General features: G+C 40.8%; 6 protein-coding genes across 8 annotated transcripts; 3 read left to right on the top strand and 3 right to left on the bottom strand.

The window, feature by feature from the left end:
• Positions 1-1638: 1638 nt before the first annotated feature.
• On the top strand, positions 1639-8032 carry mcrs1 (microspherule protein 1). The gene is made up of 14 exons (XM_080026920.1): positions 1639-1791; positions 2559-2713; positions 2839-2977; positions 3084-3248; positions 3376-3485; positions 3614-3722; positions 3893-4031; positions 4540-4615; positions 4711-4739; positions 5053-5145; positions 5259-5341; positions 5449-5536; positions 6083-6210; positions 7613-8032. Exons 2-14 carry the CDS (start codon positions 2559-2561, stop codon positions 7697-7699), a joined length of 1401 nt encoding a protein of 466 aa, XP_079883046.1. The 5' UTR covers positions 1639-1791; the 3' UTR covers positions 7700-8032.
• Positions 8033-10543: 2511 nt separating this feature from the next.
• On the top strand, positions 10544-19811 carry suox (sulfite oxidase). Of its 2 annotated transcripts, none has more exons than XM_080025377.1 (5): positions 10544-10693; positions 13346-13416; positions 13715-13883; positions 16532-16804; positions 17087-19811. In XM_080025377.1, exons 2-5 carry the CDS (start codon positions 13358-13360, stop codon positions 18299-18301), a joined length of 1716 nt encoding a protein of 571 aa, XP_079881503.1. In that variant the 5' UTR covers positions 10544-10693; positions 13346-13357; the 3' UTR covers positions 18302-19811. The 2 variants fall into 2 exon arrangements, with proteins under 2 accessions (XP_079881503.1, XP_079881504.1); XM_080025378.1 differs by lacking the exon at positions 10544-10693 and adding an exon at positions 12561-12622.
• A 5032-nt stretch (positions 19812-24843) lies between these two features.
• mmp19 (matrix metallopeptidase 19) lies at positions 24844-29811 on the top strand. Its single transcript, XM_080026902.1, has 9 exons — positions 24844-24987; positions 25122-25207; positions 25399-25529; positions 26177-26389; positions 26494-26739; positions 27574-27699; positions 28501-28665; positions 28763-28890; positions 29000-29811. The coding sequence occupies exons 1-9, from the start codon at positions 24895-24897 to the stop codon at positions 29228-29230; spliced, it is 1419 nt and encodes a 472-aa protein (XP_079883028.1). The 5' UTR covers positions 24844-24894; the 3' UTR covers positions 29231-29811.
• A 299-nt stretch (positions 29812-30110) lies between these two features.
• LOC307249987 (transmembrane protein 198-like) lies at positions 30111-45263 on the bottom strand. Of its 2 annotated transcripts, none has more exons than XM_080026906.1 (5): positions 44837-45263; positions 33043-33281; positions 32149-32724; positions 31373-31450; positions 30111-31174 (listed from the first exon to the last, which is right to left on the bottom strand). In XM_080026906.1, exons 2-5 carry the CDS (start codon positions 33194-33196, stop codon positions 31122-31124), a joined length of 861 nt encoding a protein of 286 aa, XP_079883032.1. In that variant the 5' UTR covers positions 33197-33281; positions 44837-45263; the 3' UTR covers positions 30111-31121. The 2 variants fall into 2 exon arrangements, with proteins under 2 accessions (XP_079883032.1, XP_079883031.1); XM_080026905.1 differs by having other exon boundaries at positions 30115-31174; positions 31302-31450.
• A 2576-nt stretch (positions 45264-47839) lies between these two features.
• timeless (timeless circadian clock) lies at positions 47840-59798 on the bottom strand. The gene is given in 31 exon segments (XM_080025507.1): positions 47840-48341; positions 48523-48599; positions 48760-48811; positions 49263-49548; positions 49783-49901; positions 50044-50112; positions 52235-52469; positions 52623-52780; positions 52917-52999; positions 53131-53254; positions 53373-53452; positions 53598-53737; positions 54303-54504; positions 54624-54738; positions 54818-54822; positions 54824-54919; positions 55008-55159; positions 55285-55407; positions 55507-55676; positions 55918-56021; positions 56104-56321; positions 56722-56898; positions 56993-57080; positions 57426-57559; positions 57638-57793; positions 57922-58023; positions 58103-58165; positions 58339-58453; positions 58757-58910; positions 59057-59187; positions 59662-59798. Coding segments are annotated over 30 exon segments (3810 nt in total). The 5' UTR covers positions 59139-59187; positions 59662-59798; the 3' UTR covers positions 47840-48210.
• A 5162-nt stretch (positions 59799-64960) lies between these two features.
• prph (peripherin) lies at positions 64961-69071 on the bottom strand (the record flags this gene model as incomplete). Its single annotated transcript, XM_080026807.1, has 6 exons — positions 64961-65185; positions 65266-65391; positions 65483-65647; positions 66154-66249; positions 66660-66720; positions 68521-69071. The coding sequence occupies 6 exons, from the start codon at positions 69069-69071 to the stop codon at positions 64961-64963; spliced, it is 1224 nt and encodes a 407-aa protein (XP_079882933.1).
• Positions 69072-70190: the final 1119 nt, after the last annotated feature.

Below are 70190 nucleotides of genomic sequence, written 5' to 3'. Positions count from 1 at the left end.
CTGCCAAGTTTCACCAAAAGTTTGGAGTGAGATTTTTTGGCCGAGGGACCCAAAACCGTGTCCTCTCTCCCACCCAATAATTTTTGCTAGTGTCCTGTAAGTTTATATATTGTTCATAATAAATCAGAAATAAAGACAATTGGAAAATGTGATAAAACATCAAAAATCTTATTAAAATAAACTAATTCATGAATTGCAAAGTCGTAAGACAGGTTTTATTTAAACATTGGGTGTGGACACATTATAAGTGGGGGTCTGGGGGTCCCCCCCATAAAAATTTGAGCATTAAACACTTAATTTCCTGCATTCTGGTGAATTTTTATGAAGCAATGTGTGCCTTTTCTGCATTCATTTTTATGTAAAGTAAAAGAGAACATTCACGCTGACACAAATGTTATTGAATAGCATTCAATTCATGTGTAGTGCTTTCAAATATCTCCTGTAGCCTATTGTTAAAACATTTGGTTAAACTGTAATAAAAGTAATTATTCTATATCATGTCTACTATTGAGTATGGTATTTTACTAGCAGCATTAGGCTGTATTCAAAGAAAAAAAAATAGGGAATAGTTCAACACCAATGCAAACTACTATAGGCTAAAATAAAGCATCTGGGTTACTTTGGTCCCTCCTCTTATGCTACCTTGATTTGTGTTATGAAAAGTGCTATAAATGTGCAATACATAGGCTACAGTTCATTACACAGAAGAATAAAAGCATTTTTATTGGCGGATGAGCCATTTGTTACTTTGCAAACCTAATTTTCAAACTAAATGACCAAAAAACAATATACAAAACGATCCAAAGATCTTCTGAATTTACTTGAGTGAAATTGAAGGGTTAATATGTTTGATGCACGCGCGCTCACCGGCCAGCGGGGACACAATTCTTATCAGCTGTAACTTGGCAGGCTATCAACACACAGCTCAGAAGAGAAGGTATAGGTAGGGGCCTCTCCTCCCGCTTCGAATGCACAGTGCACGTTCAGAAAGAGGAAGTCACGGCACTCATGTCTCTTAGCTTTTCAAAATAAGAATTTGAAAATAAAAGTCCCGCAAAACAAATTTTATTTTGGGGATTAATTTCTCCGCGTGAGAAATTTGAGGTGTGGCGTGTGAGAGTGTGAACGGGTTGATTTGCGTGTGTCTCACGGCCAAAGAGTGAGACTTGGCAGCTATGATAGGTTATCTAATAATGTTTCAAAGAATAAGAAAGCTCATTCAAAATGTGACATCATCTTCCTTTTTGGAAACCATAGGCAACTGTGGGATTTGTAAATAGTATATTGTAACAGTAAAATAAAACTAGCCTATTTAAATTGTAGTGGTTAGGTAGGCCTATAGGTTATAACATGTATAAAAAGACAGTTTTATAAAACTAGCCTATTTAAATTGTAGTGGTTAGGTAGGCCTATAGGTTATAACATGTATAAAAAGACAGTTTTATTTTTGTTTAAAAAAATAAAGGAACAATAGGACAACAAATAAATCGGTTGTAGGCATGGCTGTGCTGTAGACTTCATGGACCTATTATAAGAGGCAGTGTAGGCCTACAGTAGATTTAAAACATGCAGCTTATTCTCCAGCCCAGCAGGCGGCGGTAACGCGCCGCAAGCTGCCCACCGCGCAGGAAGAAAACATTGTAGCAGTGCAGCTAATGCTAACAGGGGCACGTCAATGTAGCCAGTTAGCCATGTAGCTGGCTAATAAGGTGTTTAAAAGAAGCACAAATATACTATACGGACTCCGGTGAACGTACCAGATATCACAACGAAGGAAATCAGCGAGAAAAGGTGAGTCACAAGACATGGTGTAGCCAGTTGGCTTAGCTGGCCGCTTAACGCTGGACGTTGTGTTAGCTAAGCTAATGCTAGCTAACCAACATAAAGCAACGATATTTTTACCAAATGATGTTGATTAAGCAAACAGACTGTGTTGTATGCTAATGCTAAATATAACCTATTGAATGGAACAGTTGAGGTCTTATGGCTAACATTTCTTGTAAACAAAGGCATCTCTGAGATTAGCCAGTCCATCCCCCCTACTCTCAAAAACATAAACATACATAGCTACTTTATAATGTGTCTACGTAAAATTGTGAATAAATTACTTTCATCAGTGTGGTTATAACTCTCACGTTATATTTCTAATTTGGCTCTTTTAAAGCTGTGTTCAATCATGTTGTCAAAAGAGTTTTGAAGATGTTTACTATCATGGATTAACATGACTTGCTTAAAACGGGTGACCAGGCCGGTATAGTCCTAACTCATTTACCATGTACCTGCCAAAGAACCCATTGAAAGGTGTGTGTATGCTCCTTAAATCCATAGACATACTGCTCACCGCAAAATGACAGCATATTATTGATTTCTTAGACCGTAATACTGTAATAACTATGCACAAGCTGCAATAAGATCAAGTGAATGCTCTATGAACACTGCAACTCTGGGAAGTGAAAGCTTTGTAATACGAGCCACTGAAAGTCTAATCTCACCATGTGTTGAGGCCTTTCTAATCTGAGCTGAGAATTGTCTGGTTTATTCCTGATGTGAATGAACAGATGCAAGCGGGTGACCCTGTAGTTGGTGCACCGATGGCAGTAGCTGGTGCTCAGAGTCGCTCGGAGGACGAAGAGTCACTCGGAGTCAAAGACGTGAAAAGGACGGCAACTCAAGCATTTGGCAGTGGGGTTCCCAAACGCAGAAGTTCTTCCAGGTTTGACTTGTGCTCTTGTACAATATTCCAGGCTGTGTAAACTTAACTACAATAATCAATGTCTTTTCTTGGCATTAAAAGCAAACATGTGTATTGTTTATGTAATGCTCTTATCCATCCCTTAGGTCAATAAAGAGAAAGAAGTTTGACGATGAGCTGGTGGAAAGCAGTCTCGTCAAGTCGTCCAGTAGAGTTAAAGGCCCTCCGGTCATGGAGCCTGTCCGCTGTTCAGGGAGTGAACCTTCATCCAGCGAGAAAAAAAAGGTACACAAGACCTTTACAAATTCTTGGATGATCTCGTGGCAAAGATGATAAGCTTACATTGGTTTGATGGATATTTTTTTTGTGCCTTTTTATGCAACTCTGTCAGGTGACAAAATCTGGAACTGCTCTCACACCGCCTCCTAGCATGGTAGTTAACCCTGCACCCATCACTAAAAGAGTAAAGAAAAGCAAGCAGCCTCTACACATCACAAAAGACTTGGGGCGATGGAAGCCCACTGATGACCTCCTACTTATAAACGCGGTGTTACAGGTCAGTAGAAAGAAAGTAATATTCATTATCTGAAAGTATGGATGGTGTTTGGAAACTAATATGATGAGCTTGTTTGTAAGACTTTCTTAGTTCAATTGATGATCTAAGAGTTTGTATTTGTCCCTAGACCACAGATCTGACCTCCGTTCATCTGGGGGTCAAGTTCAGCTGTCGTTTCACATTGCGGGAAATTAAAGAGAGGTGGTACTCTCTCCTCTACGATCCTGTCATCTCAAAGTAAGAGACTTAACCAGCGCCAGCAGCTTGACCTCCCTCTCCAAGTCTCTACAGCATACAGTGTATTCATATCTATATAATTCACCCATTTAAAATGTAATTCCATTATCTCTGTTTTCTCTGTTCAGGCTAGCATGGCAGGCAATGCGTCAGCTTCACCCAGAGGCCATTGCAGCAATCCAAAGCAAAGCTCTCTTTAGTCAGTCTGAGGAGGCCCTGCTGGCCAAGATTGGTTCAGTAAGTCAAACTGTTACTTAAGGAACGTCTCACTGTTGTAATTAAAGTATAAAAATATATAATGTCAAACAAAGAAATCATTTAGAATTATACAATTTGAATATAGGCTGTTTTTTTTTATCCAGCTCAGCTGTTCAGAAGCAGTTTTGTTTATGTTTTTCATTGCACAGACTAGTCAGCCCAAACTGGACGTGTTTCAGGAGCTTCTGAGCAAACACCCCAGTGTCTTTCACCCATCTCGCACCCCAAAGAGCCTGCTGGTGCACTGGCAGCTCCTTAAGCAGTACTATCTACTGGATGACCAGAGCGGTAAGATGAGTCTCCCCTATCACTTCAAAACATGGAAAAGAAATGCCTTTTGTAGACCGATGATGCACATCAAGTTATGGATAACATTTTTCTCTTGGCCATCCTCCAACTCCAAGCAAACTGCAATGCTCTAGCAGTAACTTGTTCTTAAAACAAACTATTATTTATGTGTACTAGGTCAAAAAACACACCAGTATGTTTAAAATAAAGTGTGAAATATTTTGAAGAGTTAAAGTATAAAGGGTATAACTCTTTATTAAGTTAACTAGTATGTGACTCGGTATCACATACCTAATATTATAACTGTGGTGTGGTTAATTACTAAATTACATATTTTTAAGTATTTACATTACAGTTTATTGAATTGTCATATAAAGTGAGATATTCAATTTGAAAAAGTGAATGTGTGCTATTGGAGAAAGCCCTGTGTTTTCATCTCTTTAAGGAAGTGATGAGTGCCACAGTTCCTTTATGTTCTTGTCTTGATGCCTTTGATTGTGTGCTGCAGTCCAGCCTCTCCCTAAAGGCGACCAGGTCCTCAACTTCTCTGACGCTGAGCAAATGGTCGATGATGTAAAGTTAAAGTAAGACTATTTCTTTCATCTAGCACTGGTATTTTTCATCTTCTTCAAGTATTGCATGTCCATGAGATTTTACCGCTGTTTCTTTTTTTACACAGGGAGAGTAGAGACGAGGTGTTGGAACATGGTAAGGAACTGTATTATGAAGAAACTAGTTATACAATAATAATACACTTCATCTTCTCACCTTGTGAATGGACAGTGAAGCTCAGATGCTTCATTACGTGAAGATACCTAATGACAAAGCTGTCTGGTTTAGTTATGAGTTGTTATAAGGAAGACCATTGGTTTGTTATTATACAGCTATAGCATTACTATTGCTCTGACAGTTAACTATCCTAATGGATTTGTGTTTTTTTGTATAACATTGATGTAAATATTTGATCAATGTGGTGTTATAAACCTCCTTACTCCTGGTTTACCTTGGCCTTCCCTTTCAGAGCTGATGATTTCTGATCGACACCAGAAAAGGGAGATCAGGCAGTTGGAGCAGGAGCTGCCTCGTTGGCAGGTGCTCGTGGACAGTATCACAGGTATATAAACTATGATTCATCGAGCACCAGCCGTTGCCTTTTTAAGGTATACTTTGTTTTGTGGAATCCTGATTTGCGGAACCCATTTGTTTTCATGTTTGTTGCGCCAACAGGGATGAGCATGCCCGACTTTGACAACCAGACACTGGCAGCGTTACGAGGAAGAATGGTACGCTACCTCATGAGATCGCGAGAGGTAAAACGTCTTTCCCAAACACATTTTTGGTTTAAAAAAATAAAATAAAATGTAGAAAACAGTCAGAGAGGTATTTTCACTGTGATGCTAATTATCTTTTCATACAGATTACGTTGGGCAGGGCGACCAAGGACAAACCCATAGATGTAGACCTATCGCTAGAGGGACCTGCCTGGAAAATATCAAGAAAACAAGGTGAGTAAACTCATACATTGTCTTCCTATGAGCTACTGGACAGAGCTCTTTCTTTACTAAAATGTGTTTGATGTTATGTTGACCACATGTTATATTTTTGGAAGGGAATTTGGCGAACAACGCTCTTTGTCATCGCTTTTGTATTTTGACCAAGATAAAGCTTGTCTCCTCAGCAGGAACCTTTTTTAAGAGTACAACAAGGCCGGCCTCTCATAGGACTTAGTTGGTCCTTCGCCATATTCTGGTCAGGGGCAATATACATTTATTGTTCTATGTTTCATTTTATACTAATGGTTAAGCTATGACACATAATGTGTGGAAGTTGAATAGAGAATAGCAGTCACACTCGTGCAGAATTTGCAAAGAAAGTAGATATTCTCTTAAAAGGCCCTCAGTCATTTTTAATCAACAATTGATTTTTAAACAAGTCTTTTTATTGTATTGATTTATATACAGATATTGCTGACTTTACCTAAACTACCAATTACCAGTCAATCGTCTTGGTGTATTTATCAGTTAATGAATCACTTGTATTGACATGTACAGGAATTATTAAACTGAAGAACAATGGAGACTTCTTCATCGCCAATGAGGGCAGACGGCCCATCTACATCGATGGCAGACCGGTCCTGTCAGGGAACAAGTGGAAACTCAACAACAACTCAGTGGTGGAGGTGTGTAGAGGGTGTTTACCAAGTTGTACAGTGCTTTGCAAAAGTATTCATACCCCTTGAAATTTTCGACATTTATAACCACACACGTACATTTATTTTATGGGATTCTATGTGATAGACCAACACAAAGTGGCGCATAATTGTGAAGTGGAATGAAGATGAAACGTGGTTTTAATTTTTTTTTATAAATAAAAAACTAAAAAGTGTGGCGTGCAGTGCATAAGTATTCAGCCCCCCCGAGTCAGTATGTTGTAGAACCTATCGCTGCAATTACAACTGCAAATCTATTTGGGGTATGTCTCCACCAGCTTTGCCCATCTACAGACTGACATTTTTGCCCATTCTTCTTTAAAAAATAGCTTGAGCTTCAGATTTAGCATCAGATTGGATGGAGAGCGTCTGTCAACAGCAATTTTCAAGTCTTTCCAGAGATTCTCAATTGTATTGAGGTCTGGACTTTGACTGGACCATTCTAACACATGACTATGCTTTGATATAAACCATTCCATAGTAGATCTGGCTGTATTTTTAGGCTAGTTGTCCCTCTGGAAGGTGAACCTCTGCCCCAGTCTCAAGTCTTTTGCAGATAACAGGTTTTCTGTCCTGTATTTGGCTCCATCCATCTTCCCATCACCTCTGACCAGCTTCCCTGTACCTGCTGAAGAAAAGCATCCCCATGATGCTGCCACCACCATGTTTCACGGTGAGGATGGTGTGTATAGGGTTTTAGTTTCCGCCACACATTGCATTTTGCATTCAGGCCAAAAACTTCAAGTTTGGTCTCATCTGAATATGCTGTGTCCCCCGCATAGCTTGTGGCAAGGGTTGGAGGAAGGTGCTCTGGTCAGATGAGACCAAAAAGGAAGTTTTTTTACCTTAACGCGAAGAGCAATGTGTGGCGGAAAACTAACTCTGCACATCACCCTATACACACCATCTCTACCGTGAAACAAGGTGGTGGGAGCATCATGCTGTTGGGGTCCTGTTCTTCAGCAGGGACAGGGAAGCTGCTCAGAGTTGATGGGCAAAGCTGGTAGAGACATACCCCAATAGACTTGCAGCTGTTATTAGAGCGATAGGTGGTTCTACAACGTATTGACTCAGGGGGGCTGAATACTTATGCACGCCATGCTTTTCAGTTTTTTATTTAAAAAAAAATTAAAACCATATTTCATTTTCATTCCACTTCACAATGATGCACCACCTTGTGTTGGTCTATCACATATAATCCCAATAAAATAAATGTACGTGTGTGGTTGTGACGTGACAAAATGTGGAAAATTCCAAGGGGTGTGAATACTTTTGCAAGGCACTGTATATGATCCAAACTGAACAGCCATGATGTATTTTGAGTGGTATAGAGTGAGAGACATACTAAACCCGCTGTGTCTTCCTTCTTCAGATTGCAGGTCTTCGCTTTGTGTTTCTAATCAATCTGGAACTCATCTCACTAATAAAAGCTGAAGCAGCCAAGATGACACAGCAGTGAATGTCAGCGAACACACTGGACGCACCAGTTGGATCCAGTCAGTCCTTCTGTGTTGGAAGAGTGGTTAACAGTTGTTCTCATCAAGCAAAGTACTGCTACAACGAATCAGACCGACAAAGACCAAGTTAAGCTGAAATGTGAATTTTAAAAAGACTACGGCTAAATCCTGGAGCGACATAGTAACAGGGTTTACTTGTTTGGACATTTTCCATGTTGTAATGTAGACTCTCTCATTTGTAGAGCCTTGTTTTTTCTTTTTTTCAATTTTTCAGAATATTGTATTTAAAATCTGAAGTAATGCTTTTTCAAAATATTAAACTTGTATACACGTTGTTCTGAAGTTCTGTTCAAAGTCCAGTGTCAGAGAATCTTTGGTGCCATTGAATGCTTTTCCATATTTTCTTTTAGTAGAATCAGTCAGAGGTTAGATACAGAAAGGTAAATTGGAGCACTATGCACCCAAAAGACCACTTTATTATGTGGGGACTGCATAGATTCCAGGGTGCTACTTAATACAGTTCATACAAAAAGGTAATGGATGACTCACACAAGTCCTCCATGTTTTGTACTACACCACCAGTGGATTAAAATGGTGAAACTAAATGTATTAAGTCCCTGTGATTTGTGGAATAGTTCAAAGAATAACTATTAGATTTTGATCATTTATTACTGCAGTGTTGACTGTGTACTCTTTGCCAGCAGGTTATGCTATAGAGCCCAGTAGTGATGGATGACATGGGTGATAGGCTAGCATTTACAGTAAGTGCATATGGTTTACAGAAGCAATAGAAGCACATGTTCACCATGTTGTGCATATGAATGTCTCCTGGTTCAATGAACTACTATAAGAAGTTTTTTTAGTTCTTCTGGTCAGACTGAATTACTTATCACATGTCTGAGGGGCAGTAGGTAACACAGATCATAGAGCTACACAAAACTACAAAAATCCATTAGAGATTAAAACCTTTTTTTTTAAGGAATAGCATTGAACTGTGCAACAAAAGCACATCTATCTTTGACATTTACAGCTTTAATACATACAATAGATTGCACCCACCTGCATACAAGTACTCTAAACACATATTTAAGGCGTGTGTGTACAGTTTGACAAAGGCCTGATTGCTGGCTCTCTTTATATGTTGAAATGTCAGACTGATGTGTCTCTTCTCTGTGAGCTGAAGGCTTTGTTTTGCCTGTAAATTGTTTCAATGATCAACAAGATGTTCTGCTCCATTCACAAAGTGGACTTCACTGACATAACGCAGTCAGAGGGCAGTGAAGGACACACATAGAAATGACCTGGATAAACTCTTATTTATCACATGTATCATTACCACAATGTATTTAAAAAAAAACTTTATTTTTTACTGTAGAGATTTAGAAGTGAAATGTGTAAAGAATTCCAGTGATGATGGAAATATTGTCCATCAAAACACAGACAGAATGGTCCAGTGGGTCTTACAGAAACCTCACTCTGTACGTGCCCCAGCTAGGTTATATTTTTACTGGATTCCCCAAACATGGCATGGCTGGCCTCGCTCCGGCAACGTTTAAACCAGGGAAACTACAACAACCCTCAGCCGCATTTCACACAATAGTGGTTGAGTCCAGACATTACACCCTTCTGTAGCAAGTGTCTTTACAGCTGGAAATGCCTTAAAGAGTTGAATGGAACCAGAAGAAATTGAAGTGAGGAACTGTGGTCTATTGCCCTTGGGGTTTGATCTGAATATATTGGTCCCTGATTTACTTTAGTTGCTGACAAGAGTGTGAAATATCTTCAAGATGTGAAATTCTGACTTTATTTCTTTCTCTTCAACAGTCATCACTTTGTAGATTTAAATGTGCATTGTCTAACATTTGAACATTAATAAGTGACTAACTACTGCACCTTTTTTTTAGAGAAAAAAAGCTTCTATTCAACATTCTAACACAAAAAGTATTTAAACACTTGTTCTCTTCAGAAAAACTAAACTAAATAATAAGTACACATGTGGTGACACAAAAGAAGAAGGGGGACAATTTATTAACATTTATTTTTACTTTTCCTCAACTCAATAACATGTAAAATGATATAGTCTATTGTGGTAACATGTTCAAGTTATTATTATAATACTTAATTGAAAATGTTATTGCTGGTTGCACTTTTGCATCAATTGGCAGGCCAGCAGCGAGGCATACAGTATATCTGGTGAAATTGACTGTGCTATGTCCACACACCTATCTACTTTGTGTCTGAAGTTGATTGCAGCAATTAAAAGATTCCTGCTAAAGAATTCCTCCAAGATGACTGCTGAGGTCAGCAAGAGCACTGGTACTACTTGTACTTCAACCAATAAATCTAATGACCCATTATGTTCTTTTTCATACCTGAGGGCAGACAGGAAGAAGACGTTCACATCCCCAACTGTGCATGACTGCTGATCCGGCATTTTTTATCTAGTGATCAATCAGGCTGTATCTGATAAGATTTCTCGTACAGCCCTATCTCAGGGTGTGTGAAGGATTAGCCCCTTAGAACTTTCTTGATGATGTCATATTACACACTGCACCTTTAAGTAAAGGGTGCATTAGCTGGAGGCCTGGAGCTAATGTTTTTATTGATAAGATAGAGTTACAGCAACTAGTGTAAATACTATAAATTAATATAGCCTATGGCTATTTTTTACTTGTTTATAGGCGTCAAGCCATTTGACCTAATAAGGCTAGGTTTGGGCGGGTGTGTGATACACCCATAGATAGTAAATAATAGGATACACCTTCCTATTCCAAACTGTACAGTGTACAGAGGCTTTGAGTTGACATGAGGTAGGCTTATGCCTTATCTTTTAAAGTATCTATGCACTGGAGATAAGTAAACACTATTGATCTTGAACGCCACCCGGTTGCTGTTTGTGTAACGTTCGAGAGCCGCTCAGCGTTAGTTTCGGTTGAGCATAGTTGAGGGTGACGTGGGTCCAAGCAGACCGAAGCAGACTGACACAACAGACCCGAGTGAGTAACTAACATTTATGTTTCCTGTGCGGGAAATAAGCTATGTGAATGAGTGAGTTAAGACGGGGACATTGTGGCGAGTTAGCTTTAGTTAGCCTAGCCATGAGGAGGAGGAGGGTGATGTTGAGGGTGATGAAGCTCCGAACTGTCAGATTAACGTCGCGTTTCTTCTTCTAACGTCTGAAGCTATTTTCGACTGACCATTTGAGCTGGCTGCCTTATGCTTGTTTACCTTGGATGTGAGTTTAACTGACATAAAGAGAAGAACATTATGGTAACTTCTTAAGGGTTGATTTCAATGGGGTTTATTGTTAAGGGTCCACACCACAGATCCTACTGCTTCAACCAGAGCACAGTACTGTACTGACCACAGCATGGCCACCACATTTGTTGAAGGTGTTTTGTTGTTGAAGACAAACAAATCAGGTTTTGTCAAAGCCATGTTAGGTCTTTAATGGTCTCCCTTGCTGCTTACTACAGCAGTGTGAGTGTGCACTGTCAGCCAAATGTGTTACATTATGTTGTATCGGTGTAGTAGGCGATCAGAGTTTTGTGTCTGCTTCATACCTTTCTTGACACACTTCTCCTAAATGGTCTGGTCAGATATACAACCAGCACCATGAATGTCAGAGGGTAAATGGCACTTGCAGTTGAGTGTGCCTGTATTTTTTTTTTTTTTTATTAATTTCTTTAATACCTGGGTTTATTATTGTGTAGAATTCAGTAGCGTACTTCTCTGTTAAATCCTTGTTGTGCACCACAGACCAGGAATTGGAAAAAGTGCTTAAAAGCCCTGATTTATTGTAAATTAACGAAGGTGAGGTCATTTCAAAAGCATAATTCAGGCGAGGGGATTTCAATCTCCAAAAGTTAATATAGCCCATTGAAAAATGTTTCACGGTTTTAAGTGTTCTGCAAAGTAGGCCTATCCTAAGGGGAAAAAAAACCTCAAACTAGTCATAATCAAATGTTTATAACTTAACTTAGATGGTTTTTTTTTTCAACTTGCTTGTAAAGCAGATCGTGTGAGATCTTTTATTTTTTGATTGAGCTGTTGGAAGCTCATGGCTCAACATTATTATTTCTTCAGTGAAAGAGACATATTAAAGAAAACAGTAGCCTATCACCATTGGACCCCTCTAACCTCTTGGAGATTAGCGCTTGCTTGTTGAAGACCAGACTTATCTTAATGACCACTGGCACTGATAAGCCAGGGGTAATTGATTGATAAAGCAGCCCTCATTTACATGTTATCTGTCAATGTATGGATAACCTGTAATTAAGCGCTGTTCAAAAAAAAAAACATTTATACAACGCAGTAATTTAAAGTTCGGCCTACATTTTAAAGGAAAGATTGTGCCTGTAATTTTGGTCAGATGCTCTGGTGGACAGTAAGATCTGTGCCCTTCCTCCCAGTTAGTCACTTTCAGCCCTTTCCTCACAAAGCAGCCCTACCCAAAGATTAAAGGTTAGTGAGGCCTTTCTCTTGATTCAGGCCAGAGTCATTACTGAGTCATAACGGCCAATTATTGTCAAAATGTCATGGGTGTTGTAAAGGGAAGAAGACAAAGCCCTGTTTAAATTACATTTGTCTCAATTAAATGCTCATAAGTATGGGCAGGTTTCTTATTTGCACACCGGACCAATTCTGTTTGCTATAAAGGAGCGACACATCTAGTAGCATTTCTGTGGCTGGAGAAGAGTGAACCATACAGCAGTTGTAGCTCAGCCCTTCTCCTCTGTTCACTCCCCCTGAGCTGGTTGGCTCCTTTTGAAGGTTGAAGCAGATGCTGGTTGGCTGGTTCAGTAGGAGTTGAAGAGGAGTTTAAAGGTTCAGCTGGTCATCTTGGAACAGCAACACATGTCGGCTGAAAACAAGAAAGACGATTTGGTGATCTTCGCCCAAAAGAAATATAAAATAGCCTTCAGGTAAAAAAACAAAACAGAAAAAAAAATCCTGTAGCCAACAGCATGTGTTTTTTAGCAGCTGTCCCAGGTTATGTATTACTCTATGTACTAGCGTTTCGCTGACAAAAACCTGTATTGAGCTGGACTGTTGCAGGTCCTTTTGCAAGCTAATCTTAACCTCAATATCCACATTTCTCTTGTCGGACCTAAATAGTATTCTGATTCAGTGCTGATTTGAGAGTCCCTAGTAAGCCCTGTTGTCATGAGAATTTAAAGCTGCAGAAGACTTTGACGGTTGCTTCCAGTTATCTGGATGGGAAAAACAAACAGCAGCCACCAAGCCAGATGCTGGCTAATGTTTGCTCTCTAGCAGTGTTTCTCAACCTGGGGGTGTGGATCCTCAAAAGGGTCTGACATATAAATCTGAGGGGTCACAAGATGATTGACTGGACAAAAAGTGATACATTTTTTTCTTTATACACAAAATGATGTTACTATTCTAAGACTTCTGTAATCTTTGTTGTTTTCGTATCTCAATGCTGTTGTTACATAGTTATTCCTCTTTAGGCCTTCAGAAATGACTCATTTCTGAAACAATTCAATTTGAGGAGCAATAATCAGTCTTTGGTTGAGCTGTTCCCGGCTCAGATAAATTGTCCCTTTGTTACTTTGTTGCTGTGATGTTATGTTTCACATGTGGAGTTTCCTTTCTCCTATGAAACTCTTTTTCTTTCTTTTCTTCAGATCATCAGTGCAATGCTGCTTCTCAGACGCTGCCACGGCCTGACTCGATGTGGCCCGCTCAACATACAAAGGTCCAGAACTGTAACACAGGTGTTATACCTGCTTTTTATTTGAGGGATTAGTTAATTGGTGTCCTTTCTGAGCTCCACCCAGTCAAAGGTCTTGATTTAATGAAGGATACTATAACGGACAGTACATGAATTGCATAACATCACAAGTGGCGTTCTAGCCCCTTTTTATCGTTTTATATTACACTCTGCGATTGCACCTGTACTTTATACTTATCCTTGAAACCTATTTAGCTCAGCTTGATCTGCCTTAAGTTACATTACTATTCATTATAATTAATTATTTTTGTTCACCTCTTAGGCATCAGGTGACACCTGCTGTGGCATCGTGTGCAGTCCGTCTCTTGAGCAGCAGGGAGGACCAGAGATGGTACCAGCGTGCCCATGGTCCCAGCTGGAGACATGCCCTGGCAGGACTGCTGGCTGGTACGGGGGCCGTACTGGCTTGTGGCCTCCACCACCATCACAAGGTAAGATCTGCAAAGTAAAATATTCAATTTGCTTTCGTTGCACCACAGTTAAAGTATGTTAATCAAACGTTGTTGTTGTTTTTTCAACTGTAAACACTGTGTAATAGGAAAATTAAGCAAACAGTGATACGTTAATAGTAGCATCAGGTTTTATTTCAATCATACAGCAAGGATCTCCGCGGAGAGGTCACTAATACAGACACAGAGATTGTATGTGCAAGAGTGACAAATTCTTCCTTAAAACGTCATGTATTTAAGGGACATTTGCTCCCCAGGAGGGGAGGCGTCTAACAGTAGTCGGAGGACAGACAGGCTGAGAGGCAGACAGTTCTAATGTACATAACTTAACCATAGGAGGAGTTTGGGCATAGGACAATAGGAGAGCAGACAGAGTAATTGTGCATAAGTTAAACATAGGCGTGGCTGTCCGAGTGGTCTGTTGCATCACTCACATTTTGAGGAATCTACATTTCAGTTTACACTAAAACACATTCAATATATACATATGTCATTGCACTATGGTCTATACAAGATAATAGCAAATGTTTACTATTGCATTATTAAGTATTCCAACATTTGAGTCCAGAGATATATCATATGCAAAATCTGCTACCACAACTGTAACAACATTCAATTGAGGAAGAAAGAAATTGCAGTGTTGCGTCCAAGTCGCACCCTTTTTTGGTCTTTTGCTATTTACAGCGCGGGGCAATAACCTGTCTCATCGGTTCGCTGCAAAGTCAGCTCATTTATCGGTTTTCACTCCCACGTCTGGTCTGACTCAACATGCTTACACATCTTGAGCCATAAAGGATGCTTCATCTTCTTCAGAGAAAAGAAAAAAACTAGGAAGTTTAGAAGTTAAAACCACAAATATTTATTTCCCCAACTGCTGACCACAATTGCAGAAGTGTGCTGCATCTGTTGCATCTCAACAAAATGTCTTGAAGATCAGTTTATGCAAAAACAAATGGATGTCTGCTTACTACTCAGACATCCAACTCAAACATTAACCACCGCAAGCAACAGTGCAGCTCGCCTATACTTTTGTGTGAATAATTAACAGTGATGCTTCAAAAAGTCTGTTTCAAGACTTAGCAGCTGCTTTTATTAGCAGAACACTGGTAGGACAATAGGGTATATCATGTATTTTCTTCAGTCAGAAAGCTCTTACTTTCTGTATGCATTCATTATGCTGTGTTTTGCTCTTAGTCCTTGACAAATAATAGAAAATAATACATTTAAATATTTATATGTACAGCTCAGGAAATTGTTGCTGCTATTCAACAAGCAAAATATATTTGATTGACCCGCATGTGATTTTTAGATCAACTTTTAGCTTGATCTAAAAATTCCTGCCTGAAAGCAGCAGCGCATGAGTTATATTTAAGCGCAGCATTGCAGTTTTTTTCGATCGCTAAACCACAGTGGGCACAACTGGAACAACAAGTGCAAAACTCTAACAACAGTATGCACAGCATCGGTTCATGTGGACCAAACTGTAGCTCGTTTTTCATTGCTTAAACACAATTTTCAAAACTCTACACACTTATCTCATGGCTTAACCTCAGCCTACACAACACTGTGGATTTCTAGCACTTTGTTCAAATGCTAACACACTGCTGTCACAACTGTAGACCACACATTCAAAACAGAATGGATATCAGCATAGTGCATTTCAAACACTGCTGATTTCAATTTAAACTGAAACACTAAGAAAGTGTCTTGTTCTAGACTTGTTAGTGAACATACTATACTGTACAGTATAGGGAAAGCTCAAACATAGGAAGACAGGTTGTTGGAGGGAGAAGAGAAGCAGTGAGACTGGATATGTGGAGGAAGACCTAGAAGACATTGAGCTGTAATTTCTGTTGAAATACAGTAAGGGCAACTCTGATAGACCCTGTCTCTCATTGAGAGAGGCAGGGTTGAGGGTGCAACGCAATCTGCAAAGATATAAAGTTGCATCTGTAATACGAATTTTCAAGCAAACAAAAATGTAAGAGTTGCACCCTTACAGTAAATGACAACATTACAGGAATTGATTTCTGTATTACAATTATAGAATATGTACACAGATATATACTACATTTGGAAATGTTATGAATAAAATATAAAATAAAAAGATGTATCTATTGAAGCAAACTTCTGATCGTCATTTATTTTTGTTTACCTGAACATAACTGGTATGTTTTAAAATGAACAATTTCATGTGAACTCATTTCACTCTTTCCTCAAAGAAAATATTACTTTATTTGTGTGAAGTAACTCAAATTATTCAAAACTGTAAAAATTAAAAGTTTCTAATTTGTGTATTGGGGTTTGATGCTAGTGTTTATACTCTGAGCATGTTCTGAGTGACAGTGTGTGTTATCTCAAAGAAGCTGGTTCATAGTGTTTGCTGCACTGAGCCTATTTTGCAGGTGAAGTGAAATGTTCAGCTCCAGTGACTTTTGGTAGTGCAGACTGTAGTTAGAGTTTTGCACATTGAGCTACAGTTGTGCCCACTGTGGGTTAGCAATCGAAAAAAAAACTGTAAATGTGGGCGCAGTGTGCATGCCTATCAAGTAATAAACACCTAAATCTGTGTTGCAACAGTTGTCAGTGAGAGTTTCTTATATTTGTCTCTTGGCCTCTCTGCATTGCAGGCCGAGCAGGCAGACACCACCAGGGTGCAGGCCATAGAGAAGACGTCATCTCTTCCCATCTTCACCCAGAAAGAGGTCTACAGTCACCGCTCGCTGGAGAATGGTGTGTGGGTCACTTACAAAGGTGGTGTCTATGACATCACTGAGTTTGTGTCCATGCACCCTGGAGGGGATAAAATCATGTTGGCGGCAGGCGGACCTCTTGAACCCTTTTGGGCGCTGTATGCTGTACACAACTCGGAACACGTGCTGGAAATGCTCTCAGAGTATAAGGTGGGACAGCTCATGGATTCTGTTAATAATTGCATTGGACATTCTGTTACTATTGTCCTGTAAGGAAAAACAAGCTGGAGACTGTACACTGGCACTCCCTCAAGTAGCCAGTGTACAGCTGATGTTTCTCTTGAAGAGTGAACGCGTAATCAAACAGAGTTCATTGTCGCTTGTTGCCTTTGACTTGCACTTGAGGTCATCTGAGCCAAGCTTAAAATAAGTGATAGCCTGCCTGAAATTGAGTTAGTTCCATATGGTTTAATCAAACGTTTGTGTCTGAAGGTTGGCGAGCTGAGTGCAGCGGACGTAAAGAAGCAGCAGTCCGTTAAGTCATCTGACCCTTACTCCTCTGACCCTGAGCGACACCCCGCCCTGCGCATCAACAGCCTCAAGCCCTTCAATGCCGAGCCGCCTTCTGAAATCCTGTCGGACAGCTACATCACCCCCTCTGCTATCTTCTTCAAAAGGAACCACCTGCCAGTTCCTGCGGTGGACCCGGCTTCCTATCAGCTGCGTGTGGAGGGGCTACCTGGAGAGCTGACGCTGTCTTTAGAGGAGCTGAAGACTCGCTTCCCCAAGCACACGCTCACCGCCACGCTGCAGTGTGCCGGTAACCGGCGCTCTGAGATGAACAAGGTCAAGCAGGTGAAGGGTCTGAACTGGGGCATCGCTGCCATCAGTAACGCTACGTGGGGCGGTGCCAGGCTCAGGGACGTGCTGCTGGCGGCCGGCTACGGGCCAGACGTGGCCAGGCAGGCCTGCCACGTTCAGTTTGAAGGACTGGACAAAGACGTGACGGGGACGACCTACGGCGCCTCCATCCCTCTCAACAAGGCCGTCAGCGAGGAGGGCGATGTGCTGCTGGCTTATGAAATGAACGGTGAGGATCTCCCCGCCGACCACGGATACCCTGTGCGCGTGGTGGTACCGGGCACGGTGGGCGCACGCAATGTGAAGTGGCTGGGGAAGATCATAGTGAGTTCAGAAGAGAGCAGCAGCCACTGGCAGCAGAATGACTACAAGGGCTTCTCCCCCGGGACCGACTGGGACACGGTGGACTTCAAGGCCGCTCCAGCCATCCAAGAGCTGCCCATTCAGTCGGCCATCACCACACCGGCTGACGGCGCCGCGGTGGATCGCAGTGCGGAAGAAGTGACAGTGAAGGGCTACGCGTGGAGCGGCGGGGGCAGGGAGGTGGTGCGTGTTGACGTGTCCGTAGACGGAGGCAAGACGTGGCAGGTGGCCCAGCTGAGGAGCGGGGAGAAGGGGCCAGAACCCTCACCTCCACCGGGACGCGCCTGGGCCTGGAAGCTGTGGGAGGTGACGGCTCCCCTGCCTCCTGATGCTCAGGAGCTGGAGATAGTTTGTAAAGCCGTGGACAACAGTTACAACATGCAGCCAGACACAGTTCCTCCCATATGGAACCTGAGGGGCGTGCTGAGTAACGCCTGGCACAGGGTCAAGGTGACCATCAGAGAGGATGATAGCGAGGAGTAGACTGGGTGCTTTGATTCCACATTCAGAACCCAAAAGGTTTATGCTTGAAACAGAGTAATCGGAGAGTGTACATTGTTGTATTGACATAGTCAATGAGACATAGAGAATAGCACAACATCTTAAAGGTATAACAACAGATAAAGTAGGATTTAATTTTATTTAATTTATGCAATCACGTTGCCTGTGAGATTGGAAAGATTTTCAGTTTTTCATGCCTTGAACAAAGCTAAAAAAAAGCTATGAATGACCAAATCTAAACATGTCCATTTCATCCAGTGAGGATTCATCTGCACTTGTCTTAAAGGAATACTTCACTCATACGGAACCAGCGTTCTATCATTATAAAATAACTATTATAATATAATGAATGAGGTTTTTCTTCCCTCAGTCTTCCCTTAGTCTTCCCTTGGCCCAGCTGTCCTCTTAATCCTTACCCTTGCTGTGATGTCACAAGAAGGAAACTGTAGGGTTAGACATTGAGACCATAAAACACTATTTCTGCCTTTTCTCAGGCTAAGATGATCCGATTTCAATTTTTTTTGCACATTTATACTAAATAGGATCTCCGAGTTCAATATACCTTCATATTCCAACCGGTGAAGTTGGCCTTTAAATGAAGATGCAATCTTTGTGATTTGTAGAAAAAAGAAAAGAAAAAAACGTTTATTTTTGTAACCATTATTGACATTGTCAATGCTAAAGCTGTTTGCACAGTATTTGAAAAGGATTAAAGTACTTGAGTAATGAACATGCATCTTAATATAAATACCACATTTTATGGAATCTAATAGAAAAGAAGAGGAGTTTATTATAATCCTGTCATATGGTAGTTGATGTGTTCACTTCACATTGGACACATTTGTTAATCTACTGCTGTGGTGTTGCCATTTTAATAATCTTAGGAACCTAGAAGATTTTTGAAATAACTTGAAAAAAGTTTGAGCAGCTTGAAGAAAAACTGTCCAGGAGCAGCTGTCTGCGGCTTAGATCATCAGAGCTTGTTTTTAGTCTGCGAAATCCGAGGTGAACTGTGACCCTCGGTCTGCCGTTTCAGTTTGTGGACCTGTCCGCAACTCTTTCAAAGTGGTATGAAGGTACCACACTACCCCTAAAGTTAGCTGTGTTTATACACACTGCTGAGGCCTGGGTGCTCCTTGACCACAGTTTTGACGCACTTGGTGCTACGTGCTCCAGTTTGGAGGTGGGTGTAGGAAGATGCCATGAAGAAAGATGGCGAGAGGTGATTGTCGACTCCTTACAAGGAGAGAGACGACTGGTGGTAAATAACTTTTTTTTCTTTTTTTTTCTTTTTTTAGACCTCACAGCTTGTGCTTTTTAATGGAAATGTTCAGTCATATTAATGTCTAATCATTGAACTGATGTCACTGTTATATTCCCGTCATGTTTCTGTTCCTGTCAAGCAGCCCTGAGATCAGCCCTGGGATTACACTATGTGTTGTGTAAAATGTGCATTATCGTTGAAGATGATGAATAAAGCGCTCTTATTTTACACTGACATATTCCTGTACCTATTTTCAGTCTTATTTTGTTTTGTGTTGCAACAAATATGCATGCACTCAGTGACCTAATTATTAAAACAAAAAAAACAGAAATAGAATATATGTGTAGAAGCTTTTACAGTATGAACCATTTCATGTATAACCCTGTTATATCTTTGATATTCCATAAGATGTTGTTGTCATTAACAAATGCTTACATGACTAATGTACCGTTAGTGAATCAGTACCTACTCATAAACTTACTATTACCTAATGGTTCATTAATACAGTATCTCCCAGTTTGTTTACCAGTTATTAATCAATAGTGCTTGAATCACAGTCTCTCAGTACCTACTCATTAACTAACCATTCCTTCCTCGGTAACTACTCACTTTTTGTGTACCTCATTGTAAAGTGTTACCCCTACATTTGGTAACAAAGGGAAATAGGATGTGAAGGGACAAAAACATGGTGCAGCTGGCAGGAAGGTGAAGATGAGGAAATAAAGGAGTTAAAGTTAATATCAAAGGATGAAGTGTTATGTTAGGACGCTGGGCACTAGGAGATGTAATAGAATGCAATAGAAGACTTTGTGTGCGATTGTTTCATGAATATGAAATATGGGAGTGATGATGCTGTGATGGAGATGGGCCTGGCCTTTTGCCCTGAATATAATTAAGTAAAAGATGTTCTCCTGCATTGGTTTAGTTCTGTTTGCAAGAGAGTGAAGTAGAAGTGTTTTATATCATGAAAATAAATATAATCCAGGAGGTTCTGTACATGCTAAATGTAGGCTAACTCGAATTATTTATTGGCCACTTGAGGCTACTGACAGTGTTGGTTACAAACAGTTTGATCCGCTCTTGAGTCATGGATGACTAAAACTGCAGCAAGCAGAATTGCATTGAGCAGATAAAGAAAACACATTTGTATCGTTCAGCAGTCGACCCAGGCTGTGGGAAAGGATGTTTTCTGTTGGTTTCAGACCCTTGATGCTGCCATGAGTAGGCTTCTTACGCAATGGTGTGCAACCAGGCACTACTCACAAAGTCACAAAGGCCGTACGTTCTGCAGGCTCTGTTTACTGCTGCTTGGATCAAACACATACAATAACAAGTGGTTGAGGCATTAAAAATCAGCCTCATCCCGAAACAGCCTGTACTGTACTCCCACTCCTTTCTCCTACCCTCTTTCTCTTCCTTTCTTTTTGTTGTCCGTAATAGTGATACTGGTTCTGTCACAACAGAGTGGCATTATGAAGTAGATAGGAAGCAGATGCAGCTGACACCTAATGTCACTTCTCTCTCGCTCAGCAAACACAGATGCTTGTGTCACATTGGTGGTAAATGCAAACCAGCGCATTAAAGCCTTGGTTTCATTTCTTAGTGTGGTAAGTTGTGATACAGTGAGGAATGTGCAGCATGTGGGCTCATGCACTGGCTGAATGCATCTATTATAGCACTTACTTTCCGTGAACATTTTCAAAGGAATCTACAGGGGGAAAAAGCCCCATTGGCTTTATGTTAATTTGCTAATCACATCTAGGACCTAATAACAGCAACTGTAATAGGGCATTTATTTAAACCCTATGGGTCCTCATATTATAGTCACTTTTTGTATATTTATACTTTATAAAAAGTGTTAGTTCTACTCCCTGCTGGAAAAAATATGGATTTCAGTGTCCACCATGCACTAACATCTTGACACCAGCTGTAACATTTGCACCAGTTCCATACAAAACAGTCTGCTGTCATCCTATCCCATATTAAGTGGAAATATACCATTTAAATAACAGATACAGATTTTTTTCCCCTCTTTGACTTAATTATTTAGAAACAAAGTGGCAGAAAAAACATGGGTCCATAGCATTATTGTTCATTCATTATTTCTCTGTATAAACTTTTAACTTGTATACAACAATTTTGATTATTATATGCCAGAAATAAATACTTATCAGTTCCCTTCTGTGACATTAGCCTATGAATTAAAATCTAATTGATAAGTGACTTAAAGCTATATAAATTGGGTTTTAACCACTAGAGGTCAGTAACAAGCTCACAAACACATTGTAAACAAGTTAGCAACTAATGCTCTAAATGTTGATGACATACAGTATAATCCAACACACACTGTGTTACGGTGTGGCAGACAGGCAGGCAGGAAAGCAGGACCCAAATGCAAGACGTATCAAATAAGGGTTGCGTTCCGAATCGCATACTCTTTCTTTTTTCTATTCTACATACTACATCCGACGATAAAAAGAATCTAGTTAGGATGCAGTAGACATACTATTGGGACATACTTTTCTCTCTTATTTCATCATAACATTGCGCCTTGATCTTGCCTCTTGCTTTTATATCCGTCGCATCCCCGTTTGTTTTCATAACATGGACCTATAGGCTTCGTCGATGTTACGTCACTTCACGTGCGCACTGGATTGTGGGTCAGAATCGCCCAAATAGGATGCACTTTTCAACACTAACAATCTTGGCCGCATGAAGTAGACCATCCGGGTATTCTAACCATCCTAAATCTGGCCACAAGAATCGGGACATCCTAAATCTTTTTTCTACATACTATATAGTAGAAAGTATGCGATTCGGAACGCAACCCTGGTGATTTATTAGCTCAAAAAGGCAACCAAAAAACGCCAACAGGCAAAAAAGTAAAACAAAGTCCAGGAGTACGTGAAACAGGGAACAGAGGGAACACAGAAGACAAAGACTCACCGACACTGACAGGACAAACCATAATGCACAGACAAGGAACAAAGGAACACAAGGATTATATATACAAGACATAACAAGAGGGAAGCTATACAGGACATGGCAAAACAGAAGTCATCATCTTTAGCCCCTCCAAATTCAAAAAACCCATCGTCACTGACCTAGGTAGTCTAACCCCATTCATCAAACCATCCGCTAGAAATCTGGGCGTCATTTTTGATTCTGAGTTATGCTTTAAAAAGCAAATCTCATCCGTAGTGAAGAACAGCTTCTACCAGCTCAGAACCATCTTTAAAATAAAGCACTCCCTATCATATCACTACCTTGAAATAATTATCCATGCTTTCATTACATCATGGCTGGATTACTGTAACTCCCTCTACCTTGGTCTCCCTCAGTCCCTCATATCACGCCTCCAAATAGTCCAGAATGCAGCAGCAAGACTGTTGACTGGGTCAAAAAAGTGGGAACACATCACACCCGTTCTTGCTTCCCTTCACTGACTGCCTGTACAACATAGGATAACTTTTAAGACAGTTCTCATGGTATTCAAAGCCCTCAATGGTCATGCCCCATCTTATATAGCAGACCTTTTACACCCCCACTCAGCCCCTAGGACCCTAAGATCCTCCAATAAGGGTCTTCTCCACATCCCCCGATCCAGACTCAAACAAAAAGGTGACCGGGCCTTCGCAGTAGCTGCCCCACGCTTGTGGAACTAACTGCCACCTGACATACGTGATGCCCCCTCCATTACTGCCTTTAAATCAAGGCTCAAAACCCATCTGTACACCCTGGCTTTCCCTCCCCATTAGCTATCTGACTTCTACACTACTGTATATGTTTGTGTGTGGAAGTCCGGGTTATATGTATTTTGTACTTTTATCTTTATTTTTTCTATTGTTGTTGTTATTTTGCCTTCATGTTGGCCTACTGAATGCACTATGTACAGCACTTTGGTCAGTGAAAACTGTTATAAATGTGCTTTTATAAATAAATGTTACTTACTTACTTACTATGGGGAGGAAACAAGACAGACATACCAAAATAAAACAGGAAACCACAACAACCAAGACAGGACAAGACGGACCATGACACACTGATTAACATTATCTTCACAATGTTGCCTTGTTTCTCGTCTCCATCGCTTTCTAATGAAAATATATATAGAGAGGTAGGCTAGATGTTACGCTTTCATCAGTTAGTTGATTGTCTGTCTTTGCTGCTGGGAAACTAGTGTGCAGTGCTGCTAGCTGGTGTTTTTTTTTTTTTTTTTTTTTTTTTTGTGCTGCAGTGAATTTGTGGGCTGTGAAAGCAAAACAATGAGCTAAAGTAGGGTTTAGAAGCTGTGTAGACCTGCAAAGTTGGGTCTCTGTTCTCTCTTGTTTCCACTAATGTTAAGTATTGGCTTAACATTAGTGATTATTAATCTATGAAATATTGCCAACTGTTATAGTTATTAATTGGTAATAAGAAAAACAACAACTGTGTGTTCATTAACTAATTATATTGACCATTACTGACATGTTTTTATGATAATAAACAGCAGTGATGATGGGTTCAGCAAAATGGTCATAAGACCAAAATAGCTCGGATGTTGTGTTCAGGTGTGAGTCTATTAAACACACATCAAGCAAGTGATGAGTGATATCACAAACCGGTGTTTTTTATTTTGGTGGTAAGATAACCATTTTGTTTTTTTACAATTACCACTTAAAATGTTGAAGGCACTTGCAAATGACAAGGTGGTAAGCCGTACTTTGTCGTTTACCTAGCATACCAAAGTTATGTCTCATCTATTCTGAACTGTCAGCAATAATGGATCCATTTGTGTTTGAGTGGTAACCGTAAATATTTGTTTCGGGTAGGATAGGTGTGGGGATGGCATTGTCAGGGAAGAGGAGAGGGCAAGGCGCTTTCTGGGGTTCAGGCCCATAATTAAACTGTGATACACACAGTAAGACATATAGAATTAGGCCTAAAGGGAATTAAAGAAGAAAAAATAAAGAAAAAACAGGTCTTTGACCCTGATGGAAAAATGCCGAAATGTTATAGGAATCACTGATAGGTTTGTTCAGGGTGAATGACCTCTTCTCAAAAAAGTTAAACAGTGTTTGAGTGACCCTAGAAATCAGTGGATTGTGGAGACCACTTCTGGAGTGGAGTGGAGTTTCACAGCAGACTTGTTGGCTGGGAGCCAACTGGCCGCTGTCTTGTAATCCTCATTCTTCAGAGGTGGATCATCGGCTGACTCATGCTCCAGGCTGACTTAAAGACTGCTGGAGCGCTCTGAGAACAAACAGAGGCTGCTGTGGGACTCCGCTGAGCACTTCTCAGCCCTGGATATTTGGGGACAGAACACTTGAATATGGACTTCACAGGCCTGCTAGTGCTGCTTCTACTCAACCTCAGCGGAGCCATCTGTGCAGCAGTGCCATGGACAGAATTAGATGAAGCAAAGGTAAGATGAGAGTTTGCATTGTAAACGTGTTCAAACGTAACACTCACAAGATGCTTTTGACTTATCTCAACAGAAAGTGTACTGCATGTGTTCCGTTAAGTGCACTATAGAGCTTGCTTCCTCTGCATTCACAGGCCTACTTGAGGCAGTATGGCTACCTGAATGACCCAGCTGATCCACAGGACCCTTATTACCTGGAGGAGATCATTGAAGCTCTCAGGTAACATACACTTGTGTGTTTTTAAAGAGTAAAAACAAGCAGTAGCTGACAGAGTCTACGTGTCATAGCACATGTCAGATCTATCCAAGGAGGGTCTGTTGTAATGATACAACCAGAAACATAGGAGGAGGATGTGAGCAGCCCTCCTTGTCATTTTCAAATCAGTTTGCAGATGTTCACTCTGTCTCCAGGGTTTTCCAGAGGGTCAATGATCTGCAGCCTAGTGGAGAATTAGATGAAGCAACTTTGGATGTGATGCGACAGCCGCGTTGTGGCATGGAGGACCCCTTCAACAAGAAACTTCACAAATACAGAGTGATGGGTGAGTCAAGAAAACATCTTGATTCGACAAAACTGTCAGCAAGTAGTTTGCTTGCCTTTTTGCTTTGCAGGTTAGTTATAAATTTGTGTTAACTACATTCTCCGCGTGTACTTCAGTGTGAATAATGTAAAAAGTGTTTGTAAAGTGCTTTTAAAACCGCAATGCATGGTGTCACTAACTGTCAAAACATAGATCAGAAACCAGGAGGTTTCTAAATCAGCTTTCAGACTTTTGGAAACATTCAAAGCTTTGGATACTGCCTTTGCTTCTCCAAAAGCATTAACTTAAATCACTTAGATTTTAACCCTTATTGGAAGGACGGCTGAAAGTAAACAGAATAGGGGCCTTATCTGAAGTGTGTTCAAAGTATGAAGTATGAAAGAGAATGCCATAACACAACTAGGAATAACAAAATAGACTGATGAAGTTCTTTCTTTTCTTGGCAGAATATTAGTATTTATTGTTCATTTTCCTATTTCCCAAAGAAATGTATACTGGATGCATGCACATGGAAAGTTGACATGTCATGTGGGCATTTAGTTTGAAAAAGACTATCACCTTGGACGATATCTGCTTGATATGAATTTCTTAGATAAAAGGAAATTTTACCGAGGTAGACACTTTTGTTGTGGTGACCTCTCTTACAGGTCGCTGGAGAAAGAGGAGTCTGACCTACCGCATCTACAACCACACACCTGACATGAAGAAGGCAGATGTGGACAAGGCCATCCGCTCTGCCTTCAAGTACTGGAGTGATGTGACTCCTTTGACGTTCAGAGAGGTCCACTACATCAGAGCAGACATACGGATCTCCTTCCATAAGAGTGATGGCTTCTGCCCGGTCCCATTTGATGGCCGTGGTAAGTTTTTTTTTTTCTCATCGTGAAACACAAACTATGATTTTACTCCACAGTCCCTCATAGCATTATAGCCTGAGCTGTTTATGTGCACCATCTGCCTATAGGTCATGTACTGGCCCATGCTGAGTCACCAGAATCTGGTATTGTCCACTTTGACGAGGACGAGTTCTGGACTGAGGGATCATATTATGGGACTAATCTGCGTATTGTGGCTGCCCATGAAATCGGCCACGCCCTCGGCCTGGGCCACTCACAGTTCAGGAGCGCTCTCATGGCTCCTGTCTACACTGGGTACCGTGGCAACTTCAGGCTGCACTTCGATGACGTCGCGGGCATCCAGGGGTTATACGGTGAGCACATTCCTGTCAGAGGGCCGACCATTTAAACTGTGCAAAATGGCATGAAACCATAATCAAAGGAGTTTTCCTATGTCAATAATGAGGATCCCCCTGTAATGGAAATGTACTTTTAATGCCTATTTAGAACAGTTCACTAGATGTTCACTGTGAGTTTAGGCACCTGTTGCTGATTCATGTACAACACTATCTACCCGGGAACTCCCTATTCGGCCCTTGACTTTTTCATCCATCTTGTTCACTTTGCTGTTAGTTAAAACGGACTTCTATTCTGCAAGTGAACTGACGTAGTGATGATGCTATGGACTGCTCTATAATAAGACAGCTTTTAGCTTCAGTGCCCCCGACTCCTGGAACAACTTACAGCAACAAATTAAACTAAATACCTTCATATCCTTTAACCAATTTAAACAAACTATCTTAAATCTGCCAAACTCTACCTGTAACTGTTTTAATTAGGCTATATTGTACTTTCACCCATTTAATTTTAATTGCTGCCACTCTTCACCACTATGTGAATGTTTCAATTGTTTTTTTTCTCTTCACCTGTTGTTGTGTATTTGATGTTTTTGCATTGAATATTGTTTATGTATTGTTGTTTTTCCTTTGAATTTGTTTTGAACTCGACGTCATTGGTCTCTCTCGAGGATAAATAAAAGTTAAATGAAATGAAAATGAAAATAATAACGCCTGTATTCCTCTAAACTGCAGAGATGCTCTACTGCGGTTTGCAAGTGAATATTTTGATCATTCTCTATGTATATTGCCACTCTCCTTGCAAGATAAAATATAAAATACATAAAGACAATTATGTCTTTTTTTTGATAGGCAAACGCATGACCGGCACTTTTTCCAGCACAATGACCCCGGACAACCTATTGCCCACAGAAAGCAGCCATGAAACCGAGAGCATCCCCGACCCCTGCACTGCCACGCTGGATGCCATCATGTTAGGTGAGTTATAGAATAGCTTTTGTTAGAGGTTTCGCAGGAGAAGCCCCACAATTTGAGTTGCCATAAAGGTCTGATATCGTCACCCTCTTAAAATAATGGCCTAAGTCACTTTTTGGCCAAAATTATTTTTTTGCTTAAATCAACTCCTTATGATGCTGGCCACCTCTGGTAAAATGGCCTAATTCCTCAGTTGAACAGATCATGTGATTTTACTTGACATAGGCCATTATACGATATTACCAGAATGTCAAGAGTGTGTTTTAGGCCATTTTATTTTGCCTAAGTCCAAATTTACTGTTAATTTTTTTTTTCAAGGACATTTCACAAGTGTGTAAAATGGCTTAGTCACAAGTTAAACATTAATATAAAGGGTTTATTCCTATTATGTTACATAATTGACAGAAATTGTTATTACAATGTCAAGAGTCATCTTTTGACATAACCTGTTTGAGTGAAATTATTAATGAATATCATATATTCAATCTTTGGTTAAGTTTTTTGTGTTTCCTGAAAACACTGAAAAAATGACTTAGACCATTATTTTAAGAGGGTGACGATATGGAAATATTTAAGAAGAAAATACAAACATAATAAAGTAAATGTGTTAAAATTGCCCGGGGGAACAAATTACTCCATACCTGTCCATTCTAAAGCGCTTCTGATTCTGTAAATGTTTCTAAATTGGCATCAACATATCAGTGTTTGCCATACCATCATTCAAATACTGTTTTTTTTTAGCCAAACAGCAGGATCACAAAATGTGTCACAAACAGTTAAGCAGCTCTCTGTACACTTAACCAGGTCCGTGGAGGAAAACCTTTGCTTTCAGCGGCGACTACGTGTGGACCATCACTGATCTGGGGCACAACACACCAATGAAGATTGACAGGCTGTGGAGGGAACTCCCGGGAAACCTCAACGCTGCTGTGCACTCTCCAAGAACCAACAAGACCTACTTTTTTAAAGGTGCAGATGTCGCTCAGTACTTCTGCCATGTGTCTGTACCTTCTGATCTCTAGCTGTGGGTCCAGCACTAAAGTTTTAGTTCTTTTTGTGCTCACAGGCAATAGAGTATGGAAGTATAGCAGGTTCGTGCTGGACTACGGCTACCCCAAAGACGTCAAGCGGATCCCTCCTAATATCGACGCGGCCTTGTACCTGGAGAAGAACCAAAAGTTGGTCTTTATCAAGGTGTGTATGATCTAAGCATGAGGAGCATTTTTTAAACTGTTCCTTCTTGTGGAAATCAATCTCAGTTTTTGACCCCCCCCCCCCCTTTCTTTGCGGTCTGCCTGTTTAGGGTTCCAAGCACTGGCAGTGGGATGAGCTGAAGTACAACGCTTTAACTCATTACCCCAAAGCGCTCTCTATGCTCTTCACCAGAGCGCCGTCCAGTCTGGATGCCGCCTTCACCTGGACCAATGGCAAGCTCTTCTTCTTCAAGGGAGACGAGTACTGGCGTGTGAATGAGCTGCTGACAGTGGACAGAGGATACCCACAGAGCAAGAGGGAGCGCTGGATGCGATGCTAGGGGTCCACCATCAGGGGGCAGCAAGGGCAAAGAGCTCTACAGCAAGGGGGGTGCTGGTAAATCTCCAAGGGGCATTGACAACCGTGCAACCTCCACACAAGCAGTGATTGATTGTGACTTGCCATCTACCACGTTTAGAAACGGGCGTGGGACTTTTTATTTTAACTGGATGTGATTTACAACCAAGCTGCGCCTGCCCTTCCCGCAGCAGGCTGATGTCAGTGAGGCTCAGCTGCTCCTGAGCACAGACGTGGCTTTTTGTGACTGGGTAGAATTATGTAAGCTTTTGTATGATCTCAGGGAGGAATCAAGGGAGGTCTTCTGTTTTTCTCTGGAACATATGTGTCGAATTATGTGTCTTAATACTTTCAGTCACATGTAATATGATGATGGGAGTGTGCACTTCTTGTTCAACAATCATACAAACCCTTTAAATTATGTCCAGTGCTCTACTTTGAAGTGTTTCTGAACGTATACATTATCTCATGAATCACACTGGTCTGTGATAAATCAGGTATAGCATAGAGTTATTCCAAATGTAACATTTTCTACAATAAAATAAGACATCATGTCAGCAGTAAAATTGCCTCTCTAATTGTAATTCTCTCTGTCACCAAAAGCATTTTGAATGTTCACTACGATGAAAGGCCGCTCTGCCCCGCATTGTATTGTCTGCGGGGGAAAAAAAACAACACTTTGGAATCACCATGGAAACCCTAACCAGTTGCAGAATAGGAAATCCTCCCCATGACCTCTTTCTTTCTTATTCACAATCTGATGAGTAATGCTGACAGTGTTGCTAAGAGTCCAAAGAGAAAAACAGTTTAATTGATCTGACTCAACTTTTGTATGAAACACTTTTATTTTATCTTTGAAATTTCTATGAACAGGTATGTACAGATTCAGGTAACGGGTGCATTGTCCCTGCAAAATCCAAAACAACAAAATGGATAAGTATTTAGAAATCTACAAATGAACAACAAACATTTTTTTTTTTTTTACTTTTCCAACACTATCATGTACTTGAACATATAAATTAAATTATAACAAGTTTACTCACAACAAGCAGACACAACGGTCTAAATTCTTCGCCTACTGTGCTCCGACACAAAATACAACATAAGAGAAAGGTCACAGGATTAGAGTGCTGCTGGGAAATATCCGGCTAAAAAGGTCTTTCCAAGAGCTTTTATATTACACATGTAGTTTATTTGCACCGTTTAGTTTTTTTGCTTCACTTTTTGACATACTTCCATGTATCCATCATGTCAGAATTTACATTTTCCACACCACACTCCATCTCAAACAAACACACAATTCAAGGATTAACTTTCACAAAATCCTGCAGTCACACAGTAAGACAGGTAATGACACAAAACTTCATGGCAATGACTAACTTTTTAAGTACAGTACAATGTAATGTCAAACAAATTGCGGTGTCATGTTCACTACCAAAAACAGAAATACATGGATTTTTCTGAGGCTCGTACTTGCTGCTTATGTATTTAATACACGATGAGAGGAAATGGAGGACCTTACTTTGTTAGGATCTGTTTTTAAGCGTCTCTCTGTGGTTATAGTGGTTGGAGTGGTTATAGGAGATTCACACAGAGAAAGCAGCCTTCTCTTTTCACTGAACACGCAGGACTGATAGGGACCCTCGCACAGGATCAATAGGAGGGCAGAACTAAATCCTCAGCAGCGGGGAGCAGCTGGCTGGTTCTACTCTACTTTAGAAAGACACAGTTGGAGAACCAGAGCGCACTGAGTCATCCCTTCTTATCGCTGTGTGTGTCAGACCCTGACGACTGGGGTTGTAGCTGTGAGGGGCGCGGTGGAGCCCGTATCGTAGTCCAGGTCGATCATGGTGTGGTTGACGGTGCCCATGCTGCTAAGGGAAGTGCCTGTGCCCATCTGTCTGTCCCGCAGACTTTGCAGGTAGCTCTGAAAAGAACAACACAGGGAGAGATGATGAGTGAGGTGCACAAAACAACTGCAGAACGGCTTCAACTTAACAAGGATTTTCAAGGCATTAGTATCCACAGCACACGCCATGTTGGGTGACACTGACCGGTGCCAGTAGATCCCCAGCGTAACGTTTGACTGGGGTGGGTTTACGGCGGTAAGTGCCTTCCTGCCCACCTGCCTGATGTCGCTTCTTGGCGTCCTTTTCTCGAATGCGCATCAGCTGGACTCTCTTCTGTCTGCGACTGATAACCACTACGAGAAGCAGGGGGAAATCAAAAGGCAGCTTTATTAACATCACTTTATACTGGACAGACTTTGAAATACAGTAGAAGTAGACATTAATTACAATCATAATCAATTAACATCAATCAACATCTTTGCCCATATTTATCAAACAGCTAAAAGTAGCACAGTGTTTGCAATCGCCTTCAATGCGTCTTCATGTTTGCACTTCTCAATGTGGTGCTTAGCTCTCCTTATTTCAGTTTGGTTTGTGGTGTTTCTGTATTTATATATTTACAGGTATGTGTGTATACATTCAATTTTGAATTACAAGAGGGGACATTCAAATTTCACAAAAATATATAAAAAATATCACAATCATATCACTGGAAATGTGAGAGAAAAAGATTCAGTAGAAAGGACCAAAGGGGCAGATGTATGGTGAATCATTTTGTCAGGTTAGCTGTTCCTGCCAATCGCTTGAGAGTTGTTCTTAAATGTTACTCCTACACTTGATCAGAAGTAGTAATTCAGTTAAGGAGAATTGATTACTTGATTACTGGGCTGGGTGAATGTGGGAGGCTAAAGTGTGTGACAGGGGTGGATCTTTTGGTACAAGTCTGTCGGCTCTTTAGAGCATTCTTAAGTGAAATACTAATAAACTAGAAACAGGCCCTAACCAAACCCTAAAACCGAAGAGTCAAAGCATCATTATATTTCCTCCTTACCCTCAGTGTGTGAGAAGCTGTCATCCGTTAATTTCCACTGGACCAGTACTCCTATGAGGCTGAGGGCGGGCCAGATGCCCAGAATGACCCAGCTGTACCAGCAGAGAGGTGGCCCGGGTATGAGGCGCAAGCAATCATACACGTGCGTGGCCAAAGCCAGCATCTCCACAAAGTAATCAGCACACACTGTCATGATAGCTGCCCCGAACACAGCTGTGGAGACCATGGTGAAGAGCTTTTGCCACTGCAGCGTCAGCACGGCAAATAGCATGCCTGTGCCTAAAAGTGAACCCAGTGGGACCCAGACTGTGGTTGGAGTGTAGAACTGGTGAGTGACCAGCAGGGCGGCCAGGGCCAGCAGTAGGCCCAGCAGCAGGCCTGTCATAAAGAGGCCCACACTCCGCACTAGCATGGTGACCAGGCCACACAGCAGGCCTATGCCCAGGCCGATACCCGCACTGACCTCCACACTCAGCTGTGTGTCCAGAACATGCTCCTTGTGGCACAGCAAGAAGATGACCACGGAGCCAAACATCAGACCAGACAGGAACATGACAGCCTTGAAACAGCGATAACCTATAGGAGGAGAGACAGGACAGATCTTTAATGTTCAATCTTTAAAAGGTGGAGTCAGCGATTCTGGAGAATGCTTGTCAAAATCACTTTTGGTCAAAATCAGTATAATATCTGATTTTGACTAAAAGTGTTCTGGATTCCAATCGCTTAGTATGCCTTTAAGTGAAAGCACATGTTTATCCAACTTTGTTTGATAGATTCAAACAGCTCACTTTGGAGATAAGTTTACAGCTCCAAGCAACATTTTTAATGATGTGTTATCTCATCCTACAGAAATCAAGTTTCAGCTTGCATTTGTAAGCCGGCGGGGAACCTCACCAAAGAAGCAGTAGATGATGCCAAACAGGCAACACATGGAGCAGATGACGGCAGGGATGACATCATAGTTCCTCTCTATCTCTAAACTACAGGCGTCGACCTCGGCCGTGCCTGACCCGGCCCCCTCGGAGCTAAGCCCATCGGGATCTGCCATTGTGGGGGAAGGTGCGGTGTGAAGGTCGGGTCAAGGGTGGAACTTCTAGTGGCGTTATCTCAAGTCCATCGGAGCAGGTTTGGGACTGTAAGAAAATTGTGAAAAATACACAGTCAAGTAAAGAAAAAAAAGTTATCAACACATCGCAACACAGAAAACTCAAGTACTCCAAGGGTAAATGCAATGTGTGAAATATTCAGGTCAACTGTGACTTCTTCCTAGCTAGCTTTGTGTGTGCAGCTGTCACAAACTCAGCACACACAACTATGCCACTCATTGCAGACCCTATATGACCAGTAGGGTTGCAAAATTTTGGGAATTTTCAAAGTTGGAAACTTTCCATGGGAATTAACAGAAATGTATGGGAATTAACGGGAATAAAAGGGAATTTACTCAATTTAAAGCAAACCAAATGCACTAAATCCTTCTAACTACGTTATGTCACTCCTGGCAAACGTTCGAGACTGTAAAAAGCAGTTTTTTCAACTACGTTTTATAATATTTATAAATGTTTAACTTCAAATCAGATTTTTTTTAAAGCTTATTGAGACACCCAACTTGATATCATACACTCAACAAAAATATAAACGCAACACTTTTGTTTTTGCTCCCATTTTTCATGAGATGGACTTAAAGATCTAAAATTCATTCCAGATACACAATTGTACCATTTCTCTCAAACATTGTTCACAAATCTGTCTAAATGTGTGATAGTGAGCACTTCTGCTTTGCTGAGATAATCCTTCCCACCTCACAGGTGTGCCACATCAAGATGCTGATCTGACATCATGATTAGTGCACAGGTGTGCCTTAGACTGTCCACAATAAAAGGCCACCCTGAAATGTGCAGTTTTGTCTCACAGCAAAATGCCACAGATGCCACAAGCATTGAGGGAGCGTGCAATTGGCATGCTGACAGCAGGAATGTCAACCAGATCTGTTGCTCGTGCATTGAATGTTCATTTCTCCACCATAAGCCGTCTCCAGCAACTTCGCACAGCCATTGAAGAGGAGTGGACCAACATTCCACAGGCCACAATTGACAATCTGATAAACTCTATGCGAAGAAGATGTGTTGCACTGCATGAGGCAAATGGTGGTCACACCAGATACTGACTGGTTCTGAGTCCCCAGACCCCCAATAAAGCAAAAAAATGCACATTTCAGAGTGGCCTTTTATTGTGGACAGTCTAAGGCACACCTGTGCACTAATCATGATGTCAGATCAGCATCTTGATGTGGCACACCTGTGAGGTGGGATGGATTATCTCAGCAAAGCAGAAGTGCTCACTATCACACATTTAGACAGATTTGTGAACAATGTTTGAGAGAAATGGTACAATTGTGTATCTGGAATGAATTTTAGATCTTTAAGTCCATCTCATGAAAAATGGGAGCAAAAACAAAAGTGTTGCGTTTATATTTTTGTTGAGTGTATATTGCTTTTTACTAGACCAGGTTTACAGAGGCTTAAACAGTTATTTTAAATATAGTTTGGGAAAATTTATTTTAGCATAATCTTGACTAAAACAACCAGATTTCATGCAAGTACACTTGGCAAGTTGCACATAACACACATCCTACTGCAGGGGTACTGAGGCCACGCCCCCTACATGCACTGTGCATTCCTCCATCACATGGGGGGCAATTTACTTCATTTATTGAATGGGTGGGGTCAGACAGATGAGTTATATTTTACATTCATCTTTTTGTTGTTCAGTGAAATTAGAATAGTAATGTTTTTTTTATTGTATTAGTTTGCATGGATATCTGCCTATGACAAAACATAATGTTTATATGTTAAGATTAATGTTTGGATATGAAAAAAAATCATTTAAATGACCGCCATTTAGTTAATTTCTATAATTCCCAATTTTGAATATTCCCAAAATTCCCGAGCTAAAGTTCCCATGGAAAGTTTGCGGAAATTTTCCGAAAACTTTCCACCCCTTTGCAACCCTAATGACCAGGCATACAGACAGGCAGCTCATTCACTCACTATAATCCCGGAGCCAGGACCCCTGATGAGCCCTGTCCCCCCTGAATCATTAGGGTCATGAACTCTGACGGTCGACTGAGAAGGGTAATTGGCTTTACTTAATTGTTTTTTAACACAATTGGAATAATCTAGTCGTTTGTCCTTTTAGAATTACACTGGAAAGTTAGCAATCATTTGTTATTAGTTATTTTACATTTTATATTTCTCACTTTTATTGAAGTGAATCTCCATATTGGTATTTTAGCCCTATTTCACACTGTATAACGTTATTATGATAAAGAGTGAACACAGTAGCTATGTTCAAAATGACCACAGAGCAGCAGAAACTGCAGTGAAAACGAAGCTACAACACAGCTACGTACGTATGTTGACTTTTCATTAACTAAGATAATGCATGTGGTCAACTCTTCGACAAGACCTTAAATGCAATTTTAAATGGTTTAAATGTAGAAACAGTTGGGGGTTTCGTGGTTTAGTGGTTAGAGAGCCCGCCCATAGAGGCTCAGTCCTCAGAAGCAGCAGAACATAAGTTCGAATCCGGCCCGTGGTCATTCTTGGCATGTCATTCCCCTCTCTGCCCCATTTCACCTCTCTCTCTCTCCAAACTGCCCAATAAAGCATAACAATGCCAAAAAAGAAAATGTAGATAAAGTAGTACGTTTTTGATATTCTCAATTCCTAAAAGGAACTTTTTCCCAAAACTAAACCTAACAGCACATGGTTTTCATGAAGCACACTATTCATATATTTATATGGCTAATACTTATTTTCCTTTTAGTTATCACTTGACATCCACCTACTTATTTTGTTTTGTGGGGCACGCATTGACTAGCCCTCTAAAAAGATTATATGATATTTAATCTGGCAGGCCTGTTGAGAGCCGCAGTGGGTATACAGGCCTATGGGTGGACTTCTCTTTCCTGAGGCTACTGGCGGGCCTCCTGCATGATCTCACCACCGCTCAGATCCCATTACAGTTAACTCACGTTTTCTACTTCAGACAAACCAAATGTCAGGAATCGTCGGTCCTGCTTTTGGTCTTGGCTCCTTTGTCATCACCTGGGACTCTCCCCACCTTAAATCTATTGTCTCTTTAACACTGAAATGTGCCTCATTTGATTCGTCTACACAGGACTCTGTCATTTGTATGTCCTGCCTTTAAACAGAAGAAATTAGACCCTGTTGGAAAGTTGAATTTTCTTCTTTGGTCACTTCAGTTCCTCAGTACCCTCCTCTCTCTCCCTTTTTCTACATTCCATCAGGGACAACTGTAATGTCCTCTTTATTCGCTCAAAGACAAAGATACAGGACACAGGAAAAGTAAGTCCAAAACGTACAGTATGTGTGTGTGGCCAGTTCAACTCTGCCCATCTAGTAGTGAAGGTGACTGTCAATGTGTTTGTCTTTGTGTTTTGTGATATACTGGCTGCCATGCCTGATGAGCCACATGTGACCCGGCCTGAACAGGATAGAATAGCCAGGTTAGAAAATGTATAGAGAGTCTAAGGACACTCATTGTTAAGGAGCTTTTATCTCTCTCTTTGGTTATGCTACTGTGATCCCGTGTGTGAGCCCGTCAACGTTGGAGTTGATTCAGATCATGATAAGAGGAGGATTTTTACATTACAGTGTTTTCATTTTATGTTTTTAAAATAAACCAACAAACTCCAATTGATATAGTTTACTTCTACCTTAAAGTCATATGACATAGGTTAAACGTGTTATTGTTGCCTGTTGTTGGTTTGCTCCAGCGCATTTGACCCCATTTGGCCTTTATCCAATATGACTTCAGCATGAGGCTCCCAGGTTGGTTTGGATATAAAACACCTACCACACAGTCCCCTGCAGGGAACTTCCTTTGTATGGCGTTTTGGGACTGACTGTGCTCTAAAGCTTTTCCCAAATGTACCTGCACAATGACCTTAAGCTGTTTGCAATTGTTGGCCTGTTATTCTCGTGAGAAATGTGAAACATTTATAATTATAATTGAGTTAATCCTCTGCTCCACAGTTGAATCAGCTATCAAACTACATCATGTGCTTTAGAAGGAGACAACAGACACTGCTTATGTTACTGGGTGTAAGATCATGAACACCACTTAAAGGCCTACTTCACCGGTTTGAATATGAAGGTGTATTGAATTCTGAGATCCTATGTAGTATAAATGTGCAAAAAAAAATTAAAATCGGTTCATCCTAGCCTGAGAAAAGGCAGAAAGAGTGTTTTTTTTTAACCCTATATTTCTCTTTCTCATGACATCACAGAAAGAGAAATATAGGGTTAAAAAAAACGTACTTTGTAAATATTACTGTGATGTCACAGTAAAAGACATCACAGTAATATTTACAAAGTAAGTTTTTTTTAACCCTATATTTCTCTTTCTGTGATGTCACGAGAAAGAGAAATATAGGGTTAAAAAAACACTCTTTCTGCCTTTTCTCAGGCTAGGATGAACCGATTTAAATTTTTTTCGTACATTTATACTACATAGGATCTCAGAATTCAATACACCTTCATATTCAAACCGGTGAAGTAGGCCTTTAAGTATGAAAAATAAAATAAAAATAAAAAATCTATTCCAAGCTCATCTAATGTTCCTATAGTTTTATCTTAACTATAGCTTTGTACAAAATGTGTGTAGATTAAATAATGGTGCATCACTTTACAAAGTAGAGTATTTTTTGAGTAATTATGTGATTATGTAATTGGAAACTATAAACTCCTTTGTTGCTTGCAGCAGCACGCCAAGACTTTGAATGACTGTTTTGTGTTCAGCGAATTCAATTAAGTTAAACCATTAGAATAAATCTTCACTGTTAATAGCAAATAATTAAGTGCAGTATGCTCATCTCTACACTGTATCATCCAGTACATTCGGTTACTATTAGCCCTTTAAGTGTAAACTATTTCATATTTCAACCCAGTTTCAACAGTAATTTACCAAACTGCACGCACGCACATGTACACTCATATGTCCCTGTGCGTCTGCCTCATGCCTTATGTGAGTCACAATGGTGTCCAATGTCTAGCTGGTTTGGAAGACATTGCTGCTGTGGGAGAATAGAGCCATTATGGGGCTCAACAAAGACCCTGAGGCTCATGCTGTGACCTCTAGTGGCACTCCAGTGGAAACCAATGCGGGCGAAAGGAGGAGACCGCATAAAGATGGCTGAGAACACCAAGGAGACTAGTCGATCCAGAGTGTTTGCTCTGAGATAGGTGCCAAGTATTTGCTTTCAGAAGAGTGAGTGATGGAAGGAGGGGGTCCTCACTAGAAACAAAACTATCTATCTTGACAACAAAACTCACCGGAGGCCCCAAGACTTCCAAATGCTTCCTAGCAGAATTTTCTACAAGCTTAAGTCGTCTGGCAACAAATTCAATAGAAGTCAACAAGAGTTAACCGCCACACTAGCAGCTCTCTGAGGCTGTACTTGGCTGCTTGGAAGCTAACATGCTCACATGTTGCAATGGCAATGCTGACATGCTGATGTTTTGCTAGTAATATTAACTAGGATCTCTATCTGTCATAAAGCAAAGGATTGGACATATTCAAATTTAAACCTGACAATGGTAGAGTGGTAGGGGATAACCAAAGTCAGTAGGATTCATCCTCTACATAGAATATCTGAACAACAAAACTGAATGGAAATCCATCCAGACTGAGACTAAAAAGTTGTAAAAAATCAAAGGCACACATAACGGCCTCTAGAAACATCAACATTTACCTGAGAGGTAATAAGTGGGAACTGTGCTTTAACTGTTTAACAGGCAATAAGTATCAGCTGCTGATGAGCTATCTGAATATCATGTTGCCCTTGGGGGAATAAAAAACTTACCAAAGAGTATACTCCCCCTGAACAAACACTTTGTGGGGTGGCTGAGAAGAGCAGCTTTGAGTGCTCAGCTGCTGAGGAACAGGCAGGGCCCACTTCAAGTTCCCCACATAGCTAATTTGGGTGTGTTTAATGAAGGGTGGGTGGGCGTTTGTGGTCGTAGCCAACAATTCTGGAGTTCTTCTCCGACTTGACGGCCAGGGCCAGCTGAGAAGCTGAAAACCTGCAGTGTTATAACTGCTGTCTGACAACTTAACTTGGAAGACAAGACTGAACCAGGAATGTGAGATGCACCGAGGTCTGCCCTCGGCAGTTGCAGCCGCAAAAGTCGTGCCACCCTCAACTGAACACCCCAACCAGGCCAAAGGCCGACCTTGTGAAGAAGACGGGCACAATGGGAATAAAGGTAATGGTCACAGTGGGGGTTATTGTTATGTTGTACGTTTTGTTATATTGTGCTGAGCATAACACTGGATAAACATAGACAAATGTATGCTCATCCTCGCAATAACATTTGCTTTTTCCTCTGGATCAAATTGGTCAAGACATCACCACTATTGGGCTTCCTGTTCCCTTCACAGCAGGAAGCTGTGGACCAGAAGAGGAAGTGGAACATCAGGTTTAAGCAGGAACTGACCCTTGTGTTTGTGACACGGGGAAGGGACAGGAACAACCTGCCTTCCAAATCTCATACTTTTTCTTTTTACTATTCAACACAAACTGCAAAATGCAATAGGATGTATAAGGGCATCCGTTTATTTTTGGCATACTGTTTTCGCGACATGCATGAATTAGGACATCCTAAATCTTTTTCTGACACACTTAATAGTATTGAAATATGGATATTGGAATGCAGGGAAAAAGTCTGATCATCAACACTGAACCTTCAACCAAGAATCTGGGACTGGGAAACATGAGTCTGCTAGCTTGGACACTGCATTTCCAAGGAAGTCAGTATTGTCAATACAAACAACTGGAGATGTGAAAGGCAGCCTTGCAATATGATGAAGATAAGCTTGTAATCTGTCAGACTGAGAGCCTTATCGCATAGAAAACTAGCCATTGTGTCACCAAGTGCCACTGAGGTTTAGAATATTTCAGCACGCTGTTTGTGCATGGCAGCTTCTTCTGTATTGGTGTGCTGTAACAGCGTGCATAATGAACAAAGCACCACATTAGGGTCAGTTTACACCATTTCAGACTTTGAATGTTGAGATGTTTTGTAATCCTTATACTCTGGGTCTGAGCTCCACACAGCCATACCCAAGTGAAGTTCTGATCAAAAAGGTGCCAAAATGTACAAATGAATGCAAACTTTATACGAGTGCAAAACAGTGCATCTACTGTCACTGTTATTGTCATTCTAATGTCGCAGCCAGTGACGACTCCAAGCCCTGTTCTACAGATCTTTTGTTTTTGTTTTTGGGAATAATACCTCTCCAACCATACTTCCTTTTAGCTGAAAAACTAAACACACACATATATTAACAAATGTAGCAATAAAACAAGAGCATTGAAATTGGTACCTTAACTTAAGCAATCAACTGTGTTTTAAAAGCTGACTATATGTCCGACCAGACATACAGTATTCCATTGGTGTTTCTGGGATAGTACTTTTACATGCACCACAGTCAAATAGACACGTCTCTGACATTTGCATGCCGCTTGAATGACTGTATCCCAGTGCATTCTCATTGAATACCCACAACTATATTTACAGTTTTCCACTTCTTTTTGAATCCCTAAGGTGCCATTTTATGGCAACATCAGCAGGGCTCCCTCACTACACAAACTAAACTTTATTTATGTTCACATTCAGGTCTATTCTCTTCTTTCCTTCCAGGATGTGTCAAGTCTTTTGCTCTTTAACAAAGACATGACACAAAAAATGGGAACCGTGTGCAATGGATCAACCAAAGAATCTGAGGAAAAAATGTGTTTCACTTTATTCCTCATGATCTGCATACTTGTGACCACAGAGTCTCGACTCCACAATTGTGAATTTTGTTCCGAAGCTGACTCATTTAACCCAACAAACTTTGTTTTGCACACAGCACAAAAGGAGATTCTATATTTTGGTCGCTATCCAAAGTTGTGAAATGTCACTTATTTTGCAACATGTTTGGGGCACTCAATAGCTTTTTTATTTATAGGCACACAATTGCCAGCTGCTCATTGGCAGCTGTGACAGTATGTCAGTCCAAATCTCACTGCTAGTTGTAGGACTTTAACTGACGTCTCCCTTTACTCTCCAAACCATAAAAAATTGTTCAAATTATCACTTTCAAATCATTTATCCTCTGACCCTGGTCCCCAATAATGGTCACTTTTGGCTGCAGCTGATTAATACTATCTTATTATTTTCCCCCTGATAATCTCTCAGTCTCAAGCCTGCCTGACTTCAGTCATACAATAGAGGCCTTTCAACTAAAGACTGCAGAGCTACTTAAAGAGGGGCATGAAAAATACCAGAAGCACAATAATGAGCCTTTTGAAGAGAGTCACATGCCAATGGTGCATTGCCAGGGTATAGAATCCATGGAGAGCACTAATATCCATTCACCATGTTACCACTCCATCCATGCTGCAGTTAAGTTAGGGTTGTGGTCCGCCATCATAGCAAGGGGCGTACAGTACAGAAGCAGCAAGGAGGGGCAGTTCCACAACGCTCTATTAGGGTTTGTGGTGGAAAGCAGCCTTAAGTAGGCGGCGTGGTGATGTCAGATATCCATATGTTAGTGACAAGCATGGCACTGTGTGTGAGATATAATATATGCTGCTGATGAACACTGGGTTGGCGTAGAAACGCTAAACGTAACCACCCATCATGGAGAAGTGTCCTTGAGTGAGATGCCAAAGCCCGACCAGTTCCATTGGACTTTCTGACCTCTGTATGAAGTCGAGCTAGGGGTAATTTCAGTGGAGTATGAAAATAATATTATAGTACTTTGCTTGCAGTAGTTTTTGTTTGTTTTCACAGGGCGCTGGTGTACCAGAAACAAGAGTTGCTAGGGCATACAGCCAAAGTAAAATCAAATAGGCCACTGATTGAATTGTGATTGTGGATATAGGTTTGCTGTACTGGCCAAAGGGGAGTCAGAACACAGTAGTAGTTGAGACCTCCCTGCAGTGTCTACAGTATATATATGGAGAACTTCCACTGCACCTCTGTCATTTGGAACAGCCATTTACCCACTCTTTGTCAAATTCCAGTCTACAATAATTGTACCTCCTACGGCGAACTCGCAAGCCTAAAATATCACGTGTGTGCTTCATTTTCCATGCCGACTCAAAGCCGCTCTCATGTCAGAACTATAACCGATGTTTAAAGTGCTATAAGTAGCCTATGGATGGATGTTTCAAAATGACTGGTATGAGTTTCTATGTGGTTTGCGTGTGACAATGGAGTTTTTTTCTTGCACCCAGGAGATCCTTCCATCTCTGAGCCTAACACAAACTCAGGTTGCTCCTCGTGCCAGTCTGCTTTTACTTGGGCTTCTTTAGTTAGACAGAAGAAATACAACACAAGATCAACTACTTCAACCTGAAAGACACTGAAGCACGATCTGAAGCTGTCCTGGTTGGTCCCACCAGGGGATTTCAAACTTATTTTAAGGGCGATGGAAAAATCTTTATATCTTATATATCTTTGGAAACTAGTTGTTAAGTGTTCTTGTACTTGGCACTTTCATTTGAAATAGTCTATGTAGGCTACTGCTGGTTAACCTTTCTGTCTGTAACTGATTGTGTTGTATTTTCCCACACAGGTCTCTCTTGAAAATGATACCCTGTGTCAATGAGATAAAAAATGTAATTAATTACTTTTTACACTAAAAACAACAAGAGAAAACATCATATCAGGCTCCATGTTACCAGTGAGCTTTCTTTCTCAGCCAAGCTCTTTAATACTCCTCTTAATTTTAAGGACAAACTTGTCACTCTTGGCATGAAGATCTGTCTACATGCAGTGCATATGGACAGATGCTGGAGGGCTGAGCATGTGGCCCCACAGAGCTGTAGAGCTAACCTAAAAACCACAAAGACTACTCCTAAACTCATCTAAATCATTAGCACGTAACAGTCTAAATATATATATTTTTTTGTTTGCACTTGATGTGACGGCTGCGTTTTTGAAGTACAACACACTTGAGGACAAAATAGGAGAAGTTTACTTTAAACTATTCTGTCAATGGTTCCTATTGAATACTCATGTAATGTACAACAGAATACTGAAATGCAACTACTCCTGATAAATGACAATGAAGTTCATCTTTTTCAGCTAGTACAACAGCCAAAAGTCAAACTAGAAATCTCCTACATTCCTACATGCGCTCTTCTAAGACATCTTTAGCCGAAGAGTAAGAATTGTGTATATTATTGTTACTTACTATACAACAAAAGTTAATCAATGCCGCCATCTCAGTTAAGTTTGGAACTGTAGAAAGACGGTCAGCCAATATTTTAACTAAAAGAATAAACCTTAGCTTGTGGCTCTTATGGAAAAAGATGTTTGAATAAGACATCAGATCTGACACAGTAACTACGCGAACTTCAAATCAAGGCGAGTCCTGTGTGGGTCAGATGCTCATAGTGTGCACACTATCCTGAAGGCGGCTCACAGCATTTTCAGCAGTTTAAAGTTCAATACTTTTTGTATAGTTTAATTGTTTTTCATTATTGGAGAAATGAGCATGGTGTTGGCGCATTGCAAGAGCAAAGAGGAAAATGAGAGCCCAGCAGCGTCCGTGCTAATTAAAAGGTCCCACGCAAAACAACATGTGCAGTCCAACTTTCATCAAGCCCTGCTCCTCGTGCTTCCTTTCCTGCCTTCTCTTCTTCCCCAAAGCAGGGAAGGGCTTCCTCTCTGCCTGTTCAAAGAGAGTTAAAACCATCTGGTGCAGGCTGACAGAGTATAGGTCAAGTAGATGGATGTGGGGCTGGAGGGGGCCAGTACAGACTGGTCTCCCCAGTAAAGATAGGACCTGTGGGCTGTCATCACAGGCACTCCTACCCTGGATCACACAGAAGAACACCAGGGCTTCTTTGCACACTACGTGGGCCATGTAGGGACATAACATTTTGCCTCACAAAATTAATGATGTTCCCATATTGTCTCGCATGCAGACACCATGGGTGATAAAAAGAAAAGAAAAAATAATGTAGAGTTACACACGTTCTGTGTTTACTAGTTTTCACATTAGTGAAATAAACTGTGGATGTTATCACTGGTTTAAATTAAACAAATCAAAAATCAGAATCGATTTGTTTTACCGTTGTTAAGAGCAGTGGGCCTATTTGTCATCTCCCAGCATAACTTGCTGAAACGCTTCAGTTGTCAGCCAGTACTGATTAAAGCTCAATACTGGGGGATTGTGTGTCTAAATGTCTGGTTCAGTGCACACCAATAATGCCTGTATTATCCTGAATCATTATGTCTTCGTCCTCAAAGGCTGAAGGATAAGTTGCACTGACTATGTGCCTCAAGTGAAAAATGCTTTAAAAAGGGGGAGCAGCTTGGCGTGCAACATGTTATTCCAAACATGTCCAGCTATAGTAGGTTTTCTCTGCACTCATCAGTCATGATCCGAGGTGGAAATAATTGCTCAATTTAACCAATCATCACCGGTAACTCTGGGCTCTATCGTTTCTAGTGACAAGTTAACTTAGGCTATTTGAAAATCCATTGTCAGAGAAAAAAAAGCAAACAACCATACTATGGGGTTTGAGAAGGAAAAGTAGCCTAGTGATATAGACATCTGCAACACAAAAATGTCATTTAGAAAAAGTGATTTAAAAAAAACTTACCGATGAGCCCTTGTGTTGTGGCCATAGGTTGTGGCGCTAACTTCTCCTGTCAAACAGGAAAAACAACCCACCATTCACAAACACAAAAGCGGCTGTAGGGTACCAGGGAAAACCGGTTTTCATCCAACGTCTCCCCTAGGCTCTTTTTCAAAACTCACAGGCGGCACTAAACTGACAACAACGGCATCGTTTTGTTCCTATCCCTGCCTGTTTCAAATCGTTTTTAAAAACCCGAAACTGGCCCTGACCGCAGATGAGAGGAGGCCGGTTAGCTGGTCGTCTCCATTATCGGTGTGAGGGAACTTTGTAACTTCATTAACCGTCCAAGTTCCCGACTATGACTCCGCACCAGAGAGAGAGAGAGAGAGAGAGAGAGAAAAAAAACGTCCCATTCCTGTCCACCTCTCTGGAAAATCCTCCCTCACACACCTCCCCTCTGCCTTTCTCTGCGCTGAAGTGAACTGCATTTAAACACAAAGGAGGAGAAGTTTTTCCTCCCTCCCTCTCTTTCTCCCCCCGGAGGCAATATCCCCCTCTCTATCTCCATCCAGCGTTGTCCGTTGGACCGTTGGGGTGGGGGGGTGGGGAGCACATCATCAACAGATGGGGCCGCAGTTTTTATGAACTAGCTAGCACGGCTATATTATGATACATGAGACTAGGGCCCTGAGTAGGCCTACCTAAATTAAGAATGTTCAGTTAACATGGTTTGAATATTTAGTTGGAAATAAAAAGGATACGTAACGTAACTCATATGATTCACAGCAGTTCATTAACATTGTAACTTTATTTGGTTTTCTTTTTGTCTTGATTCCCTATATGAGCTTGGCTAACGACGTTATTAATTAAGGCGCACACTAACTAGGCTACAGTTGTTTTTGTTTAGAGAATGCTAGTAGTATAGTACATTTTAAGGATTAGCAAAAGTGCTTGCTATAAAAAACACTTTCTAATAAAGGGTGTATAAGTTGTAATGAATGGCTTATTCATAGCTGATCAATCAAAACACACCTACCTTGGCTTATCATCAAGCACTTCAAAAACCAATAAGAACATAATTCGGGTTGCCAGGTTTTCTCTGACTGGTTTTTATTTTAGCTAAGTAAACATCTCAAAGTGACCTCTGACATCCTGGAAACGTGCTGCAGAGCATCGGACCAAAAATCCATCTTTCAACAAGTTATTTAATTTTAAACTCTAGAGTAGGCCTAGGCCTATATTAAACCAATTCAAATGTTTTATTTTACCAGGTTACACTAAGTAGCTTGATGGGCTAGGCCTACTGCTTTCCAATGAGTCTTGGAAGTTGGGTAAGCCTACCTAACAAAAAACACAGACAATTAAAAGACTATTGTAGCCACCAGGCTTAATATTAACCTATTACCGTGTTTAATTGCTCTTCACTTGCTAACCTTTGCTTTTGATTACTAAGATAGAGAGAAACAAGTGCCCTTATTGGCAGCCTCATAACTTAACATTATAACTGCATGGCTTGATGAAAGAAATGATACTCTTATAATGACCAGACTGTTAAGGAGAGCATTGCATTTTACAACCGGACCAATCGAATGTTAAACAATAGTAATGTAACAATTAAGAAATTACTTTTTAGAAAGTGATAGACACAACTTGTATAAATGCTCTGTACTGGACCTTTAATGAGCTCCATTTCTTAAGACAGTAGTGTCTCATTTGTTAAGGCAGGCAAGTGGTATAGGCTACATTTCAGGCGTATTCTTCATTCTCTCCTCCTTTGTGTAGCCTATTCCCATAGTTGCATGCTGTGGAGGGTTGGGAATTTGCTGTGTTCAGAGGGTAACAACTGGTGACACATGGACCCTGTGGATTGTGTTGGTACATGCAGAGGGAATGGGCCACAGCTGTGAGTTCTGCCTGAGACTGTGGGAGCACTTCATTTTCCCCACAGGGTCTACCGGAGGAAGAGCTGGTTTTCTGTGAGTGTTCCAGAGACAGGGCACTTTTATTATATAGCCACAACCATATACTGTATGGCTACCACCTTAACAGTGCAACTAGAATCAGAAATGTCAAATATTCATAAATCAACTCCATAACACTCACATGAAAGCGGATAGTGTTAAAGTAAAGGCTATGGGTCTCTCCTTGCTCAGTTCCACTCATGGGCAGTTTCCAAATAAGAGAAAATAAATTATGTCAAAAACAAATCAGGTGGTTTTCCTCCACCTCTACAACTGAATGTTGTCTGAAAGTCGATCATTCTTCATTTTTACTAGCAAAAGCATGGTTTCTAATCACTGAAAGTTCCCATGATTACTATGTAGATCTGTCCCTGCAGCCTCCAGGCGTGTGCTTTTATGTTCTGGTTACAAAACAATGAGTCATGGCTGTATATTTCATATAGGCCTACAGCCTGTCCGAGCCTGGTTTAGGTTATTACATGAAGACATATTACTTATTTCTTAATGCAGGGAAAGTGATATACCTTTAACCTTTTAGCTTCATGAACTTCAATCACCCACCACGTGTGTGCTCACATGCCTTGCTCACAGCAGTGTCTGTGGATTGTCAGGTCTGCTGCTGGCTCTGTGTGAGATGGGGGCAGAACAGATGCTGCGACAGGAAGTTACTAACATGGTCCAGATGTAAGGACGAGAGACCACCTCCGCCACAGCTGCAAAACATGGATGACTACAGGCAGCCCACTGCAGACGCACGCAGGATCCCTCTGTTGGAGAAAGCTCAACCAAGATATTTTTTCACGTCTTTCTCTGCAAAAATATTATCAGAGTAACGATTTTGATCGGTCAAAAATGTAATTGAGCCTGTCCTCCTCACTCACCAGTTACAGTAGCAGTAGTTTTGTTAAAACACTATATTTCATGTAGAATATTCAAATCATACATGTAATTCATAAAAGCTAATCATTCAAAATGTATGCCCTCTAGTGTTTAAAATCATGCACTGCAACAAAGTGACAACATATTTTGATAAGTGTTTTTATTTTTACTTTTAATAGGCGTGCATACATTTTACTTTGAAAACTGGTTAACATTAGAAATGAGCAAAAAGTACAAAAGTGTTTGTACAGATGCAATTAGGCAATTAACCAACAGCTTTTAGAAAAAAGATGACATTATTGAGTTAGAAACTTTATAGACTTTACAAAGGCCTGACACGATAGAATACTGGTAGAACTTGTCAAGCATAAAAGGCTCCCATCTAAGAGAAGACAAAATGAACGTGCTTAATAGAGGGCCTATTTCTTTGGGGATTTTCCATTAACAGAGTTTCTCTGTTTGGTCTGCAAAGAGGGCTGTGTCCACCGCTTAACAAAGTGAGGGACTTTTAAGTATCCCATGTTTGAAGTATATACAGTCCATTAAAGAAAGCCCCTAATCCTCATCTTCATCTTCATCAATCAAAACCATCTTCCGTCGACGCTTCACGGGGGCAGAGATATCCTCTCTGTCCGAATCTGCATCACCGTTGGTATCCATATCCATCGCAGCCATTGAGTCATCCTCTGTAACGACAGTCATGTGTCAAAATGCTGCAGTTCAGTCATGCTTAAATGCCACTATTATGAAATAAGGAGTGACAACCTCAACCTACTTTCAACCTTTAGTTTTACAAATGTTCAGGCTTAGTGCCACATTAGTTATTATGAAGAAAAAAAAACACATTAGAAACCATCAGTAAAATACCATTCTTCTCCTCCTCATCATCATCATCGTCCAACACTCTGCTTCTGCTTCGTTTAGTTGACGTCTTCTCCTGGGACCTGATGTGAACAGGAATAGATTAAGAATGAAACATTAGAATTAAGAGAATGCTATTGTGTTGCCTAATTGTTAGTTTTAGTGTATGTCCAATATAAATGGAGTACTTTGACATATTGGTTATACAACAAACTGAAACATAAAGTATGAACAAAACCTCACCTTTCCATTGCACTGTCTGTATCCCCAACAGGACTGGAATCTGAAACAGGAGCTTAAAAAAGATGGAAAAAAAAGTTAATTATATCAACAGTCCTCTTACCCCTTGACTCATATCTGATCAGTTATACGTATATTTAAGACAGAAGATTTAACCTGGCATAGCATAAAAGGTGAACGTGTCCCACTGGTTTCAGCCACACATTCAATGGCTTTCAATCTCACTTAAACATTTTTTTTAAATGGCATACCAAAATCTTATGTGTGAATTGTTGATATGTTTTGCAGGTTTTCCATGTCCCGTGTGTTGATCACATTTACGAGCTAAAAAATGTGGCGTGAGAACATTGTCATTGCAGTGGATTTTCTCTTGTATTCTCAGGAAATTGTTATTTTCTTTTTTTCTTGGCCAAGTAATTTAACGCTTACCTATGTGACAAAGCTGTAATTAATGTGGTCAATAAGGAACCAAATGCAGAAAAATGGCCCATAACATAAATGCATACCTGTATGCTCTGAGGTGTGCCGTTTCTTCTTCTTCTTCTTGCGTTTGAGCTGCAGAGCTTTCAGAGCCTGAGCTCTCTGTTCACCCGAGACCTCCTTCTCCTCCTCCTCCTCCTCCCCCTCCTTCTCTTCTTCCTTCTCCTCCTCTACTTCCTGGGATTCCCCGGTAGAATTCCTGGAGATTTCCTGCTCCTCTCCTGTAGGTTCTTCCTCTCTTGGATGAAGAGCTGCAGCCGCACTCCGAAGCTCGGCTGCACTTATCTTAGCTGGGATCCTCCAGAAGCGCTCCTGGTTGGAGAACAGTAAAGAAAAACACTTAAATGAATGTATATGTTAAGTACTAGCAGTTAAGAATTTTACTATCAGTTGTTTAATCCAATATTTACACATTATTGGCAATCGTAGTTAGAGGCGTAACTCCAACACGGTCTCAAACGAAAACACAAAGACCATACCAAAGGGTGCAATGTGGTGAAAAAGGCTGATTTGCAAGTGAAATATCAAACACAAAGAACCCCACACCTGTTCATTTGCAGGTGGTCGCATTCCTAGTTTGCGCAGCAGCCTCTGGAAGCTCTTGCTTTCCATGGCGTCTTCATTTTCCTCTGTTAGAGTAGCAAGTGGCACAGGCTGGGACAAACCTGGTGATTTGACCACAACCGTTTCATTAACAGACCAAACAGCATTAATTACAGTTCATCTCTCCACACATACTGTAACTTCCCTGGGAGCTACAATTTTAGTACGATAGTGTAGAAAATCAAGTTTTAAAGGTGCACTCACCATCTTCTTCACGGTCCTCTGCGGTTTTGTTTAGACGAGTCTGTATCCACGTTATTGGTCCAGACATGCCTGTTATAAACAAACAACAGCATGAACATAGTCTAGAGCAGGGGTGTCAAACTCATTTTGGTTCGAGGGCCACATACAGCCTCTCTGATCTCAGGTGGGCCGGACTAGTAAAATAATGGCAAAATAACTCCAAATCCCTAACTTTGTTTTTCAGTAATATCGAGGGCTTGGAGCAAAAGGGGCGTAAGTGACATATTTTGCGAAAATGACTTTTATATATAATTTTAAAGGTCTTGATAAGTTCTATCAATTGGTAAAAGAATAACGTCACTAAACATTTTACTTTTTGAAATAAAGGCTAAAAACATAAAGGCGTAAGTGAAAACCTTCAGTTGAGTTTGGAGCAAAAAAGGCGTAAGTGCACTGAGCTTGGCGCACAAAAGGCGTAAGTGCATCATAAATAGGCTAAAGAGCTGACAATACTCGTATTGGCTTGGAGCGAAAAGGGCGTAAGTGACATTTTCAGAATTTTACAGGAGAGCAAAAACAAACTTTTTATTGATCATAAATATTTAAACAGCATATGAAATCAATCTCTACTTTAATAAAGATTAGGCTTCAAGGAATTAATATTTAATAAAATTATTTATGTTTTATTAAAATAAAATAAAAAATAAAGTGTTTATTTTAGTGTCCATATGTTCTCCATCATATGTGGGTATATCAAATTCTCCAAACATATTCAAAAACACCTTTTCTGTAGTATAAATGATGGTCTTTTCTGCAATCCCTCCATATTGTCAGCTCTTGAGCCTATTTATGATGCACTTACGCCTTTTGTGCGCCAAGCTCAACTGAAGGTTTTCACTTACGCCTTTATGTTTTCAGCCTTTATTTCAAAAAGTATAATGTTTAGTGACGTTATTCTTTTACCATTTGATAGAGCTTATCAAGAACTTTAAAATTATATATAAAAGTCATTTCTAATCTCTATTTAAGTAGAGATTGCTTCCATATGCTGTTTTTTGTTAAATATTTACAATCAATAAAAAGTTTGTTTTTGCTCTCCTGTAAAATTCTGAATATGTCACTTACGCCCCTTTTGCTCCAAGCCCTCGATATGCTTTATCACTCAGCCTACATTTGTAACCTACATTATCACGGATCACAAGGGATCTCTGTACCCCCCAGGAGATGTCTTAGTAAAGGTTGCTGCCGGCCATGGGAATAGGAGGTGCGGCGCGAAGCGCCGCAGCAAAATTTTTGGGGGTAATTTGCTCAAAGATGCCAATGTGCACTAATGAAATAAACAACTGTTTATTTGAATACACAAATACAACAGGCACTGACCTTACAGTTGTCCAATTTTGTTTACTATATGTACAGGGACACATTTTGTGCAAACATGCAGACTGTACAAAATACAATTAAATAAAAGTGCAACTTCTACTGTTTTGATTTATTTTTAAATACAGAGGTTATTGGTTGTTTTGGAATTCGTTTTTCCCAATTTAAAACATAAAAATAAAGCAGCATTGAAAATTAGGAAATAAATCTTGTAGGCCTACACTAGCGTGCTCCTGCTCGTTTTGCGCACACAGAGCCGCAGACACACCACGCTTGCTAGTACATTAATTGTTCAGCACTAAAAATAAAAATAGTTTTATTTTTATAAAAAAGTAATAAAATAAATGTACTAAAAATAAAAATGTTTTTTTTTTTGGTTTTTACTTTGCCATAAAGCACTGTAGGAAACATTAATAGCGGTGAAGCAGGATTGCCAATTACCATTTCCCACGTTGCTAAAATGTGCTTTTTTTATTTAGGCTGCCCCCTAGCGGCAGGAGTGAGCATTTTGGTTATTTCTTTAAAAATTCATAACTCCTCACAGGAATGGGCTAGAGACTTACTTTTTTTTTTGACATACTCAGAAATGTATGCTCTACAGGTCGCGGGCCTGATCAAATCATCTCGCGGGCCGGATCCGGCCCGCGGGCCGTATGTTTGACACCCCTGGTCTAGAGCACACCAGGAAAGATTTGATTCCAGTGTTAAAGATAAAGATATACTTTTTTTTTTCTTTGCGCTTAAACACGTTTGTTCTTCATGTCTATGATCTCTTTAGGTATTTTCAGGTTATTTTATTTCACCAGCACAGAACCAGTTTGGTCCTCTGTCTCACCTTCCTGTTGTAGAGCAAACACCATGGCGCCAACATCAACTCTGCTCTCCACTGGGGAGTGCAGGCTTTGGCTCCTCCTTCCTCCATTTTGAGATTTTTCCCTCTCGTCCTCTTCCACCTCTTCGTCTTCCTCACTCTCTTCAGGCTCATCCTCTGACTCATCTTCATCATCATCCCTTTCCTCTGGTTCATCTGGGAAATCTTGTGTGAGTCCATCAAGGAACTCTTCTTCAGTCTGTGGCAGAAAAAAAAGTACATTTTACTGTAGAAACAACAATGTATTAGACATGTTTTTTTTTTTACGATATACACCCTAGTTTAAATCTTCATTCTCCAATCCTTAATATGCTCCAAACTGTTCTTGTAAATGTTTCGATATTAGCTTTACCATTCCCTTTTTTCCGGAGCTCTTCCCTAGAGCACTGTGACTCCTCTTCTTATAGAGTTCACGCCTCTCCGACACCAGGCCCATACTGAGCAGCTTGTCCACCACACGCGCACGGGACCGCTTGGCTGTCTGCTTCTTCAGGATGTTTCCTAGCACATCTGTGGGAATACAGTCTCTTAAATCAAGAGTCGCCACACAAACGTATTCCTCAGACAACATGGGCTGGAACTGAGAAAAACAACTTCCTTTTTTCCCCCTCTCATGCAATACATTATGATTACTGGTGTCCAGTACCGTCAGAGTCTTTGTACTCCTCGTATAGCATCTGCAGCTCCTCTTCCTGCTCCTCGGTCCACAGAACAATCCTGGTACCTTTCCTTTTGCAAAAGAAAAAAATTAAAATGTCTTGAACAATGGTTTAAGATTTGCAGCATATGGAGCCATTCTGCAATATATATCCACATTACATTAAGATCGGTATATTACGTATTCTGTCTGGAGTACGTACTTCTGTTTTTTCAGGTCTTTGGCACTGTCCACCATTCCCATATGCACAAGCTGCGTCACTACCTGGCGCCGAGTGCGGTTGCTGTTGCTGAGTAATGGCAGCAGGGTCTCCACTATATCCGGCACTGAACACAAGAACCAACAGTCAGTGAAAAAATGATAGATCTGAGTACAATCATAGTGTCTATCTGTTTAGTCATAATACAATACATTAAAAAGGTGTGCAACAAAAAGAAAGCAGACCTTCAGAATGACGGTGCTCCTCATAGAGCTGGCGCAACTCCTCTTCCTCCTCTTCAGTCCACGATGGTTTCTTTTCTTCTCTGACATATCAATGACAACAACTCATTTTAAATTGCGGGACCCAAGACTTTGCTATTTTGTAATATATTAAGAGGCCATTAATGAGCACATACACCCATCTCAAAATAAAACAAAATTGTAGGCACACAAAGGGATAGCACAAACCCTTCTTTGCTGTAGCCTTCTGTCATCTCTCGTACAGCCCCCACATTTTTCGAGAACAGCAGTTCGACATAAGCCTTGTGGTTTGTTGTCGTCAGGGAAAAGAAACGTTTCAGCACAAACTTGGCGAAGGTCACTAGTTCCTGTGAAGGAGAGAACAAACGTTAGCGCTTGTGTCTTAAGGCCAGGACACACCGGTCTGACTATCCGAAAATGGAGACTGCCGATTCAGGCAGCTCCAGTCTTCTAAGCTTCTAAAGCTCTCTAGACCATAAACATAGATAGAAATACGTATTTATATTTATGGACCATAAAGAGCACCATTTTTAGCAGAGAGTGTCGAGCAGTCAACAAGGGTTGATGCATGCGAGTACTCGCTGAACGAAACAAACAAACACATTAAAACAATGGCTAGCTGTTGTTAGCTGTTTGTGCTACCCGCCTCACTTCTGGGCTTCACTGATTCGCTAGCCCTCCACAAATCAAATTGCTCCAACTGAAAGACTGCCAAAAGAAGCCCGACGACATCTACGACGAACGATTTCACGGCACACACCAAACAGATTTGTGTCCCCGCCCCCTCCACACTCTCCGACGGCGATTATCGAGCCGGTGTGTCCGGGCATTTATCTGCAGCTGACCTTACTGTATGTCACCAATAGCTCGCTGACACCAAGGGATGTGATCTTTTTCATGCCATTACGTTACCTGGTAAGCAGTTGCCGCGGGGTCGCTCAGGATCTTGTTGAAAACATTAAAGACTGAGAGCTGGTAAAGCAGGGCGTCCATCTTGATGTCGAAGGCCAAGCGGTGCAGCATTCGAGCGATGCAGTGGTTTGTGTGAGGTGTGTTTTTGGAGTATGTTTTTAATAAGAGGAGGTATGGACGCACAATGTTGGGGTGGGCGAACCTGTTGGGGGTTAAGCAAAAGACATCATTCCAAATGAGTCAAGTGACAAAAGTAATGTTTGGCATGTAGTAGCAGGGGACTGTCTTCTTGAACCTTATTTTGTCATTGATTTTTCTTACTTCTTGATAAAGTCAAGAAAGCTGAACTCGCTTTCAGAAACCTGGACGGACTCCAACTCTTCCTCTTCTAACTCTGCTCCATCATCCTCTTCCTCTACCACAGGCTCAGGAACAGCTAACCCTGCAGTTAAAAAGGCACATTTTGAATGCTGCACAGATACAAAGAGTCACGTTAATATGCAGAAAAAATAAACTTGCTTGGCAGGTTGGCATGTAGGATCTGCTTAAGGAGTTCCAGCTCTTCCTCAGGATCCACATCGGCTGAACCAAACACATCTCCCTCTGGCCACACCTCTCTGAGAAGGACAATGAGGAGGTTATTACTGAAAGAATCGAATTAGCAATTTATCTGAAGGGGTCATTGGTGCGTTGTGTCTAGCTAACCTGGCAGCACGCAACAGCCCCAAAGCTTCTGGTCCCAGTCGAGCCAACAGGGCATCCTGCAACCGCACCATGGCCTCGGTCCGCTGCTCCTCAAGCGGGGTGTCAGATGTGGCATCAAAAGGCACCATGCTTTCAGTTATAGACTCTGATAGCTGCACCCAGAAGACAAAGAGATGGGGTTCAGTGTTTGTGCATTTGGTCCGTTAGAAAACATCTTTGATTGTGTACAATCTGACAACATTATGCACACAACTTTGAGGGTGATTCTGGCACTGACCTGAAATCCCACAGCCCTCAGCTCTTCCTCCACAATCTTCCAGGTCTCCTCCATGGCCTCTGGACTAGTTTCAGCTGGTGGCTTTCCTTTACCGCGAGATTTTTTCCGCCTCACCTTCTTCTTCTGCAGGGTAAAAACAGAGATGGATATTAATATTTAAAGCAGGTACTTATGGCAGACGCATTTACACACATACACATCAAATTTAGCACAAGAACTTACCTGGACCACCAAGTTCCTGCGACCTTTGCAGAAGCGTTCCAACATGCGCAAGAACTGATGAGTGGACTCCACCAAGTCTTTGAGGTAGGAGTGAGGCTGTCTGGTTTCATCATACTTCCTCAGCAAGGTCAGAAAAATCTCCCTGTATTCCATCAGGTAGAATATGTTACCTAGAAGGTGAAGGTAAATAGATGAGACAACTAGCACAACAATCACATGCAAGCACTTTTACACATTTTTAACCAGACATAAACTGAATATTGTTATGTAATAAACCCTTATACCTGAAGCATTGTGCACTGACGAAAGCATGTAAAAACTTATGCTCCATTTGAGCCTAATTAAAAAAGGGCCATAATTAAAATATTAGGAGTGGAAAGAGAACTCTATCCGAACTGTTAGCATCTTTACTTTTAATAACGTTGGAACTTTGCCGGATGGTTTCGTCCTGTGAGCGGTCCATCTCGTTTACGGTTAGCAGCAGTTCCTGGTATGCCTTCAGAGCCAGGTGCATCCTAGAAAAGAACAAATCATATCAATCTCGTGCCACATATTTGTCAAATCTTCTATGAACCTGCCTCCAGATGATCTTCTTACCTGCGGGACCAGGACGTGGCCTCTTTTTTATCCGTGAGCAACATCTCGTAGTAGTTGGTGATGTTGCGCTCAATAAAATGGAAAGCACGGGTGGACATGGTCTCAGAAACCAAGTCAGCACGGAATCCATTGCCACGGTTGAAGGCCATGAAAAAACTGAGCGTCCAGAGGTAGTACGTCTCGTCATGTTCCTGACTTTGCTCTCGAATGAGACTTTCCTGCAGACGAAAACAAAGAAACACAAAAAGGTGTTGAGTGTTTCTGTTGCATTAAACAAGCCTTGTGAAACTTTTGCAAAAAAGGGTCTACAAATGCATAAAGCAAGTAAAGAACGGTTTATTCTACTATTCCACATAAAACGTATCAGACCTCTTCTTTAAAATACTTTTTTTGTAAAGTAATTTCATAAAACACAGATTCTGTATTTCTAAAATGTTTCAGCATCTTGCACAGTTGACTTAACTTTACTGCTCTTGCATTTTATTCCCATACATTCTTAATAAAAGGGTTTAGGAGTAAATCTACCAATTTGTGTGGAAAATATTTGATGATGTGGTGTGGTGGCTTCCCATTTCTTAATTTGTTAACAATTCAACAATTCATTTTAGAGCAGCTGACCTTGACAAGGTACATGAGGCGATTATAGCAGTTCTCCAGGAAGTCCACGCAAAACTCTCGCAGGAAGAGTCGAACATTTAAGGCTGAGCGACGTTTGTCCTTACACTCACGAGCCTGTCGATTCCTCTTGGGAACACGCCTCACTGCTTTGCCTGTGTCGTGAGTGTAATTTTTGAACTGAAAAAAAGAAAAAAGGCTACATGTTAAAATGTCTTTTAAGAAGACCCATGTGCTTCATATGACAGATGAGCTACAGGAGTTCACTACTCACATTGTAAAGATTTCTGTGATAAATCACATCATTATCCCCGAGTGACTTGAGACCGTTAATGACATAGGACCCTCCAAAGCGATTGTGTCTGAAAGAAAAACATCAACACACACCCACACACACACAGACAAAACAGAACATACATACAAGCATTTATTAATCAAAATGCTGTACTGCAAACAGGCCATATACAGGTTGAGGAGTGTTTCCCTTAACTTTATATGTAAGGAGTGACATAAACTAAAGTTTTTTTATAATGTTTTAATAACAGTTGGTGGCACAGATCAAAAATATATATTTTTTTAACTAGTCAAGTAGTATAAAGTAAAACTTCCGTTTAAGCGTTGGGGGGAAACCCCTAGTATTCAGCAGTATAATTGCAGCTCTCTAAAGATGTTTTTACAAGAGGTCTCTGTGTAGGCTTTGACCGTACCTGGTTCCTCGTTGAAATGTGCGGGACCGTTTCTCTGCGAGCTCCTTCTGCCTCAGCACCTCCAGCTCATGAGAGTCTCTCTGCTGCTCTTCTGTTGAGCGAGCGTGACCGGCGCTCACCAAAGCTTCAGGCGTCTGTAGGGAAAGAGGAGGAGCTCAAACACAGAACGGCTGGAGGTCTGCCACACCGAGGGGGTTCTTTAATGCGACTACCTGCTCTCTGAACATGAGGGAGATGATTTCCAACACGTGCATGCTCCACTGCTGCTCACTCTGGGCCGACGCCAGGAACTTGACCAGGTCATCGAAACCGCTCATGTGAATGGCCCACAGCAGCCTGTCATGGACGCTGGCATCGTCATCCACCTTCTACAGGAGAGACAAGAGATTTCAAAGGGTAAAGGAAAGAGCTTGTCTCTCTAACAAGTCTACCATAGGACTGGTTTAGTGCTGCCTCTTATATTATGAACATGTTGGTATTCATGGCAATATTGGACCTTCTCTTCACATGGGTCTGCAGGTACATGAAGAACATTCCTGACCAGCAAGAGGATCCTCTCGATCAACAGGGTATCCTCCTCCTGTCGCTGCTCCCAGTCCTTCAAGACAAAAAAAAACAAGAGTAAGAATAGACATGGAGAAACATACTGATAGAAATGACCATAAACACTGACTCACCAGTTGCAGGAGGTTGTATAATATCTCACTCAAAATGCCAAACACACGCTCACTGGCAAATGCCTGAAAATAAAAGGTCACAAGAAGTCATTAATGTTAACCAGGACAGTATTTCTTCAAACATGATTTAAAGTTGTTATTATAGTCATGGCAATGGTTAAATATTTGCTTTATTACTACATATTAGAAAATGCTAAATGGAAAATGGTATTGGAATTAGAACAAGATCACGATACCTCTTTATAGGCTTGTAAATGAGATGTGACTTGCAGAAAGTGATGTCTGAACACAGGGTCATCAGGGACTTTACCAAAGCAAAGCATGGACGGCTGAGTGAGGTTGACCATGAGTCTGAGGAAAAACAAAAAACAAAAAGTTTAAGTTTTCTTATTCACCAGCTTCTATAGCTTTTATGGTAAACTGAAGATTTAAAAAATAGCAAATTCCTATATAAATGTAATGACAATATGATCATAATAAAACAATAAAAGTATAGAAAAAAATGTATCACAACATTGGCATTAGTGACTGATTAGTGTATCAATAATCCACTTTAAAGAAAAAAATTATGCATTTACAAATTGACTGTCCCACCCATATTAAAAATATGAAGCATACATTTTAAGTTCAAGAGTCTCATGTAAGGGCTTATACCTGATACAGGCATCAAATAAAGCCTTGTCTTGTCCATGCTGAACGATAATAGGTAGAAGGTCATTCTGTACAATCTGGCCTTCACCCAGCTGCTGGCGGACATCTCGAGAGTCATCCTCGTGGCGTAGATACCTGATCAAATCTTTCACACTCTCTGCAACACAGAGAGAAACAACAGTCTTTGTTTGGTTCTTAATACATCACATACATATATCCCCTTCCTTCTGATAATACAGAATAATCGTGTATTTATTATTATAATATGTATTAAGAATATATAACATTTTAAAAACCACTCACCTAAGCAATCAGTTTCCTTGTGATAGGTTTCTCCCTCCAGATAGCCCAGAGCACTGCACGTTGCCAAAAGCTCGCAATTCATTACGAATAAGTCCAAACACCATCAGACAGCCAAAAGGTGAAGGTTCAGCCTAATCATCCAAAAAAGTGGTATACAGAAAGATTGGCTGTGTTAGACTAGACAGGATCAGACAGTACAATCAATATTTCCTAATCGGCATGGAGCTGAAGAGGATGTCACTCAACTATTTTAAGGTGCGCTATGCTTAATAACTAGTTGACTAAATTAAGTTTGAATAGTTTAAGTGGGTTCCAGGTAGAGCCTGTCATCTACAGCTAAACAACATTTGTTTTAATGGTAATTTAAAACTATTTCACCTCCTAGATAACACACTAACCACCTACCGTTACATATGAATCCTACTTCACGCAAGGTAACATAATCAAACTCAAGCAGGATGACAATTCACTGGTGTATTTAAGCCACTGTATCTGGCTAGCTAATACACTATTTGCTAATGTTATGTAGCCGAGGCAGTTAGCTAAAGTTCACAACAATGACTTTGGTCTTGGTCCACAGAAATATCATTAAAAAAAATACGGACCAACTGACGAACTCGTTCAATGGTGTTATTGTACGCACGGTTTTCTTGTTTAGCATCCGGTGGTGTATAAAGTTAAGCGCTTTTCCACTAGTTAAACTGTGTTTGGTTTTTAGCCTGCTGTCTCACAGACAACTAGGACAAGTCTCGCGCCAAGACAGCGAGCGAAAACCCCAGAAAGCGGATGTAGAATGTCGTCACTCGAAAATACACTTTTTGCCCTGAGGAAGACATTTCAGGCAGAGACTTTCCAGATTTACCTAGCCAAGAAACTCCAAATTTAACACAATTAACTAACTGGATTTTCTTTGATGAGGAAAAGAAGGTTAGTTTAGTGCTCCAGATATGGTGGACATTTGGAAGTGCCAGACTTTTGTGAAATTTCATAGAATATAAGTGCATTTAGAGGTAGTGTAGCCTGAGAGTTATAATTTAGGGCATATAAAGCCAAAAAAAGTTCTTCCTACTACTGTCCATACAAAAAACTCATGTTATTCGCGATGGCTAATCGGCAATATATTTAGGCTACCAGTGTATATTTCTTTATGTTGTCCATAGTATTGTGTCACAAAAGTGAAGCCATCATGTCATGTCATACACACAGACAATGAAGGCATGGGATACTATCACAATGTCATGATATTCTGGACAAAATAGGCTAATTCTGAATCATATGTTCAATTCCGCTATCACCATGCGAAGAAGGCCAACGAGTAGAGAAGCATGAAGGTAGGATCTACCGTATAGACTATATTATATATATATATATTATATATATATATATATATATATATATATATATATATATATATATATATATATATATATATATATATATATAATATATATATATATATATATAGGGGAGAACGGGGGAATCTGAGGCATCGGGTAATGTGAGCCACCCCCTGTATCTAGGCAACAGAAAACATTTGTGGTCATGTGAGATATATGTTTTCAAGCCCCTCTCATTTCCCCATGGCCCTGAAAGAGAGGACCTCATGGTGCTGTGGTAAGCATGTTTTTTTCACCAAAATAGGTATTTTGCATGTAAAAGTACATTTTCTTTCTGTCAACTTAATCAACTGTTGTGCCAAAGCAAATGTATTCACGTAGAAAAACTTCTATCATACGTGTTGATGAACTACCAACATATAAAAACCATGTGATGATATTAGCTAAAGATTAGCCTGAAATGCTAAGAGAGGTAGTTTTTTCTCAAATTGTGGTGGTGGGGGAAAGTGAGCCAAATGCTGTGGGGGAAAGTGAGACACTGTCTCACTTTCCCCCACCATGAGACACAAGTTCAATTTAGTCTTAAACATATTTTAATGTAATATTACATAACATATGTTTTATTTTAATGTCATTCACATTGTAGAAAAGCCATCATGCCAAGGAAATACACCAGGAAGACGACCTTGGGCAACCACACGGAAAGGGCACCTTCTCATCTTTCCCTGTAACCTTCAGGGCTGGAATGTAGAGTAGGCCTAGTTGTAGAGTATGACAGGCTGATGTTATAATCCAGTTGGGTCTTCTCCTGTGTTCTGAGTCCCAGGCTGTTCTCGCTGGTTCTGATTTTCCTATACTTTGACCCCCAGACACTAGCTGGCTCTAAGGGTCCTGTGTTCTGACCCCCATACTGTGTTCTAATATAACTGGTTCTATCTTTCATTTGAATCTTATTAAAACCTTTTGAATTATAATATGTTGTATTTGATTTTGTTCAGAGTTACTTTCAAGTGTTTAGAAAATTTGCTTTGCTTAATTGACCAAACCCCATACTTCTTTTACTAGTCCGACATTAGTTCTGGAATGTGTGGCTAGCTTTCAGGATTCTAACTGTTACAATATGTGTTGTTATGGTAGTTTCAGAGTGTACAAAGTAGGTGGTTCAGTTTACCCCCTTGATTTTTCTGGTCTGTCTCAGTTTACCCCACAGCTGGGGTAAAGTGAGCCACATGAGAACTTTTTTTAAAACAATCATATTTTCACTGCACTTTGTCTTGAAAAAATTCTGCTAATGCCCATTTCTAAAATTATTTATCCGTCAAATTTACACATTTCCCATTAATTCAGGATGTTTCCTAGAAAAGGGCATTAGCAGAATGTATTCATGACAAAGGGCAGTGAAACTATGATTGTTTAAAAAAAAGTTGTCTTGTGTCTCAGTTTACCCCAGCTGTGGGGTAAACTGAGACAGACCATAGAAATCAAGGGGGTAAACTGATCCACTTACTTTTTCCACTCTGAAACTACCATAACAACACATGTTGTAACAGTTAGAATCCTGACAGCTAGATTGAAAACCAAATATTCCAAAACTAATGTCGGACTAGAAACAGAATCATGGGGTTTGGTCAATTAAGAAAAACATTTTCTTAACACTTGAAAGTAACTCTGATCAAATACACCATATAATTCATATTCAATAATTAACATTCAAATGACAGATAGAACCAGTTAGATTAAAACACAGTCTGGGGGTCAGAACACAGGACCCTTAGAGCCAGCTATAGTGTCTGGGGGTCAGAGCAAAGAACAACCAGAACCAGCTAGAACAGCCTGGGACTCAGAACACAGGACTAGACCCAGCTGTCATTTTCCATCTTTTGAGTCTTTGATTAATATTTTTCTGCATTTGTTTTATTAGGATCATTCATTGAATAAATACACATCACTTAGAGTCTATTGGTGTTAAAGGTCACTCTCCTGTCCCCCACATACATACCTGCCAAACCATGCCCTTGCTGACACCCCTTCAATCATCAACCCCCACCTCTAGCACACGTTGTCTTTTGTCTTATTCAAACTAGTCTCCTTGCTGCAAGGAGAGACCTTGCTACCTAAAATATAATGGATTCATTAAAAGAAGGCACAGACACTGTCTCATTTTACCCCACAGCATTTGTCTCACTTTACCCCACTGCCACAATTTGAGAAAAAACTACCTCTCTCAGCAAATCAGGCTAATCTTCAGTTATCATCATCACATGGTTTCATATGTTGGTAGTTCATCAACATGTATGATATAAGTTTTTCTACCTGAATCAATTTGCTTTGGCACAACAATCGATTAAGTTGACAGCAAGAAAATTTACTTTTACATGCAAACAATACATTTTTGTGAAAAAAACATGCTTACAACATCACCATGAGGTCCTCTCTTTTAAGGGGAAATGAGAGGGGCTTGAAAACATATATCTCACATGACCAAAAATGTGTTCTATTGCCTAGATACAGGGGGTGTCTCACATTACCCGATGGCTCACATTCCCCCGTTCTCCCCTATATATATGTTTTTTTAAGACCAACATTAGCATTATTAAACATGGTTTGTGTTCACAAACCTATCTACTGAAAACCATATTATAAGGTTTTTGGCAGGCATGCATAATCTGCTTGAAACACTTTTGAGAAATTGTATGCCTTGCCTTGATTAAAAGGTGGCTGACGCTGACCAATTTATGTTTTACCTCTATACTTTGCATCTATAATTTTTGGGCGAAACCCCTAAGTCTACATTCCCTATATGGAACAAAACGCTGCAAAAAGAGGAAATTAGTTCAAACCCATAAACACTCTTACATTCATATGAGTTATGTGGACAGACAACACAGTTTGACTCCAGTTAAGTTTATTTGCACTTACATATTCATTCTTCAATCTTGCCAGATACACAAAGCATGGCAAAGCACATTCAGCAAAAGCCTTTTCAATTTGTTACTGTCATATTCTCAACACTTCCTGTGTGTTACATGTTTATGAATGACCCATTCCTTCTTCTGTGGTTTTGGAGTTTGCACAATAACAGGATAGCAAAGCTTCTAAAACAATACGCAAACAGGTTAGTTTATTCTCAGTCTTCTGGCATTTAAGGTGTGTTGACCAAAGGGCAGTGTGTGAAGTTTTTCTAAGTAAGTCATACCTATGACACAAACTGCTACAACTGTACATTACTATTTTAGTCTGTAGTTCAATATCCTAAAAACATATTGTCGTCTAAGGATTACACAGGATTGCACTGTAAACCAAGGCCTCAAGTGGTACGTTAATAAAGTGGTTCTGCTAGCCCTACGGATGAAACAAGTGTTTAGCAAAAGTCGGGTGGCTTAAATAGCACCAAAGTGTCACTGTCTAAAGGGATTCATTCAACATTGCACCTAAACTGAGAGACTCTTTGCTATACAATTAAACACATTACTAGTGGGATTGAGGACTTTATAGATCAGGGTTTATTTTTTTTCTTTCTTGTTTCCTTTTGCCTGTATTTTTATCTCTCATGGCTCTGTCTTTCCTCCTATTTTCATCTACTCGTCCTTGTCATCCTTGTCGGTTCTATCAGAGTGGCTGGCCTCTCTATCCTTCTCCCTCCTGGATTCCTTCACCACCTGACGGGAATGAAACAGATTAGTTTGAATTCATATGGTATACGTTTATACTTGCTCTTATGTCTCTCACAGTGTCTGCCATGCAAATAATATCAAGAAAGTTATTTTTGCATTATGTCAAGTCATTTTTTGTATGGAGCGTTGTACCTCTCCATCTCTAGTCTCGACTGTCTTTATCACCACACTCTTCTTGCCCTGGCTGCCAGAAGATGGTTCATAGTCTGTGAAAAGTCACACAAAGTGCTGCTGAAGTTTCGACATTCAGATACGTTTGCAATTTACAAAATATACACGTTTAAGATTAATCTGAAATGTTGATTTATCAAGAGTGGTTATTGATCGATTTTAAGCTGTATGGGTAGTAAAAATCCGATTGACGATTTTCATAGATGATTTCACACAACTTACAGTTGAATGAATGAAACTCTCCTTATTAGTTCAACAGTATCATACATGATAGACAACATCAGAAAAATAGGTCATTTGATCAAGAAAATTATCAAAAAACAAGCTTGTCTATAGTCACATTCTGCCTTTTTCAGGTTCATTTTAGAAAGTAACATCCTATTACGGATTTTAAAATGTTGTCACATGAGCTACAGAAACACTGAATGGACAAAACAAAAAACACCTCCTGAACCAGTGGCTCCTCCCACTTCACAATTCTATAAATGAAATGAAAAAGAATAAAAAATCTTTGCTTTGCTGAATTATTTTATACTTGATGGACAAAGAGAACTGTAGCTTACCTCGGTCCCCATAGTGATTGCTCATGCCCATATTGAGGATGGGAACAGTAATCCTAAACAGGAAATATAAATGGATGTTATAAACAAACCTGTAGTTCAAAGTGATCAATCGCGTAATACCAGCAATAAGTTGGAAATGACACACAGTACGCTTGCCCCTCACCTGCTCTCCTCCCCCTCCAGCAGTTTACGGTAAGTAGCAATCTCAATGTCCAGAGCCATTTTGACATTGAGGAGGTCCTGGTACTCCCGAAGGTGGCGAGCCATCTCATCCTTCAGGTGGTGGATCTCATCCTCTAGTCGGCCCACGTTGTCCTGGTAGTTGCCGATCTCAACGCCAAACTGGTCCTCCATTTCACGCATCTGCCTCAGCAGAGCTTCATTCTGGAAACACACATACAGCATGATCAATGACAGATTATTGATTCATCTAGACAAGTGACGGATGGTGATTAAGTCCTCACCGTGTTCTTCAGGGCATCACATTCACAGTTCAGGGACTGAATCTGCCTCCTGGACTCATTGGCCTCCTGTTTGGCCTGCCTCAGCGCATCGGTGTTGCGTTTAGCAGACTCAGTCAAATCAGTAAACTGCAGGAAGAAAAGAGGACGTAAGCAAGAAGAAATACAGTATGTAGTTGTTTGTGTTAATGTGTGAGTGTCAGTGTGTCTGTCTGTCTACCTTGGACTTGTACCATTCCTCAGATTCCTGCATGTTCTTCGTGGCAATGTTCTCATACTGGGCTCTGATGTCCCTCAGAGCACCAGTGAGGTCAGGCCTAGCGCTACTGTCCACCTCCATCTTCAGCTGCTGGGTCTGGACGCTCACTTGTACATCCTGGATTTCCTGATAACATCAAGATATGGACATTAGGTCGAAAATGGAAAATTGCTGTCAGATATATTGCCAAGAATAAAATGGAAATAAACCATCCCTCCAAGCCGGAAAAGTAAAATGTATTTCTCTTTTTCTCTTCCTGAAACTCACTGACTGTATTTCAGATATCACAACCTGTTCTTGCATACAAGCTCCCGCTACAGCTCTCCACATTCAATTTGACAAACTTTAAATTCAGAGTAAAATGTTTTAGTATCCACCTTTTCACTTTTTTAAACCTTAAAAAATAGAAAGAAAAAAAAGAGAAAATCCTTTTACAAAAGGTAACGCATAATCTGAATTTAAATCACCGTTAGAGAATAAATAGAAATTCGAATGCCTTTCTGCAGCAACTCTTGCACTATTGGACAGTTAATTACTGGGATTAACTTGTCACATCAGGCACATGTCTACAATCAGTTAATATTTTACGTGTAACATATTGTGATAAGTGCAGAGGAGGTAGCATCACTTACTTCATCATGGAGCTTCTTGAGGAATTCAATTTCATCCATCAGAGACTCAATCTTCCTCTCCAGCTCCAGGCGGGACAGTGTTGCATCGTCCACATCCTGGTTTTATGAGACAAATATAGTTAATGTTGCTATAATTGCAATATGCCATGCCTTGCTGAAACATCTCAACATCCTAAACTTACTTTTTTTATTCAACTGTTCCTTTGAGATTACTTGATAAATTGATTACTAGAACTATCAACAAAACGTCATTTGTAAGCGTTTCAGAGCCTATAAAGCATTTTTAATTATTGGCAGCCTTGTGGGTCAAATTATTCCTAACGTATCTTTCCTGTGCAGATGTCTAGACAACGACATTTTAGAAAATCATTCAATCATATTACTGACACTATTGTGGAGGTGTTACAGGTGGAACAAAGCTGTCCATTTTGACCTGTTATCTGAGCCTGTGGATACTGTAACCAATATTGTTATCATGCAGTGAGCTGCTGTGTGGGAGTGTTTACCTTGCGGAAGGCAGTCAGGTTATTCTCCGCATCTGCCCTCTTCTGGGCTTCCTCCTCCAACCTTGAGGACAGAGAGCGAGAAAAATATTTCAAATCACGTACAATGTCCCTCCAGACTCGTATAATCTACCATCAACAAAATAAAAAGGGGGGGGGGAGTCTAAGAACACAATAAATTTGTGCAGGAACAGCTTTTCTCTCTGTGGTTGCAACAGGGCATCAGCTGGCAAAAAGCTTTCAGGATCAATTTGCTAATTCACTGTCCTGTATAAAGGGGATGGGAGTGTGCCCAGTGGGATCAGCAGCTGCTCCTTTCACATGTGGTTCCTCTACAGTTCAATAGGGTCATCTGCACTCACTCAATAAGGTTATGTACACACTTCCCTTCTCTTCAAAGATTTTAAATGATTACTTTAATGTTGGCTGGCATTCAGTGACAGGACAAAATCTGTGGAGTGCAGATAATGGGAGTGACATTCACAGGGCAGCTATATTGAATCGGCTGCATTTGGGATTTGCTAAAGCAAACAGACATTTGTGGACCTCAATGTCATTTGATAATCCTGCAGAAACGGGAAAAATGAAATGAAAATGTCACAATGCTTAAACTCAGTAGCACTCTTTGACTGATGGTCCGTTGTGTGTGGTCGATGTCTGGATGTGTTGGTCCATCTGTCCTGACAGTCACGTGCAGACCGGACATAAAGTAGATTAGTTGGGAAAGCATCACATAGTGGGCCCTGCTCAGCTCATCTTTAATTCATGTCATGTAGCAGGGGTCCCTTTGTCCTAATGGGGTCTCTGGCACCATCCCATCAGTCGGGAGGGACAGGGGAAACACACCTAATGGAGTCATTGAGTCACATTGATTTTTCCTGACGCTTTTCTCACCACGCCTGATATCCAACCTCTCTTCCTCTGGTCCCATTTCCTCCCCCTTCTCCGCTTGCCCCACCCTGGGTCTGGTCAATACTCCCTCCTCCTTTCTCCTCACATGTGAATGTGTACACATATGTAATTATACGGTTTGCTTTATTTAGGGGAATCATTCATCGTCCAAACTCCACTTGCATCAAGTGCTTAGTCATAGTTTTCTGTTGGTCACTTTACTGTCATGCACTGAACCTTCTTGTTTTATGTTAAACATACATATACATAAAGATATACACTCATACATAGAAACTATATCCTGAGCGAGATGCAGTGCAGCATGCTGTGTCATGCTGCTGCTTTGTGGAGTCCAGTCTGCTGATGTGCCACGCCCTGTACCACCATCAGTACTGCACTCTAGTGGCAAACACCAAGGGGATCTCAACCTTCTCTGTGGACTATAGAGCATATCATACCAGTGTCATCGAAGGATGTCATGATGCCATTGGTGGTAAGCGCAAAGACCCTTAGCGCAACACATACAACTGACAAACATACAACTGGGAAATATTGTAATGGAGCACAAAGAAAACTTAACTTTTCTGGGACAATATGCTTTATTTGAACAGGATTAAACTTTCTCTACATGTTTTGTAGTGTTTCTGGTCTATTCAGACCAGGCCAAACAATCCCCCAAACTATTTTATTCTATTGAATAATTTTTTAAGTGAGATTTTCTAAGTACCCTATATTTATCTCCCCAAAACTCAAATGACCTATATCTATCTATCTATCTATCTATCTATCTATCTATCTATCTATCTATCTATCTATCTATCTATCTATCTATCTATCTATCTATCTATCTATCTATCTATCTATCTATCTATCTATCTATCTATCTATCTATCTATCTATCTATCTATCTATCTATCTATCTATCTATCTATCTATCTATCTATCTATCTATCTATCTATCTATCTATCTCACCTCTGCTTGACCAGGCCCAGGTCCTCAGCCACGTTGTCTCTCTCCATGAGGTACTGGTCCCTCTCCTTGCTGATGGTGTCCATTTGGTTCCGCATTTCCCTCATCTCCTCCTGGAAGATCTCAGTGGCGCGGTTGGGCTGACCCTGCTGCTGCTGGCCCTTGAACTGGTTGAGCTCCTGCTGCAGTGAGCCATTCTGTTGCTCCAGGTATCGCACCTTATCGATGAAGCTGGCAAAGCGGTCGTTGAGATCCTGCAGTTCGGCTTTCTCGTTGCTGCGGGTGGTGAAGAACTCCTGGTTGATGGCCTCGGACAGGGTGAAGTCCACCTTGTCGTAGGAGAGGCGAGGGGCCTGGGCGCTAGGGCGGGAGCGCTGCTGTTGGTAGGTGGTGGAGCGGGTTGCCATTGCAGGTGACATTGAACGCATATAGCGCGCCCCAGAAGAAGGCATACGGGAAGACACAGGGGAGTAAGAGGACATGGAGATGGGGTGTGGGCTTCCAAAGGTGCGCCTGTAGGAAGTGGAGGAGGTAGGCATTGAAGAGTAGCTCATGGTTGCTCTTGCTCTGTTCTCTGCTGCTGAGGAAAGATAAAGCGCTGGAGGTTTCGAGATGCTCTAGAGGCAACAGGACATCCGACTGAAGTGGCTGGGGGTTTTTATGGCTATCCCAGCATCCTTGCGCCGCCCCCAACCTCCTCTCTCCTCACCCCACCCACATGAACCCTCCCTTTTTCATCCACTCAGCATACAAGCTTTTGCCACTCCCTTCCCTTCAGAGAGATACCCTGCCACTCTCTGTGATTTCACCGGCGTTCTGTCTTAGTCTTAGTCTCGACAGTTCCACCCTTTTAACCAGAGCGTTGGCAGGAAGCCACACTGCTTCCACATTGCTGCTTTGATACTAAAGATGCCACTGCACGTCCACCCCTCCTCGCTTCTCTGATTCATGCCCTTGTTGACACTGTGCACTGGTTCCTGCTCGGTCAGTGAGGTGTCATTGTTGTTTCTCCATATGATTCCGATATCTCACTCTTACATTTCTTGATGTTGTTAACTTTACTGTCAAATTTGTGTGTCAGAGATTCTGTTACCGGTTTCGCCCTAAGAAACTGTGAAATTGTGGCCTCAATTGAATCACATGATAATCTATTTGATTGAGTTTTTTAGCCCTCCATCTGTCTCCCTCCCTCTCTCCCCTCTCTCCTCTTACAGTAATGGAATACTTTATTGATATTCTGCTTGTCTGGAGCAGAGCCATGAGTCAGCAGTTATTCTATCCTTTTAAAAAGGGCACTAGATCCGGTAATCCCTGTTCGACTGAGAGTTTTCTAATAACTATGCTTCTGGTGGACTTTTTTCACTCTCAAATCAGTCATGTCTGAGTCAGGACTTAATAAAGATGACTGAGGTCAATAAGGGATGCTGTTATAGCTGGTCCAGCACAAACGATTAACAGTTATGAAATAAAGTATCTATTTATATTAGCTGTTGCAGCATAGCCAACTTGACATAGTTGATAAAACCATATCCTTTACTGTAAAGTTATGATATGTGGTAATTCAGTTAAACAGTACTAAAGAATCAACTGAGGGTGGACATGACGCCTTGACTCAAAATGAGACTTTCAAATCTTCATGCAGCAGACTCTTTCTCTGTCTATGTGTGTGTGTG

The sequence above is a fragment of the Ammodytes marinus genome (genome assembly GCF_949987685.1).
Source record: "Ammodytes marinus genome assembly, chromosome: 4".
Taxonomy (NCBI): Eukaryota; Metazoa; Chordata; class Actinopteri; order Uranoscopiformes; family Ammodytidae; genus Ammodytes; species Ammodytes marinus.
This window is presented reverse-complemented; position numbering and strand designations above follow the sequence as displayed.

What these genes read in the sequence shown, in the direction of transcription:
- mcrs1 (XM_080026920.1), top strand. Translation starts at nt 2,559, where the DNA reads ATGCAAGCGGGTGACCCTGTAGTTGGTGCACCGATGGCAGTAGCTGGT. An exon ending in TCTACTGGATGACCAGAGCG is followed by an intron (nt 4,032 to 4,539) that starts GTAAGATGAGTC and finishes TGTGTGCTGCAG; the next exon opens with TCCAGCCTCTCCCTAAAGGC. An exon ending in GTCGATGATGTAAAGTTAAA is followed by an intron (nt 4,616 to 4,710) that starts GTAAGACTATTT and finishes TTTTTTACACAG; the next exon opens with GGAGAGTAGAGACGAGGTGT.
- suox (XM_080025377.1), top strand. Translation starts at nt 13,358, where the DNA reads ATGCTGCTTCTCAGACGCTGCCACGGCCTGACTCGATGTGGCCCGCTC. An exon ending in GGCCCGCTCAACATACAAAG is followed by an intron (nt 13,417 to 13,714) that starts GTCCAGAACTGT and finishes TTCACCTCTTAG; the next exon opens with GCATCAGGTGACACCTGCTG. An exon ending in GCCTCCACCACCATCACAAG is followed by an intron (nt 13,884 to 16,531) that starts GTAAGATCTGCA and finishes TCTGCATTGCAG; the next exon opens with GCCGAGCAGGCAGACACCAC.
- mmp19 (XM_080026902.1), top strand. Translation starts at nt 24,895, where the DNA reads ATGGACTTCACAGGCCTGCTAGTGCTGCTTCTACTCAACCTCAGCGGA. An exon ending in GGTCCCATTTGATGGCCGTG is followed by an intron (nt 26,390 to 26,493) that starts GTAAGTTTTTTT and finishes ATCTGCCTATAG; the next exon opens with GTCATGTACTGGCCCATGCT. An exon ending in CAAGACCTACTTTTTTAAAG is followed by an intron (nt 28,666 to 28,762) that starts GTGCAGATGTCG and finishes TTGTGCTCACAG; the next exon opens with GCAATAGAGTATGGAAGTAT.
- LOC307249987 (XM_080026905.1), bottom strand. Translation starts at nt 33,196, where the DNA reads ATGGCAGATCCCGATGGGCTTAGCTCCGAGGGGGCCGGGTCAGGCACG. An exon ending in CAGCTTCTCACACACTGAGG is followed by an intron (nt 31,451 to 32,148) that starts GTAAGGAGGAAA and finishes TGCTTCTCGTAG; the next exon opens with TGGTTATCAGTCGCAGACAG. An exon ending in CTGGGGATCTACTGGCACCG is followed by an intron (nt 31,175 to 31,301) that starts GTCAGTGTCACC and finishes TGTTCTTTTCAG; the next exon opens with AGCTACCTGCAAAGTCTGCG.